The 72,089-nt window shown below is 44.2% G+C and overlaps 1 long non-coding RNA gene across 1 annotated transcript; it reads right to left on the reverse strand.

Annotated features, from left to right (window-relative positions):
- Positions 1–14,888: 14,888 nt before the first annotated feature.
- On the reverse strand, positions 14,889–57,279 carry LOC142828999 (uncharacterized). Its single transcript, XR_012903211.1, has 3 exons — positions 57,011–57,279; positions 15,774–15,912; positions 14,889–15,348 (listed from the first exon to the last, which is right to left on the reverse strand). It is a non-coding gene; the product is annotated as an uncharacterized LOC142828999 (long non-coding RNA).
- Between the last annotated feature and the right edge of the window lie 14,810 nt (positions 57,280–72,089).

Consider the following 72,089-nt stretch of genomic DNA (forward strand, 5'->3'; position numbering starts at 1 on the left):
ATTATATGAGCAAATATTATTTTCCCCATAGGATTAATGCCCTATTTGCTGCATGTCATTCAAACCTGGCACTGAATTACAGAATTATAAATTTCCTTATAGGCTTTTCTATGCTGCTTTCATTGTATCTTAGAGGGGGGTTTTCCACAGCACTCCTTTGTAGAGTGGTGGTGGTATTAACTAAAGCATAGAGATTAAATATCAAAATTATGAAAATTGTCAACTAACTTTGAGAGCCAAATTTAAGAAGGCACGGGCCTGATATTTCAGAGTATTTAGCATTGCATAGCACTTCATATGTTAAGAGCACTGCTCCCATTGACATCAGTTGCGGTTGTGAGTAAAGTCAGACCTCGGGGTCTCAGTTTGGATAATCAGAAAATAAGGAACACAGCGTGGCCACTTGTGAATTATTTGGTGCATGTAACCTATTCAGCAATGTATAACAACTGAGACAATGGCAGAGTTAGAATCCAGTTCTTCAGGGTGACATTCAGCTGCCTAAACCTTAACTTAGCCAGTGCAGGTTCGTCCTGCATGCTTAAAAGTCCTGTGAGGGGAAAAAAAAACCACATGTATGATCATGAAATACAAGACTCTGTCATAATGTATATACAAGAAGGCAAATTAAAACTGCACAGGCAACCTTACTTCTGACATTTCCTAACTTTTAAGTGCTTAATTTTGTTATGTTAACATTCTTTAAATATATGGGGGGTTAGGTTTTTTTTGCAGGTATTAAATTACAGAGGAAGATCATATTGTCAGCAAAAGCAAAGGCTGAAAATGACAGCTTCCAACTCCCATATTGCTTTAGAAACTGGATTTTTAACCAGTATCCACACAATGTCCTAATAAATCTCCACTGATCAGCAGCATTAATAAGTATGGCACAAATGCCAAAAGCTGACAAAACTACGGGGCGCAAAGGCCACTGGTGTCCCACAAGACTAGTAAACAACGTGTTTAAATGAGAAGAGAACCTGCTCACAGCTAAAAGAGGGGCAGCAACCATGCTTTGTATCTGACTATCTCTGAAAGTAGTTAGATCTGGAAGCATGTTTCTCCTCTATCTCAAAATGGCAGTCACCCAAACCTCACTAATAGCTCCTCTTCAGCAAGAGAGTCCTTCCCTCTGCCCCTTCTGTCGAACAAATGTGGAGTGATCAATGAGCTTTGAGGATGTCCCTAACATTTTTACATACTCAGCATCCCAGGCAGCAGTGGGGGTTTTTGCTTAACTCACCCAGTGTTAATGTGGTGTGCTTTATAATTAAGCCCTCCAATGAATAAAGAGATTTCCCATCTCAGGAGAAGATGAACTCTCATTATTTGGATTGCAAAACAGGCCTGCAGGACTCTAGGCTTACCAGAGAGAAAGTAACCTTATTTGGGGGGAAGGGAGGAGAACTGGCAATGCCATCCCATTATCCTCACCTTCAATGTGAGCCCTTTTACCCTGTCACCACGTCATTTGCTGCTTCTTACCAGGAGAAGATGAATGGTGGAATTTGTAACAAGGACCTTTCCTCATGCAGAGCAGCCCTCAAGAGAGCCATGGTCACCTTGCACTGGGATACAGGACAAGGTAGCCTGGCAGTACTAGAAGAAACACCTTCCTCTGGTCTCATCTTTCCCTCTAGCCACATAGGAGGAGGAAGTGATCAAGTGAGTTTGGGGCTGTCTGCCCTGTCTCACACCCTGGGCTTCATCTCCTGGGTCCCATCTATATATAGACAATGGAGTCTGGGTAAATAAGAGAGCACAACCATCCATCACCTACTGCCAGAGGAATCACTACATGCCTCCCTGTTAATGATCCTTCAAGATCCTTTCTAGAAACATTATTACATCATCATCTTTCTGGGGGATTTAAGGAACTTTGTCAGACTCCTGCAGCCTCTAGCACTCACAAATGATGGTTTATGGGGAACAACAGATAACCCTCCACTTTAAGATTTACCATCCTCCCTGCATCTGGCCAGACTGACCAATAGAATCATGAGGTTGCTGTAGAACTTCATATGGCCCCTTTGGGGACTGTGAAATTGATTAAAGGCCCCTGGACACCATAAGGGTCTCTGCCTTTCATGCACCATCAACAAATATTGGACTTAGCCTCTGCCTACCTTGTAGCACTCTGGAAATACTATGACTCCCGCATGCTTTTCACACACCTTCTGCCCAAGAGCAGTGGACACCTGTGCTGACTTCTACATGTCCTGCAGTGCCCTGGAGGCCTGATAAGATAAAACAACAGTATTCAAAGTGTGCTATGGAATTTTAGTGTGCAGCAGCAGGGTACACATAGTAGTACTGTATAGCACAGTAGACTTACATTCCAGCTTACCACACACTAACTCTCTGTGTATACAGACCCCCAGAGTTAGACTTTCTTTCTTTCTTTCTTTCTTTCTTTCTTTCTTTCTTTCTTTCTTTCTTTCTTTCTTTCTTTCTTTCTTTCTATGTTCTCTCCTTAACTGCCCCCCATATATTGCTGTGGCCTTAAGACTCCACAGAGCTGCTATCTGTTCCAAATGTGAACACTGGATAATTCCTTATGGAAAGGTGTGAGGCTTTATTTCCCCATCCAGGCTGAGTACTGATCTTAGCATCAGCTTTAGTTTTGAGTTTTCTGTTGATATGGGGTAGTTGAGCATCAAGCAGAGCATCTCAGTTCTGCTCTATATGCTGTCTCTTTCCTTTCTCTGAGATTTAGCTATGAGTGTATTGTGAGTATAGGATTTGAGTTACTATTCTCAGAGGGTACGTCTACACTAGCCCCCTAGATCGATCTAGGGAGGCTAACGAGGGCAACTGGAATTACAAATCAAGCCCAGGATTTAAATATCCCGCGCTTGATTTGCATGTTCCCAGCCGGTCACCATTTTAGAAATTGACTAGACCGAAATAACTGCCCACGTCCACATGCGGCAGGGAAACAGGATTCCGGAATAAAGCCTCTAAATTGAATTAGGCTGTAAACCTCATTCTATGAGGAATACCACCTAATTCAATTTAGAGCTTTATTCTGGAATCCCGTTTCACTGTCACGTGTAGACACGGGCAGTTACTTCGGGCTAGTCAATTTCTAAAACGGCGACCGGCCGGGAACATGCAAATCAAGCGCAGGATATTTAAATCTCGGGCTTGATTTACAATTCCAGTCACCCTCATTAGCCTTCCTAGACTGATCTAGGGGGCTAGTGTAGATGTACCCAGAGTCTCCCTTGTCTTCCTAGAGTGAAAATAAAGTTATCCCTGGATCTCTGCAATGGCACCATCACTAGTATTGGCAAAATCTAATAGTAATAAAAAGAATTAAAATGCAATTTTTTCATTGAACCCATTGTACAATTTGCAAGATGTATTGTGATATCCCAGTTCTGGTATCAAAGGGTTAAGTCATGCTGCTGACCTCGGTTGCTCCTGCTCTTGTGGACAGCCTCAGCCTAATTCTTCTTCCATTTACACTGATGTCAATCATAAGTAACTCTAGGGGAACACAGGCGATTGCACTGGGTATACAGTGTGAAGGAAAAATCAGGCTCATAATATTTTATATTAAAAATCTAGCATTTTATGCCAGCCGGACTGTTACACATTTGGACACTGTTGTCCATCTGAATATAAGTAGCATGAAAGACAGACAGGCTTCAGAAAACCAGCAGAGCCTATGTGATCATATTATGCAATAGTGAGGATGGAATCGTATTTTGTCATCTTGAGCAGCTTAAGCTTGTGGGAAGACTCTGGATTTGAGCATAGCACCACTTTTCCCCTCCAGTTCAAACCCTGATGGTTCCCAGTTTGCCAAGTCAATTGAGTCTCTTAGGTTAAGTCTACACTACAGTTGTGTCTAGACTGACATGATTTTCCGCAAATGCTTTTAACTGAAAAGTTTTCCGTTAAAAGCATTTGCGGAAAAGAGCGTCTAGATTGGCGCTTACGCTTTTCCACAAAAACACTTTTTGCGGAAAAGCGTCCATGCCAATCTAGATGTGCTTTTCCGCAAAAAAGCCCCGATTGCCATTTTTGCCATCGGGGCTTTTTTGCACAAAACAAATCTGAGCTGTCTACACTGGCCCTTTTGCCTGAATGGGAGCAGCATAGCATTTCCGCAAGAAGCACTGATTTCAGACAGTAGGAAGTCAGTGTTCTTGCGCAAATTCAAGCGGCCAGTGTAGACAGCTGGCAAGTTTGTCTGCAAAAGCAGCTGCTTTTGCAGAAAAACTTGCCAGTCTAGACGCAGCCTTTGAGTTTTGCCGGAAGAGGCAATGCAAATGAAGCGTGGATTAGCATTTTCTCGTGCTTCATTTGCATAATCTCTTCCGATCCGTTTTTACACAAGGGGTTTTTGTGCAAAACCAAGCAGTGTGAACGTTTCCTTTTTGTGCAAAGATCCCCTTTTGCGCAAGATCATTATATCTATTTTTTTGAGGCATAAGGATCTTGCACAAAAAGGAAACGTTCACACTCTTGATTTTGCACAAAAACCCCTTGCGCAAAAACAGATTGGAAGAGATTATGCAAATGAAACATAAGAAAATGCTAATCCACACTTCATTTGCATTGCCTCTTCGGCAAAACTCGTAGTGTAGTCGTAGCCTTATTGTTTATTTTCAGCCTGCATCACCAAATTCCTAGATGATCTTCTAATTTTTTTCAGCCCATTATGCATAGGAAAGCCATCCATGCCTTGACTGTCAATAACTGCACTAGTGAAAATTATGACTGCATAGCAGAATTAATAAAGCTTGGAAAACAGATGGAGAGAAAATCATAAATAATAAAAGTTAAAACAACACTTTCAAACTGTCATTCACTAGTTATGCTGTGAAGATAAGATTTAGGCTTCCCAGGCTGTAGAACCAGGACTGGCACTGAGTTGCTGTATGAGCTTGGGTAAATCATAAAATGTATGTCTCATTTTACCCACCTGTACAATGTGGATAACAGGTGGAAATAGTTATCTATGGGGCAACTTCTACACAGCAGCACTATTTCAGGATACCAGAGGTATCCTGAAATAGCAACCCCATGTCTTTTGAACACGCCCGCTATTCTGACATCCCTGTAAAACTCATTCTATGAGGAGTAAGGGATGTTTCGGAATAGCAATTTATTTTGAAATAAGTGCTGTGTAGACCGTGCCAAATTTCAAATTAAGCTATTTTGAAATTGACTTAAAAGAAGCTATGCAATCTGTGTAGCTCAAATTGCATAGCTTATTTCAAGCTACAGATGCAGTGTAGATGCACCCAGAGTGACTAATCATTTTGGAGAGCTCAGTTTTGATTTCCAACCTGACACCTTCAAAAGGGCCTGATTTTTAGACATAAAAAGTGTGGCACTCTGAATCAAAATTTTGAACATTTAAGGCTATATTATTTCCCTAGCACTGTGGTATGAATCTTACATAGGTAATGCTTCTTTAAAGTTTTGAGAGCAGCCTCTCTCTCCCTGTTCACAAAGTTGTTCCATGCGTGGCACTGTACGGTGCCATCGTTTCGGCAAAAATCAAAATAAGAGTCAATTATGGAGTCAGGACCTAGAATCTCTGGCATCTTTTCTCTTCAAAATTTTTCTCTTTCTTATTCAAACTCTTGTTTTTGTATGATTAATTAATAAGGTCATTTATATACATAAGGTGCCTACCCCAGGGATGTTGCAAAGTAGCTACAGTAGTTGCATCAGATAGTAAGGCTGGGATACATCTGGTCTTGAGGGAAAAATCACAACACGCTTGAGCTGCAACAGACAGAAGAAATGTTTGCTAATTTTCCATTGGAGGACTTGTAGTTTCTACTTGAGTTGATGCTGCTGAAATGAGAATTTTCACATTCTGAATATGACATAATTTACATGAAAGATAAACTCAGAAAATACTGCAGCTGGAGTAAGTTTAAAATTTGCAAAAACCTGCAAGATTCAAAATAGTAACCCAGCATTTCCAGGGATTAACTGAGTTGTTTGGGTCAGGTAGATCTACAACTGGTGAATGACTCCCCTACTGACATAGGAAAAGTCACTGACTATTAAGATGATGATACATCCCAGCACTTAATCAAGTTTTTCCTATTCATTTATTTTCCATCTCTCTTTTTTATTGTTTTAACTTCTTTGATAGACCCAAGCTCATATTTATTTTCAAGAATTTCATCCCTAGATTGAAAGTTTGGAACATAGCAGAAAAATTCATAATTAAGACTGGAAGGTGTTAACAGAACTCTGATGACATTACGGCACAGAAAACAACAATTTACACTTCTGCTAACTTCCCTCTAGAACAAGCAGAGAAAATCCATATGGGAAGGAGTGCTATTAAAGAGATATAGAGCTTTTGATCTGATATCACTGGTTTAAATCTTGTCTGGATCAGCAGTGCCAAAATCATTGCTATCTAAGGGTATTTTTGTCAAGAATGTGAATGTTTGATATTCTGAAGCCAGTTCCTACTGGGCAAATGTACAGATTCACAAACCCATCACTGAAGTTTGCTCCCCTTTTTCCCCTTTAGAAGTCTCAGCAGAGATGCCAAAGAATAAATTTTCAAGGAATTTGAACTCCCTGCATTCTCCTAGCACAGTCTGTCCAGGTCAAGGCTAAGGCGCAAAGAAAGGGGAGGGATTATGTATGTGAAACAGTCTCTCAGTGTCTGCACTACATGTTCCATGGCTAAATGGATTATTTCAGATGCCAGAGCCTCAGACTCTTTATATTTTCACCACCAATGAAGTCTCTTAAAATATAACCCTGGATTTTTTTTTAGTCAGACAATTGTGAATTTAATAGAAGTCTTCTTGTGTACAGGACTGCAGTGACACTAAAGGTGCATCCATATAGCAGGGATCCATGCAAGTTGCTTTCAACTTGTCTTACTAATGTGCTTCATTGCCCCAAACCAAAAGAAGTACTTCTAGGTGTGAGAAATCCGGGCTCAAGGTGCATCTGCACTGCAGGGCTTAACTCAAAATAAGCTATGCAAATTGAGCTACATCATAAGATAGCTTATTTCAAAATCAGGAGTGTCTATACAGAACTTACTTCGAAACAGAGCACTCTTCCTCCAACTTCCCTTACTCCTCATATAATGAGGGTTACAGGAATCAAAGTAAGAAGTTCTCCAGCTTGACAGTATTTTGATACTATTTTGAAATAACTGCCTGCAGTGTAGACACAGTCTAAGTTATTTCAGAATAGCACTAGTTATTTCAAAATAGTGTTGCAGGGTAGACGTACCCTAAGTCAGAGGACAAGCAAAGTACAAGAAGTGACTTGCTGATTTAATGTGTGATGGGACCTATTAGCCTGAGAGCTTAAAAATGTGATTATTTTTTCATATCAAGTTACAAAACGAACCCTAATGAGAAGATAACTTTTTTAAATGAGTCATATGCTTGGAAATATCCAATTGCCCTTGATCAGAATATGATCTATTTTATGATTCATAGAGGAAATGCAAGGCATGGTTAGTGTACTTTCTTTGGGTCAGTCGATCACTCCAGCACTGTGGAATGGTAATACGATAAAACAGCTATGAACAATACTGTCTTTCAACTATATTTTTTACCATTACTGTTATGTGTGTTTTGAGCTAAAATTCCAGAGATTAATTAAGAGCTAAATTCAGTTACTCAAGCAGGTGGTCAGATACCATGGCAATGACAGATAGATAGCAATATATGGAGATTAAATCAGAGAAAATCCATCCAGACAACTAAACCAGCAGAATATTGAGTGGCAGCAACTTCCAGTGAGAATACAAATTAGAACCATTAGATCAGAACTCAGTGTCATTACCTGAGAAGTAATCTTGATAGTAATGTATCGGCACCTACAACTTATTAACCCATTTGTTAGTGTTTTATATACTGTCCATTGTCTTTACTGGTAACAACCCCTGATACAGGGAGAATGACCAGCATACCACAAAGTTCCCAGTATTTAATTACCTGACTGTGACTGATTTCTGAAAACTGGCTATCATAAGTACACTTCTTCTTGTCTGTGCATCTTTGCCTCTGGTAACACCTTCCAATTTATGTCAAGAAAGGTTTTCAGAGGAAAAGGTTTGCTCCTGTTTACTACAGATAGGATAAAGTCCTCACAGAGCTGTAGAATAGCCACTGTTGTCCACTTCTTAAAAGCATGTGTGTGAATTCTTTACTTCTAGTGAATGATTCCAGGCTGTTAGCCTTGGAGACTGATGCCTTTTATCTGCAGAACAAGTGCACCAAGAAAAATAGTAGCATGCACGTCTCCCTCACCGCTCTGTCAATTTAACTAGGGAAGTAGGGAGAGCAGTTCACATAGTGCAGATTGAACAACAAAGGTTGCACCCATAAAGTCGCAGGCCTGTCTGATGAAGACAATGGATTTCAGGAAGGCAGATTTTAGTAAACTCAGAGAGCTGGTAAGGTCCCATGGGAAGCAACACGAAGAGGAAAAACAACTGAAGACAGTTGGCAGTTTTTCAAAGGGACGTTATTAAGGGCCCAAAGGAAACTATTCCACTGCGTAGGAAAAATAGAAAGTATGGTAAGAGACCACTTTGACTTAACTAGAAGATCTTACATGATCTAAAAATCAAAAAGGAATCATAAAAAGTGGAAACTAGATCAAATTACAAAGGATGAATATAAGCAAATAATGTAAGTATGCAGGGGCAGGATTAGAAAGGCAAAGGCACAAAATGATCTCAGTCTAGCTAAAGACATAAAGGATAACAAGAAACCATTCTACAACTATTTTAGAAGAAAGAGGAAGACCAAAGACAGGGTAGACCCATTGCTCAGTGAAAAGGGAGGATCAATATCAGGAAACTTGGAGATGGCAGAGGTGCTTAATGACTTCTTTGTTTCAGTTTTCACCAAGAAGATTGATGGTGATGGGATGCCTAACAGTGAATTTAGTGGGTTTAGAAGTTAACATTTTAAAAAATGAACAAGTTAAAAATTACTTAGACAAATTAGATGTCTTCAGGTCACCAAGGCCTGATGAAATATATCCTAGAATATTCAAGGAGCTGATAGAAGAGATATCTGAGCCTTTAGCTATCATCTTTGAAAAGTCATGGAAGTCAGAAGAGATACCAGAAGACTGGAAAAAAGCAAATATAGCACCCATCTATAAAAAAGGAAATAAGAACAACCCAGGAAACTACAGATAAGCCAGCTTCCAGTTCTAGTACTCTATGATTCTATGAGTCTGCCAATAAAAGGGGGCAATTGGAAGCATCATGTTTGACCATGGCTTTTTTTGTAACCCTAAGTACTGGAATTAAAACCAGCAACGTCACTTTATACCTGCCACTAAAGAGCCACCCAATAGTAACATGTTTTTTTCATTGCTAACTTAAATGCAGAAATGGCCTTCTAGAGGTGAAAGATTCCATATGCAGTTCCTAATACACTGAGCCATAATATTAAGTTAGGGCATGATTTTCAGCCACATGTGCTTCAAATTAATTTGAGCATCAACTACATTTTCTCTTCTGATCTCGAGAGATCATCAAGTCAAGTCCCCTGCCCTCACGGAAGGACCAAGCACTGTCGATATATTCTCTGATAGATGTCTGTCTAACCTGCTCTTAAATATCTCCAGTTTTGGAGATTCTACATCCTCCTCAGGCAATTTTTTCCAGTGTTTAACGACCCTGGAAAAAAATTAGGAGTACATTTTTCCTAATGTCCAACCTAAACCTCTCTTGCTGTAGTTTAAGCACATTGCTTCTTGTACTATCATCAGAGGCCAAGGAGAACAATTTTTCTCTCTCCTCCTTATAACACCCTTTTAGATACTTGAAAACCGTTATCATGTCCCCACTCAGTCTTCTCCTTTCTAAACTAAACAAGCCCAATTCCTTCAGCCTTCCCTCTCAGCTCATGTTTTCTAGACCTTTAATCATTTTTGTTGTTCTTCTCTAGACCTTCTCCAATTTCTCCACATCTTTCCTGAAATGTGGCACCCAGAACTGGACACAGTACTCCAGCTGAGGCCTAATCAGCACAGAGTAGAGCAAAAGAATGACTTCTTGTGTCTTGTTCACAACACTCCTGTTAGTGCATCCCAGAATCATGTTTGCTTTTTTGCACCAGTGTCACACTGTTGATTCATATTTAGCTTGTGGTCCACTATGACCCTTAGATCCCTTTCTGCAGTACTCCTTCCTAGATAGTCACTTCCCATTCTGTATGTGTGACACGGATTGTTCTTTTCTAAGTGGAGCACTTTGCATTTGTCCTTATTAAACTTCATCCTATTTACCTCAGACCATTTCTCCAGTTTGTCCAGATCATTTTGAATTATGACTCTACCCTACAAAGCAGTTGCAACCCCCTCCCAGCTTGGTATCATTTAAAAACTTAATAATCATACTCTCCATGCCATCATCTAAATAGTTGAATATCTATTCATTGTTATCTATTCAATAAAGATATTGAATAGAACCAGTTTCAAAACAGACCCCTGTAGAATCCCACTTGTTATGAACTCAAAGGGAGAAGGAAAGCAAACATTAGACCAACAACATGCTCATTAGCATAGCATGGATGAGGTAGACTCTCTATAGGTACAACCTCCAGACTGGGAAAATTATAAAATGCTATCCAGCATATACTGTGAATGTATTACTGGCCTCTGATGGTGAAAGTCCTTATTGCCTAATAGATTCTATGTTACTTACTGCATTATAAATGCACTGTCTGGATTCATTCTTCCCTCTTAGAATCAAGGGCAACTCTTTTACACAAGCATTGGACACTTGAACTGAGGACATATATGTGATATACCCAATGACAATGATGTTCATTTCACATTTACCAGGTGAAAATCAACTCTGATTGCTTCTGACTTCTGAGTGCTCAGGCCTCTAACCATTGGACAGTGACTCTGAAAAAGACTAGAGGGGTCATGGTGAATAATCATCTGAACATGATCTATGACAATACCAAAGCCAAAAGAGCTAATGCAGTTCTTGGGGGGTATAAACAGGAAAATATCAAGTAGGACTAGGAAAGTTATTTTATCTCGGTATTTGGCACTCATGCTACATTCATTTCTGCTGAAATACTGTGTCCAGTTCTCATGTCAACAATTCAAGAGGTTGAAAAATTGGAGAAAGTGTAGCGAAAAGCTATGAAAATGATTAAAATATTGAGAAACGGTCCTTATAGTTATAGACTCATGGAGCTCCATCTGTTTATAATAACAAAAAGAAGGGTGAAGGGTGACTTGATCAGAATGTAGAAATACCTTCATAGAGAACAAATATTTTGTAATGGGATCGTCAAACACAAGAAGATCCAATGTCTGGAAGTTGCAGAGAAACAAATTCAGACTAGAAATAAGTTGCAAATTTGTAGCAGTGAAGGTAATTAACCATTTGAACAACTGACCAAAGGTCATGGTGGAGTCACCATAACTGACAATTTTTATATCAATATTGGATTTTTTTTCTCTGCATAAACCAGGATTTAATTTTGGTTCTTCCTCTGGCCTATGTTATAGAGGAGGTCAGATTAGATGATCACAGAGTTCCTTCTGGCTTTAAAATCTATGATTTTTTTTAACATATACTTCAGGATAGAATCACATACTTCTCCCACCCTTAACCAAGACTTGCATTATTGTACTCTGTGTGTCCACCATGATTTATCACAGTAAATCTGACCTATGTCCAGATCCTGTGCTTCTCTTTCCTCTGAGGGTATGTCTACACTAAAGAGTTTTTTTCGGGAAAACGGCCATTTTTCTGAAAAAACTTCAATTATATCCACACTGCAATCATGTTCCCTCAAAAGAAAATCAAAAGAACAGAGGGGTTTTTCCTGTAATCCTCTTTCTATGAGGAAGAAGCCTTTTTCTGAAAGAGCTCTTTCAGAAAAAGGTGTGAGTGGATGGGGAAGCGGGAGTTCTTTCAAAACAAGGCCTCCAGGAAAAAGCACAGGTGCCCTGGTGGCCACTCCATCCATAGTAATCACAGCTTACGTGCAAGATAGTGTCCATTCAGTGTGGACGCTATCTTTCGAAAAAGCAGATTGCTTTTTCAATGTGCTTTGGCAGTGTGGACGCTTTCTTTCGGAGGAAGTTTTTTCAGAAGATCTCTTCCGGAAAAGCTTCTTCTGAAAGTCTAGACGTAGCCTAAGAGTGACAGCAGCGACCAGTAACTAAATAGCTTTCTTAAAACTAGGTATTATTTATAAGAATAAAGAGAAACAAAGTGGTTGAGGTAATATCTGATATTGAACCAGCTTCTGCTTTTGACCTGGTAGTTAACAAAGTATAAGCAATCCAGAGAAAACATACCTTGAAAACAGAAAAGACAGGCAAATGCACAGACTGGTTTACTAAGTTTTACCATTCCCTGCATCTGGGGAAAAATCCAACTCTTTCAGACTCCTGGTATCAGCTTGTATCTTTCTAAGCAGCTCCTTACAATTGACACATGTACACACACACACAGGCTGTGTCTACATTGGTATCCCTTTCCGGAAAAGGGATGCTAATGAGACACTTCAGAATTGCAAATCCACAGGGGATTTAAATATCCCCCGTGGCATTTGCATTTACATGGCTGCCGCTTTTTTCCGGCTCGGGGTTTTTGCCGGAGAAAAGCGCCAGTCTAGACGCGATTCTCCGGAAAATAAACCCTTTTCCAGAGGATCCCTTATTCCTACTTGAAAGCGGCAGCCATGTAAATGCAAATGCCGCGGGGGATATTTAAATCCCCCGCGGATTTGCAATTCCGAAGTGTCTCATTAGCATCCCTTTTCCGGAAAGGGATGCCAATGTAGACATAGCCATAGGGTATGTCTACACTACAGCATTATCTCGAAATATCTGAAGCTATCAGCGTTAAACTATCAAAATAGTTAATTCGAAATAAGTTATTTCAAAATAACACACCCACACATAAAATGCATTTCAAAATAGCATTTTGCTAGTTCGAAATAGCACGTCCACACTGATTGGACGCTGAATCGCATTTAAGGGCGGCTGAAACCAGTTCCAGCACGGCATCAGGTCAGTAGTTGCTTTGTGTGGCTGCTCTCTGAAGCTATCTGAGGCTTGTGCTTAAAGGGACCCCCTGGACAGCTGGTTCTCAGGTTTTCCTGCTTGCTTGCCTACCTCACTGAGGGACAGCAAAGCACTTTTTTTTTCTCTGATTGCTTTCATTGCCCTGACTCAGGACACCACAGCACTCAGCACCATGGAGCCAGAGTCACTCCTGGGCACTCTGGTGCTCTTTTTGGATGTTTTGCAAGCCTGACACCAAATGCTGGAGACTACCTGACACCATCTGCAGCAACCCAACCCCCAGGTCCTCTTCTGGACCCACCCTCGGGGCCGTGGAGGAGCAGCGGCCAGATGTCAGCGTGCCCCACCGCATCTGGCAGCTGGACACCAGCAGCGACTGGTGTGACCATATCGTCCTGGAGTGCTGAGGAGACCAACAGTGGACCCAGAACTTCAGGACAAAGAAGGACACCTTCCTTGAGCTCTGTGAGTGGCTCGCCCCAGCTCTGCAGTGATGGGACATGCACATGAGGCCTGCCATTCCCCTCCACAAGCATGTGGCCATCGCCCTCTGGAAGCTCTCCATGCCAGATAGCTACCAATCCGTGGGGAACCAGTTCGGCATGGGGAAATCTACCATTGAAGCAATACTTCTGCAGTTGTGGCAATCTCCAGCCACTGTGGCGGGGGGAGGAAGGGTGCGAGGAGGGGATGGGCTGCCCTAGGGAAAAGAGGGGAAGAGAGTGCAAGTCCCCTCCACGGGTGGGTTTGTTCTGCCCCAGCCACTACAGACTGCCTGCGGTGGCCAGGTTGCTCCTGGGGAGGGGTCACAGGGCAGTGGTGGGGAAGGAGCACTCTCAGCTACCCTGGCACCCCAGTGACTCTTGGTGGTTTTGTGTGTCCCTCTGCAGGTGGTCAAGGCCATCAATAGAGTGCTGCTCCACAGACTCATCTGCCTCACTGATGTGGATGAAGTCATCGAGGGGTTTGGTGCCCTGGGCTTCCCCAACTGTGGGGGGGGGGGGGCAATCGACAGGATGCACATCCCCATCTGTGCCCCGGAACACCAGGCCTCCCTCTACATTAACCAGAAGGGGTACTTCTAGGTCATCCTACAGGCTGTGTCTGACCTCTGGGGCCGTTTCCTGGATATCAACGTGGGCTGGTCCAGCAAAGCACATGACACGTGGGTGTACCACAACTCCTCTGTGTGCCAGAGGCTGCACGCCGGGACCTTCTTCCCTGACCACCACATCAGGGACAGAGACATGGATATGCCTGTGTGCCTGGTGGGAGATGTGGCCTAGCCACTACAACCCTGGATCATGAAGCCCTACACAGGACACCTCATCCCCTCCTGGCAGGCCTTTAATGCCAGGCTCAGCAAGGCCCACATTGTGGTGGAGGGTGCCTTTGGCCAGTACCTGTCTCGACCTCTCCAAGAGGAATATTCCACACGTGGTGGCAGCGTGCTGTGAGCTGCACAATTTGTGTGAGTGGAAGGAGGAGGCTTTCCTGCAAGGCTGGATGGCAGAGGCTGACCACTTGGCTGGTCTGTACATGTAGTCCTGCATGGCTGTCAGCCAGGAGGCCCTTCGGGGGGCTACCGGTATCCGGGAGGCTCCGCGGGAGAGCTTCCAGATTGAAGAGGTGTGAAGTCTCCCTGGCGTGTTCCACTGGGGCCTTGTGCCTTATTCCACCCTCACATCCTTCCACTTTCCCCTCCTTAACACCCCTTCCTGATATCAAATAAAAACTCGTGTTGCCAAAAAAAACCTCTCTTTATTGACCATAACTGGGCGGGGGGGGCTGAGGGTGGGAGAGGGGAGGGGGAAACCTGGGAGCAGGGAGCTGGAAGGGGGAGGCAAGGGGAGGAAGAGGGAGGGGAAGCTCAGGGTTGGGTATCTTGCCGGCCCACCTGTCTCCCAGCACTACAGGTGTCGGGGTCTCAGCATCCCAGGGGGGGAGTGGGTATAGCGAGGGATTCAGAGGGGGAGGAAGAAGTGGGAGGGAGGAGGGTTGATAGCTGGGGTGGCCACAGGGGCTGGAGTGGCAGCAGGGGCTGGAGCAGCAGCAGGCAGCAATCTCTGCACCAGGGTCTGCAGGTGGTCGCAGATGGCATAGCCCTGGTCACACAGCTCCCATAAGCTCTCCTGCTGCAGCTGGAGGGCTTCCTGCACCCAGTGCTCCTGGCTGTGGACCGGCCTTTGCAGTAACCCCAGGTGCTGCCACGCTGACATCCCTCCTGGTTCCATGTGAGCCTGCTGGCCCAGGTGCGGGAGGATGTCTGGGGCGGGGTGGTGCACCCTGCACTTGCAGCTGGTGCAGCTGTGGAGAAACCAGAGAGGTGGTCAGTTATCCCTGGGGACACAGTGGGTGAAGCCCAGCCCCCCTCTGCAAGGTGAGGACAGCAGGTCTCCGCACCATCATGTCCTGTTGTCCCCAGGAGTGTGAGCTGGCCTAGGACTGCACCCATGCCCCTGTGCTGTATATAGTGTGGGTGTGACAGGGGGAGGATGTGCCCTGCCTCTGCGTAGAGGGGGCTTGTGGAGGGAGGGCATTGTGCAGTGTCCCTCCCTGGGGTACGGAGCATGTAATGTGCCTTCATACATACATGTGTGTGAGTAACGGGCCAGGGCAGCACATGCACAGGTTGCTGCGTGATCCGTGCTCAGCAAGGCCCACACGCGGTCCTTGGGCTTCCTCTACCCCCCCCTCCCCGCCACGCATAAGGGGACAGTGATGGCACTCACATGGTGAGACCTCCCCAGCCTCAGAAGACAGTGGTGATATTGCTGCTGGTATGCCTCGGGGGTCCAGGGTGAGTGTACGCTCCCTCCAGGTTCCTGCAACTCCTGGCCATCATCCTCCTCCTCCTCCGTCGATGACCACCTGGGGGGTACAGACTGTGATGTGGTCCAAGGCCTCAAAGTAGGGGAAGGGGTCTGGGTCTACCCCTGGTTGGGAGCTTCCCCCTGTGGCCCTGGCATAGGCCTGCCTCAGCTCCTTAATTTTCATGCACACATGTTCTTGGTTGTGCATGTGGCCTTTGGTAGTCAGGCTGTCAGCCATCCGTCTGTAGACGGCTGCGTTCCTCCGTCTAGTGTGGAGATCATGGACACTGGAGGCCTCCCCCAAAACCTCGATCAGGTCCATGATCTCCTCACTGGACAAGGAAGGCATCTGCCTTTTGTGGCCTCTGGCAGGCTCCTGGGAGCTGCCAGACTGCTCCTGGGGAGTGGTGGAGGGCTGGCTGGCACTGGCTCATGCTGGCAACTGGGTTGGTGCAGTGCCTACGGACTCTGGGCTGGCAGGCCTACAGCTGGCACAGGCCCTGTGGCCAAACTGAATCTATCCCTTTAAGGGTTCCGGAGTTGGAAGGGGAGCAGAGGAGTTTACCTGGTTTGGCCCAGAGTGGCCACCAGGGCACCCTGGGAAGGCTAGAGGCCCCATTTTTCAAAATAAGCGTCTACACAGCGCTTATTTTGATTTAGCTATTTCAAATTTGGCGTTATTCCTCGTAGAATGAGATCTACCAAATTCGGAATAAGCGCTCCACTATTTCGAATTTATTTCAAAATAGCGGTTTGCCTGTCTAGACACTAGGACAGTTAATTTGAAATAACGACAGTTATTTTGAATTAACTTTGATGTGTAGACATACCCATAGGCTGCGTCTAGACTGGCATGATTTTCCGCAAATGCTTTTTAATGGAAAAGTTTTTCCATTAAAAGCATGTGCGGAAAAGAGCGTCTAGATTGGCACGGACGCTTTTGCGCAAAAGCACTTTCTTGCGCAAAACCGCGTCTAGATTGGCACGGACGCTTTTCCGCAAAAAGTCCCGATCGCCATTTTTGCCATCGGGGCTTTTTTGCGCAAAACGGTTTTTAGCTCTCTACACTGGCCCTCTTGCGCAAATACATTTGCTCAAGAGGGCTTTTTCCCAAACGGGTGCAGCATAGTATTTGCGCAAGAACACTGACAATCTTACATTAGATCGTCAGTGTTCTTGCGAAAATTCAAGCGGCCAGTGTAGACAGCTGGCAAGTTTTTACACAAAAGCAAGTGCTTTTGCGGAAAAACTTGTCAGTCTAGACGCAGCCTATATAGTGTTTATCATTCTTATATTAATACACGGTATTTACAGGTGCACTATAGACTACAGTCCAGACTTGTCCAGCCATGAACTGGTTACACGGTAATCTGAAAAAGCTGTCACAGATTTGAAAATGATGGTACGTTTCTGATATAATATTCATTCCTAAAAACAGGTCTATCTTAACTCAGGGAGTTTAGTACTGCTCTATAATGGTGCAAGAATCACTCGACCTGTCTGCAGAGTAGCAGACAGATTTTCTTTATAATTATTTTCTATTATTCTGCTGCACCTACAACAAATAATAGATGTGCACTTTCCATATTGAGAGTCACAGCACAGTTAAGTATGGTTTATAAGCTTCCAGTGTATGATGCATAACAGCCATTTGGATACATAATTCAGTTTTGAGGGCAGTGAGCCACTCCAGTAAACTTCACTAGCAGTTTGGGGTTTTTTATGTTTTTGCTAAATAGAAAGTTACTGTACAGTTACATCCCTATTATATATTATATTAATAAATGTGCCACTAGGACAGTCTGCTCTTTTAAGTAACTCGTCTAATCTGCGCACATTATGCTGGATTTATTCAGCAGTATAAAATCTCTGGAGAAAGCAATGAAGCAACCTGATTATAGAATCTAAATTTACTATCATCTCTGCATTTGTGGCACCAGGAGAAGGGGAATAAAATTTAAAGAAAGAAGATTTGGATACAAATGACTGCAATGTAGTCTGTCGGTGTCAATGTGGCTGTTGTTCCTAGCTGGAGTCTCTCACCAGTGCCATTATTTTAAAAACAAAAAGCCTTCTTTCTTTATGGACTGTAAAATATTCCAACTGTTGAAGATCTCTGAGACACTAAGCCTCATTTTTTAAGTGATAGTAAATATGCATTGACACTCTAGGCTTGGTGCTGCAGAACATGTGCAAACTCCATCCATTAACACTCCAGAACCTCAGGGATATCTCTGAAATCCTTCATTTTTTCAGACTCAGGCTATGTGTACACTATGATGATCTATCAGAAAAAGGTACACAAATTGAGCTCTGCCATTGTGTACTTTTTTTATGATAGTTTTTCCGGAAGAGGCTTTTCTGAAATTTGGCCCATCTACACGGAGACAAATTTCAGAAGCACCCCCTCTTTCAGAAGAGCTCTTCTTCCTTGTGGGAGGAGGAATACAGGGCTTCTGAAAGAGCACGTCTGCTCTTCCGCAAAAAAAAAAAAAGTGATAGAGCAGACACGGACCCTAGACATGGCAGAGTTTTTCTGGGGTACCTATCCCAGAAAAACCCCATAGCGTACAGAGAGCCTCAGGGAAGAGGAGGTTTTATCCATGGAGAGAAGGAGACTATGCACATTAGCTTGAAGGTACCTTGGCCAATCCTTGTCTGTCCTTTCAGGATAGCAGTGGAAAGACCATACACTTACTGCTGCTAAATGCTGGCTATATCTTGGATCTAAACATACCTGTTCTCACATTTGAGCTTAGAAAAATCTCACTCAGGCATTGCTAGCATTAAAATGTACTTTCCCTGCAGGTGCTCATGTATAATACTGTCACATGTTTTTCTCTGCCCTTTTAATACACCTACAGCCCCTGAATTCAGAGGCAAAACCAGATGAGTACATTAACATAGTACTCACAGTTACACATTCCTGCTCAGCCTTGACTGAACCTCAGTCATTCAGTGGGCACCCATGCAAAGTACAGTTGGCCATTTGACCCTGTCACTACCTGATCCTAAGGCAACAGCTCTAATGGATGTTGTTCTATTAGTTCTGTTGATAGCAGTAGCTGCTGTGTCATCTTCACAAGTCTCCAGACACTAGAGGACTAGACTATTACAGTGTCCTGTCAGGAAGCTTAGAAACACAAGGATTTGTGGCTTTCCTTCCAGCTGTTATATTTTATTCACCCTTAGAATCCAAAAGACAGGAACTCAGATTCTGAGAAAGGGAAAAGAAGCAGCTCTACTTTGATCCAATCCCCTCCTTCTCCGCCTTCCTCGAGGTCACCTCCTAGCCCTCTGAAAATTAAGAAACAGGCCCTCCAAGAGATGTTATATGCTTATTCTACCAGAGTATCAGTGGCCAGCTCTGTTTTAGGGAAGGGCCATGAACCAAGGGAGGAAGTGTATGTCACCAGTGTATGTCAAGATGTTCTTAGGAGTAAAATGGATCAGGGCTCACAGCTTTGATTCTTCCTCCAACTGGCTAAAAATTTCTCCTCTGTGACACAGCACCATCTCTATTTCTTTAGCTATATCCAGACATGAAGATTAATAGCACAACTCTCACTTCTAAAATACAGTGAGTTCACTTTCCACAATTAATTTGGTATATGCTAAAATTCGGTTTAAAGCACACATAACGGCCTTCCATAATGAACACATAATCCTTAAAAACCTGTAATGCTCAACAAATGAATTAAAGTGAAAAGCCATGTAAAAAAGAAATCATATTTAAATACATTAAGAGCTCAAGAGGTATAGATTTGACAGGATGATCCAATTTCATGCTATATTAATATAAATAGCTCTAATTTTACACACGCTTGTATCAGAATGATCCTTTATTTTTCAGGATCAAACTTCAGTATCACATGGATATTTGAACAAGTTATCCTTGCTTTGACTTTATCCGGAATCCCCCTTGGGGCAGATGAAGAGCAACTTATAAAAAGGGCCATTGATCTTATTTTTAATGTACTGGGGAAATTTGTGCCCTCTGCAGGACAAAATCAGCCCTGCTTAAGAAGCAGGGATTTATGCCACCTCCTAATGGCTGAAAACTACAAACTGAATATAAATTATTCTAGAAGGAAGACATGGTGATGATTCTCTTGCAGGTCAAGTGACTGAAACCTATCCTCTTGAAACAGAAGGCCTTCTAGTCTGTTGCCTGTTAAAATCTGGCATAGTGATGCACAAAGGAAACCACATCCACCAAACACTTTAGTTGTCCTTCCAAATCCATAAATAATATGATATATTCTGGAGTACCATCATTTGGCCTATTGTGTATTAACTATTTGTTGACATGAAGCACTCTTGTAATAGTCTGCCTGCTGAGCACGTATGGATTAGTTGATGAACTGTCCATCTGGTTGCAGCAATGGAGTATGATGTTATCCCTGAAAGCGACAGGCATGGGAATGAATGGTGCCATCTATCTTATAAAGGCTTTTTTCAGTATTTTAGAACTGCTGGCTGTAGGGTGTGTTGCATGTCAAAGGACCATGATGGGAATGAGAGGGCAGGCTCCAAGCCATGTCTACACTATGAGCCTGCTTCCGTATATCAATTTGTGCTTTCATTGACAGCAGGGCTATGTCTACACTGCAGGCTTCTTGCACAAGAAGGGTATGTCTACACTACAAAGTTAATTCGAACTAACAGCCGTTAGTTCGAATTAACTTTCATAGCATCTATACATGCAAACCACTAGTTCGAACTTAATTCGAACTAGCAGAGCACTTAATTCAAACTAGGTAAACCTCATTCTACGAGGATTAACGCCTAGTTCAAATTAAGTAGTTCGAATTAAGGGCTGTGTAGCCACTTAATTCGAACTAGTTGGAGGCTAGCCCTTCCCAGGTTGCCCTGGTGGCCACTCTGGGCCAAACCAGGGAAACTTTTCTGCCCCCCTCCCGGACCTGGAGCCCTTCAAGGGGCACGGTCTGGCTACAGTGCTCATGCCAGTTGCAAGCCTGCCAGTACTCAGCCAGCAGACCCTGCACCTGGCACAGCATGAGCCAGCCACCCACTGCCACCCAGCCCTCCGCCTCCTCCCAGGACCAGGCTGGCAGCTCTTAGGAGCCTGCCCAGGGCTGCAAGTGGCGGGCGCCCACCTGGTCTAGGGTGGAGATCGTGGACCTCATCAAGGTTTGGGGGGAGGCCTCCAACATCCACGACCTTCGCACTAGGCACAGCAATATGGCCGTCTAGGGCAGGATAGCTGCCAGCCTGGCCACCAAAGGCCACATGCGAACCCAGGAGCAGGTTTGCATGAAAATCAAGTTGGTCCAGTGAGACCCCTGAGCCCTGAGCTTAGAACATAAGAATGGTCGTACTGGGTCAGACCAAAGGTCCATCTAGCCCAGTAGCCTGTCTGCCGACAGCGGCCCACACCAGGTACCCCGGAGGGGATGGACCGAAGACAATGACCAAGCGATTTATCTCGTGCCATCCATCTCCAGCCGTCCACAAACAGAGGCCAGGGACACCGTTCCTACCCCCTGGCTAATAGTACTCCATGGACCCAACCTCCATGACTTTATCTCACTTCTCTTTAAACTCTGTTCTCGTTCTAGCCTTCACAGCCTCCTGAGGCAAGGAGTTCCAAAGGTTGACTATTTGCTTTGTGAAGAAGAACTTTCGCTTATTAGTTTGAAGCCTGCTACCCATTCATTTCATTTGGTGTCCTCTAGTCCTTCTATTATGGGAACTAATGAAGAACTTTTCTTTATTCACCCTGTACACACCACTCATGCTTTTATAGACCTCTATCTTATCCTCCCTCAGTCTCCTCTTTTCTCAGCTGAAAAGTCCCAGTCTCTTTAGCCTCTCTCCATATGAGACCTGTTCCAAACCCCTAATCATTGTAGTTGCCCTTTTCTGAACCCTTTCCAAGGGCAAAATATCTTTTTTGAGGTGAGGAGACCACGTCTGTACACAGTACTGAAGATATGGTGTACTGTAGTTTTATACTTCCCCTCCTCCTTCTTCCCCGACTTCTTAATTCCCCCCCCCCCCACACACACACACACAGTTTTGTTAAATAAAGAGAGTTTCTATTTTTGAAAACGTGTCCTTTATTTCTTACATCAGGAAGGGGAGCTAGGGAGGGGGTAAGTGGAAGGAGGTGAGGGAGGTGAGGGAGGAATGGGGCACGAGCCCCCAATGGGGAGGACTGGGATGGCTCTGCAGGCTCCTCGGGGTGGAAGCTCTCCTGCAGGGCCTCCTGGATCCTGACAGTCCCCCGATTGACCCCCCCCCCGGATGGCAGCCTGTGGCAAGTGCAGCCGGACTGATGGCCGAGTGCTGTGATGTGCCGAGTGTGGGCACTCATGGCACTCCAAGTCAGGACTGCTTTGCTGTCCCTCATCGAGTTAGACAAGCAAGCGGGGAACCCTGAGAACTGTCTGTCCAGGCTGGGGGTCGCGTCTCTTTAAGCACAGCCCTCAGCTGGCCTAAGGCAGCAGCTCCACCCTCTAAGTCCTAACCTGATGCCCTGCCGGCACTGGTTCCGACCAGGCTTAACTTCGGTTCAGGGTCCACTCAATGTGGACATGCTATTTCCAATTAGCAAAACACTCATTCGAATTAGTTTTTAGGTCTAGATGCACTAATTCAAATTAAGTTAGTTCGAAATAGTGCTGTAGTATAGACATACCCGAACTGTTTTGTGCAAGAATCCTTGCACAAGAGCGCATCCGCACTGCCATGTGCTTTTGCGCAAGAGATGTTCTTTTGCACAAGAGCATCCATGGCGGTGTTGACACTCTCTTGCGCAAGAAATCTCTGATGGCTATTTTAGCCATAGAGGTTTTTTGCGCAAGAAACCCCTGTTGCCCATCCACATTGCCTTCTTGCGCAAGAGGGCTTATTCCTCATGGGGAGAGGAATAACTGTTGCACAAGAAGCCCTCTTTTGTGATGTTTTACAGGACATTTACTTGCGCAAGAACAGGCTTGCAGTGTAGACGCTCTGCAAGTTTTTGCACAAGAACAGCCGTTCTTGCGCAAAAAGTCTGCAATGTAGACATAGCCCATGACATGAGTATAAACAGCAGTGTAGTTGCAATAGCACAGGTTGTGACAGTGGAGGCTCAGATGATCTATATCTAAAATAAACCCACCTAAAACCAGCGAGTATGCAGTTGACAGAGCTCAGTTGTGCTTCCGCTGCTGCTAGCTGAGTTATGGTGGTTATACTACTTCTCATACCCTTGCTGGAAGCTAGAGCATGTATGTGCATATGAATAAGAGAATCACACCCCTGGCTTGTAGGGTAGACATAGCCTAAGGTTTTTTTTCCTCCTAGGCATTGTTTGTTTAGATTATGAATTCTTTGCTGCATGGGCTATCTCTTTCTATGTATAAGTATGTAATACACCTAGCCTACAGATGCTACTGTATTACAAGTAGAAATAATGACACCAAGAGTTGTGTAGGTACAAGGGCTCCATGCAGATGACTTGCAAATAAACTTCAGTACACAATGATTTCTCAGCAGAAACCTTTATAGGACTGCCATGCATGTCGGAATTGATATGTGATCGAACCTTACTTCCATGTTACATTATATGTGTTCCAGGCTCAAAATGGGAGTGGACATTTATAGTGGTTAAAGATAACAGAAAAAAATGGGGGTGAGATGATTACCTTCATGCTTCAGATTTTAAAGCCATCCCTACTCTTAGGGTATGTCTACACTAGCTCATTAATTTGAGCTAGGTAGGCAAGTCAGGCAACCAGAGTTGCAAATGAAGCCTGGGATTTAAATATCCCGGGCTTTATTTGCATGTTCCCGTCCAGCCGCCATTTTTAAATCCCCCTTAGTTCGAACAAACTGCCCGCGGCTACACGCAGCAGTTTAAAGTTAATCCGAACTAAGTCCTTAGTTTGGATTAACTGTTACTCCTCGGGTGTAACAGTTAATCCGAACTAAGGACTTAGTTCGGTTTAACTTTAAATTGACGCGTGTAATCGCGGGCAGTTTGTTCGAACTAAGGGGGATTTAAAAATGGCGGCCGGACAGGAACATGCAAATAAAGCCTGGGATATTTATATCCCAGGCATCATTTGCAACTCCGGTTGCCTGATTTGCCTACCAAGCTCGAATTAACGAGCTAGTGTAGACATACCCTTATAGGTTAGTATGAGACTATGTCACAACTATTCTTAAAGTTTCTGAAATATTTGATACTGGCTGCCGTCACCCAGACTTCAGGTCAGATCCAGGAGGGCAATTTTCATCTTCCTATGTTCCAAATGCAGAGAGTGAAGGCTACAAGTGGGTAAGAAAATTGAACATTCAGTTCTCTCTTGCTTGTGCCTCTTGCAGATCACAGTATTTATTGGTATGAGTTGGGGTTTGAGATGCGGAGTCCCCCCTTTTTGCTGTTCGCACTCCAGTGGTGACTAAAAGACCTAATGTCTGTGAAGTAAAACCATTTCTCCCCAGGCTGATTGATCTCATTGGTAATTTACACCAAAGGTTATTGCCTAGATCATTTTGTTTAACCTCAGGTTGCTTTTAGTTTCCATCAAAAGATTATGAGCACAGTCACTTTCCTTCGGTTCTGAATGACTGAATGCCGTAGAAGGGAGATTAGAAATCCTGCAGAGTCCCTTTTAGAAAATGAGAAAAGGAAAGTCAGTAAATCAACTTGGTTTCCAGCTCGGCAGCCTCTTTATTGTAAATGTTTCACGTAAAGCATAATGACCTTGCAGTAGAAATAATGAGCAAGATAACAAGTGGGATTGCACACTTGGCCCAGTAGAAGCCATGCCTGGTTTAACACAGCAGTATTAACATGAAAGCTGACCCTGTAACATTCAATATAAGGTGCTATTTGGAAAGCAGAGTACCTAGCAAAGAGGAAAGGTGGCCTGGAAGATCAATGTATAAGAAGTATGTAGACTTTTACCTTTATGTGAAATCCAGCTCAAGTTGATAATGAAAGGTCCTTACAATATGTTGCCTGGGCCATGATCCTCTGTGGAATGCATTGGGCATTCTCTTTGGCAATATGAGCTCCTCAGACTCTCACCACTCTAATCAGAGTTAGCAAGGAGTAGCAAAGTAGCAGGGAGCCTTGTACCTGTTCTCCAGCTTCATTCTCTATTGTTTTCATTTTGCATCAATCGTAAGTGTCTGGTATGTGTTTAATACACAAATATGAATAATTATTAACCCAACATCCAGTGCCTCATAAGTCCCCAGATCAGACCTTCATGATCCTGCAAATTCTTGCATTAAGAAGCCTCACGTACCACTCTAGTATTCTGGTGTTTGACTAGCCTTACTTCTTCTCCATTATAGAATGGTGCAGCTACTTCCACTTTCTTATTCTCATTCTTTTTCTCAATTCTTCAAACATTCTTTAGATGATTTTTCTGACATTTCTTTCTTTCTTTCTTTTTTTCATACCATGTATTTGAGATTCAATACAAGTTTATATCTGGCTTTTTCATCTGTGAAGTTGCCTGAGAGACCTTTTTAGTAAAATCATTTATGACCCCAAGTCAAGATATCTTGAATCAGGGCCCCAAATCATAACTCACCTCCTTTGTAATGTGCTTCGAGGGTCTCAGATGTTAAGTGTTCTATAAGGGCAAAATATTGTTTTATTAATAGCCCAATTCTGATAGCTACATTATACATGTTGAATAGTATCTTTCTCCACAAGTATTTCTACTGACTTTGATGGGACTAGTCCTGGTCAAAGGTACTGTTCATTGTTAGTATGGTGTTGGAATATGTAATACTATCATCCCTCTTTCCTAAAGGAAATTTTGGCCATCGCTCTCTTCTCTATTCCCCGGTGCACAGCATCACTGTGTCCACCTATTCCGGAAATTACCTGCCTCCAGTAGCCCTGTAGAACACTTTCTTTCCCTTACTCTTCCTTTCCATTCTTGTCTTGCTAGTGGTTAGAACTTTCAGCTAAGCTCTGCTGAAAGAACAAACTACTTCTTGCGCTCTCCTCACTCTGGGTATGTCTACACTACCCCGCTAGTTCGAACTAGGAGGGTAATGTATGCATACCGCACTTGCTAATGAAGCCCAGGATTTGAATTTCCCGGGCTTCATTAACATAAGCGGGGAGCCGCCATTTTTAAATCCCCGCTGCTTCGAACCCCGTGCAGCGCGGCTACACGGGGCTCGAACTAGGTAGTTCGGACTAGGGTGCCTATTCCGAACTACCGGTACACTTCATTTCACGAGGAGTAACGGTAGTTCGGAATAGGAACCTAGTCCGAACTACCTAGTTCGAGCCCCATGTAGCCACGCTGCACGGGGTTCGAAGCAGCGGGGATTTAAAAATGGCGGCTCCCCGCTTATGTTAATGAAGCCCGGGAAATTCAAATCCCGGGCTTCATTAGCAAGTGCGGTATGCATACATTACCCCGCTAGTTCGAACTAGCGGGGTAGTGTAGACATACCCTCTTTTAGGTCATCCAGGGTCTCACTTTGTTCCTCTAAACCTCTTTTCTATCACTCAGAATTTATAGTCTTTTTTAAAGTGAATTTAGTGCTAGTGGTAGTTGCCTAATTTGGAGATAGATGTTCCCTGCTGATGTGCAGAGCAGGGACAACACGGGCATCAATGCAAGTTTCTCTCATCTTGCCTTACCAACGTACTTCATGGCCCTGAACTGAAAGGAGTAGTTCTATGTGTGAGAAATCCTGGAGTCTCCAGTCTCAGGGTGCATCTACACTACAGGGTTTAACTTGAAATAAGCTATTCCATGTCTGACAGCGTGCCCGTTATTTCAAAATATCGTTGGAAATAAATGGGTGAGATAGTCTGATATCCCTGTAAACCTCAGTCCATGAGGATTAAGAATAGCAGTTTATTTTGGAATAGCAGTTTATTTTGAAATTTGGCGTTGTGTAGACAGCGCCAAATTACAAAATAAGCTATTTCAAAACATTTGCGTAGTGCAAATTGCATAGCTTATTTAGAGCTCATGGTGCTGTGTAGACATACCCTTAGAGACTAATATATATATGCATACTACATGTAGTATGTATATATGTGGTCTCCTGAGCTTTCATGAGAAAAACTCACTATCTCAGACTATATATACAGGAATACTCGGGTTTTTTGAGTCTCCAAGTTTAGCACCAAAAGTGTCATGCCAGGATTGCATAGGGGATGCTTATGGTTTCCAGAGCTGTCAGTTTGACTCCTTTTGGTTCCAGAAAACTCATTTTAGCATTTGAAAAGGGGGCAAAATGATAGTTTGACTCAGTTTTAATGTGTGGTACAAGCAGGAACATGCTCAATTTTCACTTTTTTGGTCCTGTATTAGAAAGCCAGACTCAAGTCCCCTTGCTGATGTATCATTCATTGACTGGCCAGCATTGCAAACATTTCTGAGTCTAATGGAACAAGCACATCTCTCATCTTCAGAAACTTTCCAGCTCCCACACACCAGAGCTCTTGCCAGAGTCCACAAATATCTGCTTGACTTTACTTGGCTAAGTTACAGACAATGCACATTTATCATTCATTCCAGGCAGCAGCTACTAGTCTAAGAGCTTATGCCATGGATCAGAGCATGAAAAGCCTCTTTGTAATGACATGGGCATTGTTCCAAAGCAAAACCTAATATAAACTACTGCTTCATAAATGAATTGTACAACTGAAGTGACTAGATGGAAATCTGTCCTTTCAACTGGTGTTTTGGTTAGCAATGAGTGCGGGGGGGGGGGGAGGAGAGGGGGAGGTTGACTGCTGCACAGTGCCAGCCCTAGGCAAGCGCCCTATCCCCTGGGCCACACTGGAACCCACCCCACCCCCTTGCTGTCAGGGTGCCCACTGTCCTTAACTATTGCAGTCTGTGAGAGCGCTTCCAACAGATCTACTGTGGAGAGTAATGAATGATGCCAGAAAGGATACAACATAGCACATGAAGGAGTGCCTCTCCTCACTCCACATTCATGCAAACTCCATGGAACAAAACAGAAGATGACAGCAAGAAACATGGCAAAAGGCACAGGTTTAGTACTCTAAAGAGGTGTGTTCAATGCACAGGTCAGTCACAGACCTCCTGTGTGACCACAGACAAGTCATTTTTACTTCTGTGCATCTCTATTTAGAAATTCATATTGATATTTACTCACCTCTGTGAGGTTTTTAATAATAAATTCATGAATGTTTGCAATTATCATATGAAAGTTCATGGTATGTGTAAAGAACTGTTTGTTTCTTTCTATAAATGTCCGTGTGCCAAATGTTATATGCACTTTATAACATACCAGAATGAAACAGATCTTTCCTCATTTTTGTTTCTGATGGACACATCCCATATCACAAATCATAAGCCACCTATGAGGACTGCACTGGCTCATTTTAAGACAGATTCTCTTTATTTTATTTAAAACCATGTGCAGTCACCCCCATCAGTCTTTCTTTTTAGAAACTTCCTCTTAACTCATAAGTTATTCTTTGAAACAGACATCTTCCCTACTTTATTCCCGCTAGCTTTATCACTTATTATTTCTCTGCCTTCCTTCTATTTATTAGTCAGAGCCTGTCTTTACAACACATGTATAGCTCCTTAAGCAAACAAACTAATTTTAATTCTTCCTGTGACCAGGGGTCTGGATAGACCATGCTGAGAATGCTATGCTCAAGGCAGACTGCAAGTAATACGGCAGACAATCCCCCAGAAATTATGGCTTATTCTATAATTAGATTCACGCAGAAAGAAACAAAATAGCATCAGTAATATTGTGCAGGCCACCGAGAAGCAAAATATTGTTCCTTTTAAGCTTTCAAGTCCCTGGCCCTCATCTAATATATCCAGTACAGCAAGAGGTTATTGAAATTGGTTATTGAAAACCTGATTCACCATATGTGAGGTGAATCAATCCCAAAAGACTAGACACTGATCACCAGGTCAACTTGAATCTCAGATATTACCCAATAATCACACAGAGGCCAATCTTTAGTAAATAAAATACTAAAGTTTAATAGGAGAATGAAGCCAAATATACACGGTGTCACCCACTTAGTAATTGAGAGTCAGAACTTCAAAACAATTTACACCAAATCTTATAGGAAATGAGTGTAGAGTCTTCAGAGAGGGAGTGATGTGAGATCATAAAGACATGAGCTGCTGCTCTCAGAATGAGATATATATGAGACTAGATTTACCCAAAGTCACTTGGGTCCTTTTGTTTTTCTTCATTTAAATCCATGGTGCGGGGATGGGGATGAGGGGTTCAGTTTGCAGGCTGCTGCCCCAAGGAGGGAGGACAACCCCAGCCCTTTCTCACTACAGCAGTTTGGGGCCAGGTGAGAAGAACCTGTCCATGGCTGCTGCAGCTGCAGCTGGCACAGCTGAAGGAGAGGTGCATGCCCCCTGGCTGGGAGACAGACAAACCCTCTGAAATATATAGTACAGTAATACTCCGGTGTTCCGGCATCCAGTGGTCCGGTACGCCTGATGGTCCGGCACCAACTGCAACCCGAAGTGCTCCGGCAGCTGCTTCAAGTTGTTAGAGTAATTGATTAACTGCGGCTGGATGCACAGCTGACACGCAGTTAATGTAACTTTCCTCTCTACTGCCGGGAGGGGGGGGCAGGGGAAGGTAGGGGTCGGTGGGAGGGGGGGGAGGAGGACAAGGGGGCGAGGGTGTGTCAAAGCAGCCGCATTCAGGACATTCTGGTCAGTTACAGTCACTCCGGCTGGATCCATAGCCGACACGCAGTTAATGTAACTTTCCTCTCTACTGCAGGGGGGGAGGAGGGCGGTGGGAACAGGTAGATCCACAGGTGACAGGCTTTTGCTGAAACTCACAAGAGATCATCTCCCCTCCCTGTCCCTGCTGCTTTTACCAGTAGACCGATAGTCCAGGATCAAAAGATCAAGTGAGTGAGCTTGTGCAAAAAACCAGAGGCAGCAGTTGAACCCAGTGACTGTAACTGACCAGAACGTCCTGAATGCGGCTGCCTGCCTGTCACCACCTCTCCTCTTCCGCCGCTCGCAAACTCTGCCTCCCTGCAGCAGGAGGGAGGGTTTGGCACACCCCGCCCCCTCCCCCGCTTCCCCTCCGACGAGACCCGCCCCTGCCAGAGTACCTCCTGATAGTCCGGCATTTCTGATAATCCGGCACCACCTGGGTCCCAAGGGTGCCAGATTATCAGAAGTCTACTGTACATAGCTGTCCTTTTCTCCATCTTTGCCCCCTGCTGGCCTAATGGAGTTATACATATCCTGATCCCCATCTCTGGCCCCTTGCAACCTCCCTGTGGTCATTCTGCAGTATAACTCCCTCCTACCAAACCCATGACCTTGCTTAAAGTTATGATAAGAGAAAGCTGCATAAAACATTTGGTGGTCATAGCTCTTACTATTTAGGATTTGAACAAACAGGCTCATAAACAGACAGATGTACATTCAAACCCCAGAAAATAAAGATTTAGAGTAATTTCTTAATAACATTAGAGTACTCATTTACCATTCTAAACCATTCTCAAGATAGGATTTTTTTTAATCCTGTGGTTATTTATGGATTGCTGACAACTCTAGTAATATATCAAAGATATAGTCTTATTTGATAAATAATAATAATTTAAAAAAAAATAATATTGAAGTAAATTTAATGTCATACAAATAAAATATTCATTAAACATATAGGGAGAGATTCTTAGATGGTATAAACTGAATCAATAGGCAAGTCCTTTTGGCAGTGATAGCGTATGCTGCCTGCTTAGCGGGGATTCCACCCGAAGCGTGCTGAGATCCTGGAGGTCAATCCCCCACCCTGGACTCCTTCCTATCATCCCTGGGCATTGTTCCAGTCTCAGGGCATGGCTTGGGGACTTGGGGCCTCAGAGCAGTCATCCCGGGCCGGGGTTCTTGCTGAAGCTGCGGCTGCTGCTGCAAGGTCTGCTGCTCCTGGAGCTGCTGTGGTGGCAGGTGATAAGGAGCTCCTAACTGAGCTCCTTCCCCTCTAGTGGTCTGCCCCAACTGCCCTGTGTAGCCTTCTTTTATCTCAGAGCAGCTGGAGCATGCCCAGTAAGCTACAGGGGGTGTGGCCTCCTCCACCCTACTGGTGGAGTTAATCCCCTCCTGTCTAGTGAGGGGTAGATTTACGCCATCACAATATCAAAAAAAGGGGGGGGGGATTATTTATCAAGTCAAGTGTAGGACCAATGTTAATAAGGCCAATTTAGTCAGGGTGGATGTTGCTTGCTCCCAGCAGCTGATGAGAAGACATGAATACCAAGAGAGGGAAAAAAGGGTTTGTAGTGAAAAAACCATTCTAAATCCTTATTCAGTCCTAATTTGACATGTTAAATTCCCAAATGAATTGCAGTTCTGGTGTTTTTCTTTGTAGTCTTATTTTAAATCAATAGAGTTATGGAGCTGTACACCAGCTAAGCATCTAGCCCATACTCTTGGCCCTTAAAATCCCACTTGGGATTAAGGAAATCAAGCATCATTTTTTATACATCTGTATAATTCAGTGTTACTCAGTGGGAATCTGGAGAGAAGAAACTCCTCTATAGGACTAGGAGAGTAGTTGGGAACTCAAAAAAAGGACTCATATGCTGAAAATTAGTTATTTACTTAAGTGGTTTGCAGACTTGGGGGCTGAAACAGCAGAAGAACTCATGACTCCCGAGTTCTAACAGGCTGCCAGTGACTCCCTATACTGACCTTGGACAAATGTTTAAACTGAATTGCATCAGTCTTCCCCTTGTATATAATGAATGAAACAGAACACGTACCATACATGAGTGTTGTGAGGCTTACATATTAATTTGTATAACACTAGCATACCTGGAAAAAAGGAAGAGCAAAATATTTTTGATGGGCAAAGAAAACAATATTGAGCTCTCTGAAGATAACTACTTCATATTCTATTCATTTTATTTTCTAAAAATGTGTTAGATATCCAGTAATTAATGGTAGGTACAAAGACACTGAGAATGAGAAAAAATGGAAAATATGCAATCTATTCTTGCAAAATAGTTTATTTTAGATACACTGGCATACACTGTCACAAGGATGTGACTTGATAAAAGTTGCCGCCTCCAGTCTAGAAGGAAAATATACAAGCTTCAAGCTTGATTTTGTCTTCTAGCATAGAAAAAATCCTGAATGGCAAAATCAGGACCAAAGTTGCATGCTTTGCAGGCTATTTGTTCCAAGAAAAAAAATTATCTAGCTTAAAAAAAAGAACTACTCTTTCATAGCATTCTAAATCTCTGTACAAATTATTCATGTTGTTATTATTATTATTATAATTATTATTATTAAGCAGAAGAGCTAGTCAAGTGTGCACTTTAAATTGGAAAATAAATTTCCTTACAAACTTTTTCAGGGTATATAGAGTTGTCACTGAGATTTCATGGCTGCTGTGATGAATTGCCATTATGATATCATTCTCATAAAGAGAAAATTAAAAAGGGACTTTCACACTAGAGCAAACATCAAAAATTAAAGACAATTTAGCCAAAGCGAAAACTGTCTAAGCCAATCTTTCCCACTGATCTCTTTGCTGTTTTCAAAGAAATATGCTTTTTGCTGGAAGACTTTCCAATTGAAGGGCTGGCTTCTTCTTTGACCCAAAGTGAAGTTATTGCACTCTGGCAGTTCTCAGTCATGGAGATGTGTGTAACATCCCAAAATTGGTTCAAGTCTGAGACAGTACAATCTGTAAGAATGAGCAGAGCACTTGAAGCTGTCTACTCACAGAAATTCAAGATCAAGATCATCTGCTTCCAAAGATACACTGTACTCCAGTTTGCCCATTTTACCTTATACTAGCACTCTTGTATAACTCACCACACTTGTGAGTGCTTCTTATAAAACAAAAGTAGATGTATGTAAGAAAAGTATGAGTTTGTCTAGAAATACAAATGGGGGAAACAAATGGTTACAAAGCAAAACAGAATCATAGAACCTGAACTTAGGTCTACACTTGTGTTTTCTCTTTGTAGACAGGGTGAACCTCAGCCTTCTTGTAATAATTTTTTTCGGACCTGATTTTTTTTGCATTTGCTTCTGATGGTTTTCTATGGAAAGTCTTCTTATTGCACAAGGCTTAACAAATGAGCTGTGTATTGCATCATCTAGTGAACAGGTCAGGGTGACAACTCCCTCCTGCCTGAATGGGACATCACTGAGACATGTTTGCAAGAACAAGAGACCCTTTTCTAGGGAGCCACCATGTCATAGCCTGCTTGTTCCTGTCCTTGCTCCCATCCTGTTGCCCTGTTCCAGCCTCTTTCCAGCCATTTTCCTCCCTCAAACCTTGTCCAGTCTTTGTGTTGGTTATAGACTTGTCCCTGCCTTATCTTACTGCAGGTAACCCTGCTCTGGCCCTTGGCTCCATTTCCAGACCTAGGTTCTACCCTTTGGTTCTGCCACCTGGCCTCTGACTCCATCTCTGGCCCTTGACACCTACTCCAGGCTGACTCCTGCTGTAACCACTGGACCTAACTCCTGTTCCAGGCACTGGCCTAGACCACCCATGTGCCAGTCATTGACACTAGATTTTGCCCATAAGCTCAGGATCCGTGGGTCTGATCTATAATTATTATTTAATGTTATTACTATAACCATTTGAGGGCTCATTCTAGAGCAGACCCGTTGTGCTGGACATATTAAGATACAAAGCTCTTGCCATCTAAGAAAAGATGTACTTGTTTATTGTGAAATTGTTCATGGACTACGGGCTATACCAAATGAGTTAAGTTTTCTTATTAATTCTGAACTGCACAATTGCTTATTTTTGTAGGTTTGTCATTACTAGGCATTTGGCTATTAAATAAAAAGGATTATAGATTTGTTTCTAGGGGAAAAATTACGCAGAGTTAAACAAGCTAAACACAACCATCTGAAACAAAGTATAAGACAAGAAAAAAGTAGGTCAACCACCTTTGTTGGGGTACCTTTTAAATGTTTTATCACAAATCCTACAGTATATGACACATTTTGCTACATATTTAAATGGTAAAGAAGAGAGAGAAGAGTGGAATGTGGAATAGTATAGATTTAAAATAATTACTGTTGCTTTAATAGAGAAAAATAACCTATTGTAATGTAAGTTTATATACATTATTTTGTATTGTGTGAATGTAATGTTTATACAGTAGAAAAAGAAAGAAAGAAAAATTCTCTAGCTTTTAAATGAAACAAGTACAAAAAGGCTAGGATTCTGCATTTGTGTCATAGCAGCTATTATACAACTAGAATACCAAACCAAACCGGGTGTCAGAGTGGTGAGATTACCTTGACTATTGATGTAGGAAGATAAGCATCAGCTGAGTGACAGAAGCAAAGAGAGAGAGAACAACTCCAAGGATAATAAGTTACAGGAGCATGTAGGGGAATTTCATCTTTCTATGTATAGGAAATGAGTTGGCACATTATCTCCCAGTGAATTTTCTATCATTTACATGGAGGATCTGATCAGAATTCTGAAGGTGTTTCTACCATACATTTTACAGAAAGCCTCCTGGCAGCAGTATTACAAGAAATAGCTCAATCCATCAACAGAGAGATGGAAATGTCTTCAAAGAGTCACAGAGAGATACTAGGGACTAGCCTACTTTGGAAAGTGATCCCCTGCTGGTTGTTATCAGTAGATGTCCCCAGGTCCTCAACCCAAGCTGGAAATAGGAAAAGTTTAGTTGCTGGTGTAGACAGGACAGCAATATTTTTTGCAATGTTACAGGAAGTGTGATGGTCCTCATGTTCTAGTAGGTCTCCATCACATCTGCATCAGTAGAAATGTTTTTTTTCCTATGTACAGTAGTAAATAAATCAAATTCAACATCATTTGCAGACTGGGAGGCTAAAGAGAGAAGAAATGGAAAGTATTTGGAAGGGCATATCGAGTGGGATGCTGAAGCGATCAGCTCTGGGTCCAGTTATGTTCAATATCTTCATCAATTATTTAGACCATGGCAAAGAGCACACTTTTAAAGCCTGCAAATGATACCAAGCTAGGAGGATTGCAAGTACTTTGGAGATTAAAATTCAAAATGATGTGGACAAACTGTCCTGATGCAACTAGGATAGAATTCAATAAGGACAAATACAAAGTATTCTACTTAGGAAGAAACAATCAGTTCCACAAATACAAAATGGGAAATGACTGCCTCCAAAGGAGCACAGCACAAAGGGATCTGTGAGTCACAGTGGATCACAAGCTAAATATGAGTCAACAGTGTTGCAAAAAAAAAGGCAAATATCACTCTGGGGCAGGAGCAGGCAGAAGGGCTTCCATGGGCCGGATTAGGCCCACCAAGTAAGTTAATCTGGCCCATGGAGACCCTGCTGCTCCACTGGCCCCCAGGCCAATCAGGACCTGGGGGCGGGGGGAGAACTGTGCAAATCCCCCACCCTGCAAGGAGTGCACAATGCTTAGAAGCTCCGCGTGCTCCTGGTGAGGCAGGAGGAGACTTCACGCCTACCCCCACCCCCAATTTTCCTGGAGACAGGGGGTAGCACTCGAAGTCTCCCTCCGCCCTGCAAGGGGTGCGGCACTTCTAAGTGTTGCACGCACCTTTCACAACTGGGGCAGGGTGGGAGGACACTTTGTGCACTCTCCCCACCCTCGGGCCATTCAGGGCTTGGGGACGAGGAGAGTGCATGAAGTCTCCTCCCGCCCTGCAAGGGGCTCAGCAGTTAAAGTCAACTGCCAGCTGCTGCTCAGCTTGCAGTTGACTCTAAGCATGGTGTTCCCTTTCAGGGATGGAGCAGGGAGCAAGAGACTTCACCTGCTCCCCCTCCCCAGGCCCCAATTGACCTGCACACAGCAGGGGGGAGAATGCTAAGTCTCCTCTCACTGCCAGGGGCACGGATACCTAGAGGGATCTGCCAGCTGTTCAGAACAGCTGGCAGATCTCTCTGAGGGGGAAAAGACTTTGCATGCTCCTCTACCCCCAGACCAATCAGGGTCTGTGGATGGGGAAGCAGGGAAGTGGCTTAGTCCCGTCCCTTCTGTCTGAGGCCCCACCTCAGGCAGAAAAATTCCTGAAGTGGCCCCCGGTCAAAAATTATTGCCCACCCCTGTTCTGGGATTTAGTACAAGAGTTTTATAAGTAAGACATGAGAAGTAATTCTGCTCTACTTCACACTGATTAGTCTTCAGCTGGAGGACTTTATCCAATTTTGGGTGCCACATTTCAGAAAAAATGTGAACAAACTGGAAAAGTCCATAGAAGAACAACAAAACTGAGTAAAGGTCTAGAAAATATGACACGTAAGAGAAGATTGAAAAAATTAAAGTTATTTAGGTTAGAGAAGATTGAGAGGGGACATGAAAACAGTTTTTACATACATAAAAGGCTGTTACAAGGAGGAGGGGAAAATATTCTCCTTAATCTCTGATAATAGGAAAAGAAGCAATGGGCTTAAATTGCAGCAAGAGCAATTTAGGTTGGGATATTAGGAAAAATTTCCTAACTGTCCGGGTGATTAAACACTGGAATAAATTGCCAAGGGAGGTTGTAGAATCTTCATCATTGGAAATATTTAAGAGCAGGTTAGACAAATACCTGACAGTGATGGTCTAGATGGTGCTTGGTCCTGCTGTGAGTGCATGGGTCTGGACTAGATGACTTCTCTGGGTTCCTTCTAGCCCTACAATTCTATGTTTAGGGGTGACTGTTGCCAGCAATGTGTTATCATCCAAATGTAGCCAGAGCAGGAACACACCCAGACCTTGTCTCCACGACCCGTGTCCCCCTAAAATGTCCCACCATTGCCATCAAATGGCAGCAGTGGTGGGAGTGCTCATGTACACAGGACTTGGTAGCCACACACCAGTTTTACTCCCCATTTTTTCTAGACATTCTCTAAGCAGTGCTAGGTGACACAATGTTTAAAACACCAGTGCCTGGTCTACTCTACCAGTCCTACCATTTCTGCTTCTACGGGGATTGCAACAGTGATAGTAACAGTGGGAAACTTCAGGCAAAAAAGGGCTACAGTAGACAGCCCAAGAGACACACACTGAGGGTCGAATCCTGCACTCCTTCCTGTAACAAAATTCCCATAGAAGTTGATGGGAGTTCTGCCTCTGAGGCTTTGGGGCAGGGAATGATAATGATGCAGAGACAGACAGACAGAGAAGCGGAAAGTCAGTGCACACACCTACATTCCAATGCAGAATGGCTGCTTGTAAAGGAAGGGGAAAAAGCATTTCTGAGATATAGATTTACATTTCTGTCCTGCTAATAAATGGGCCAATGTAACAGCTGACTGCTCCCCTATTGCGGGTGTAGGAGTTATTTACTTTCTAATCCTTTCCCTTTTAGCTCCAGCAGGACAAGAATAAAAATCCCTGGTGTTGGGTATTAGGAGAGATGGTGAAAGCACAGGAACCAATTTACAGGGTTTCACTTGACTAGTTTTCTTCATTTGACTCCTATTAGCTCTGATAATGTATCCTTGCCATTAATCAGCCAGGGAGAGAAATGGCAGTGGCTAGGCATGCACGCTCAGGAGGGGCTGTGTGTGCACCACAACAATCTCATGGGGGGAAAGAAGGTCAGTGAAAGTGTCTCCTTCAGAGCTCGCATTGAAAGGAGCCATAGACCCTGAGCACTGGCCAGCAGTTAAGAGACACAAGTCATTTAGAATGAATGTTTGAAAAAATATTTGAATTAATGGCAGCTGCACAATAGACGCTGTGGAACAAATTCATCCCTGGTGTAACGTACTAAAGACCACAGGCCCTGAAAGGAACCATTGAGCCTGCAGATCTTATTAGATGTACAATTCTCTTGAGTGGGGAAATTCACCTATTTCTGGCTGCTCAATCCATCCTAAAGGGAAACAGTCATAAATTGGAGCATCCTTCAAAACAGAACTGGGCCCTAGACAGAATCTCAGAGACCCTCTTTTTTCTCAGGTCTTCCTTCAGGCACAGCTAAGATGAACCCAAGAATTATACTTAATGGACTTTTGACTGGACTGTATCCCCTCTTGCCCAAATTGTTGCCTCAAAATAGAGAATTGCAAGAGCTATCAGGCTGAAGCTTGCATAGTGATTCTGTCTGTATGTTATACGTGTCACTAGCCTGGGCAATCGGTCTTTACTGAATTTCATCCCATTTCTATCATTCCAGTCTTTAAGGCATCCAGGTCTTCCTGTTTGGTGTGACAATCCTCTTCTCCATTGACAATGCCCTCAAACTGGCAAACTGATTAGCATTTGATCTGTTTAGATGATTGCCTCAGCTTTTCTGATTAGCAAACGAGGACAATTAGACATTGTCTGACTGCATTTATTTGGGACACATGGAACTTCTAATACCATTTTCCAGATTGCAGTGGCTGCAGTTATGGTTATTCAACCATATGTTGTCATCACTGTTCACACTGCACAATACCTTTTACTCTACTGCATGGCAATACTGGAGTTAGCATAAGTAAATATAGAGTCCTACTTTAATTAAAGCCTGTCATGTTTCTTGCATGAGGCAAATATCACAGCTTCCCCTGTGGAGTTCGTGAACATCTGGCAAACTTGTGCCATCATCTGATTCCATCTCTCCCCTCACAATAACATGCAACTAATGAAACCTCTATACACCAGAGTTCTCAGGTAATCTGACAGCCCATAAATCTCTCAAGCTCCTTCTCTCTTGATCTGTATTCTCATGTAATTTATTCTGATATAAATTGGGAATGACTTTTCTGAAATCAGTGTTGTGACATGGGTGTGAAACCAGTGCAAGTGAGATCAGAAGGAGAAGCAGAAGGCCAGTTTCTCCACTCCACAAACGGCCACTTTGTAATTCAGGTATCAGATGATCAGCTGAAAATTCCTCCTGTGTAGAGTAACTTTCCTGTATCATAGCCACATTTCACTGTCCCTCCAATCCTGGCATAAGACAAAGGAAGGAATGTACCGGGGGCTCTGTATGGCAGGGTCACAAGGGGTCATGTGGAGCTCTGCCTCTTATAGTCCTCCACTTACTAGCGCTGGAACAGTAAGGGACCTAAGTGGAGCTTGACACGACTGAAGAATCAAGCCTTAGTTCTAGCCTGAAGTAGAAGAACAGCAGAGAAAACTCAGAAATACCTTAGGTTTCTTCAGACCAAAAGTCATTACTGCATGGAGGCTATTTGATGGCCTATAAGAAATAATTGTATGGGGGGGGGGGGCTGTCAATTTTTTATTGACAGGTGTCCATACCAAAGACCTGCCATTAGGACTGACAGTCTCAGAACATGGGCCAAGGACTGCAAGGACATGTAGGATAAACTGCTCATTCACCATAAAGGGGCAGTTGAAAGGTTAGGGGGGCACTAGTAGAAGTTTTGACAACTGAGGTAAAGAGGAAAATATACCTGTTCCCTTCTCTGCAGCAGCACAGCAGCACCAGGGGTGGCTTTGGAAGTGCATTTATCCCAGGTTTTGTAAGTCCTGTTGCCAGTTAGTCAGCAGCAGCCAGGGCTAGGTTCAATATCTGGGGTTCTTCGTCATTCATCTAATAGGGTATGTCTACACTACCCTCCTAGTTCGAACTAGGAGGGTAGTGTAGGCATACCGCACTTGCAAATGAAGCCCGGGATTTGAATTTCCCGGGCTTCATTTGCATAAGCGGGGAGCCGCCATTTTTAAAACCCCGCTGGTTTGAACCCCGTGCAGCGCGGCTACACGGGGCACGAACTAGGTAGTTCGAACTAGGCTTCCTAGTTCGAACTACCGTTACTCCTCGTGAAACGGTAGTTCGAACTAGCGGGGTAGTGTAGACATACCCATACTGAGCCAGCTTGACTCCCCTCCCCCTGTAACCTGGAAAATTCACATACCATCCCTGGGTGCCTCTGAGATGCTCAGTGTATTCCCACTCATAAGCACAGCCTCTGGGTGTAGAAAAGAAACATTTAATAAAATGGAGGCATTAATTTGGGAAAAGATCACAAACCAGGTTCATAAACAAAATCATGAGTAAAAGTCCCAAACCAAGGCATGTCCTTTTCATCTCAGGATTCTTAAATCCATCAGAGGTGCATCCACAGAGTTCAACTCCCATCCTGGGTGGGGGGAGATAAAGAGGCATCTTACTCACTCAGCAAGTCACTTGCAACCCTCCTGTTCACCGCTCTCCACCACCCCTTGCTGGCTGCTCATCACATCTCTTCATCACCATCCTGCTGGCTCTCAGGCACCATTCACATCCTGGCTGTAACTTCTGCCCATCAATCTCAAGTGACTTCAGCTCCCAGTGATTAGCAAGCAGAGTAGAAGGGAAAAAACCCAACTCCAACACAATTAATATAAGAGGCACCTATGATGCCTATTTAGCGCTGTTCTTTGAACAGTACTGGGGAGGGAGGTAAACAGGTCAAACCAGTCCAGATGGGGGGGTGGGGGAGGCACATATAGCCTCCTGGCCAGAAAAGCTTTCCCTTACTCCTCTCTTCTCATAGAGCTCTGAAAGTCAAACCCCTGCTCAGCAAGGTTCTCTCTGCTAACTCTGAATTGCTAATCTGTTCTTTGGAATAGATTTAGCACAGTCCTGCTTTCCTGTATCTCCACAAAATTACAAACATTAGTAACCATATTTCAACTACCCCTAGATTTCATACAAACATATCTGGTGTTGGCTCACAAATTAATTTGATTACAATGAGCAAAATACCACTCCATCTGCTAAATATCTAACAAATATCTAAGCAAAACAGGAGCAAACTATATTAACATACATGCACCCGATGTCTCTCCCTTCTACCAGCTAGCAGAAGCATTTCTTTAGCTTCTGCTTAGAAATAGAATAGAAAACCAGCTCAAGCCCCCACTCAATAACCTGGGACAATTACACATCATCCTTGGGAGCTTCTAAGAGGCAATACCTCTCCTCTCATGAGCACTGAGTTTGACCACAGAGAAATTTTTCATAAACGGAGGGGCAGTAACCCAGTATTGATTTGGGAAAATACTGCAAGTAGAAATCATAAACATAAAACTATGAGCAGAACACCCACTTTAGAGTACACTGCGCACCATCCTTTTGCCTCAGATTCTTAAGCCCAGCAACCAAATGTTCATTTAACATGCACCTCCCTTTTCTCTCCACTGCACTCTACTCGCAGTTGTTCTTGGTTACTACAGACCCAGAGTTCAGCCTGCTAGTGCACTCTAGTGGGAAGGGGAAGGTCACTTTGTTTGCTCTGCTGCCCAGCTGCTCACTCTGATGTCAGCCATCCTGCTACCCACTCCACAGTTGTAACATCAATAGATTCCACATGTCAGGTGAATCTCTGAAATGTGATCTCTGAAACTAGTGTATGAACCTCATCTGCAGGAGCTAAAAGCTACAATCTTCTCAGCCGAGACTATCACAGACTCATCAATCTCTAGATGATCGAGGTGCCACTAGAGCAGGGACAGAGCACCACAGCAAGGAGGAATGGGTTATACCAGTATGATGGTGGGAAGAGTTCTGGTTATTCAAGAGGACTGAGTCACCTTGACAATGATCAGGATCCCCTCAAAAATTTCAAGAATCCATTTTTAAACTGTACTGTCTCTAGTACTTTATTTTAACTGGGTCAGCAGAGGCAGTGCCATGGCACTAAGATGGGGCACATTTCCAATAATACCTTACAATACCTGTGAGACCTTAACTCAGACCTTATTTTTGTTTGTACTATACCTTAGAAACCTCTAATGTCACTGTCCACTTCCTTCTCCCTAAGTTCTTATATGACAGTCATAATTATGGCACCCAATTGCCTGGTGTCCTGAATGTGCCACTTGAGCTATGCTGACTCATTATCTCTTGTTTTCACGATTACCACGCATGCCAGTTTTTGATGGATCTATCACACACAGACATACACACATGGACACAGAAAGGAGAAGTCAGGTAAGTTTAGGTCCCAATTGTAGAGTTGTTGAAAAGTGGGTATGTCAGTTATACAAATACTAAGACTGATGTACATTTGAGTGACCATTTTCCAAGTTGGATTTCTAAAGTTTGGCATCTAAATTCATATTTGGGCACTTAAATAAGCAGCTTCATTGTCAGAGATGCAGAGCAGCCAAAACTCTCATTTCCCCAGCATTGCTGTGAACTCTAGGACATCAACATTGGGCTGATGTATGAAGATCCAAAAAGGGAGGCTAATTAGAAATAGAGAGTGACTAGAAAAGTGACTAGACAAGAAATCTACTATACACACTTCTATTCCCTACAACAAAGAAAAGACAATAAACTTTCTAACCTGCTCCATACCACTGGCTACAACAGCAACTACCTCAATCCACCGGATAATATTGTTAACCTCTCCAGCTACAAACTCAATCCATCAGAAGAGTCTGTCTTGTCCCGGGGTCTCTCTTTCTGCCCCACGTCCCCCACAAATTGGATTCAATTTTGTGGTGACCTTGAGGCTTTTTTTCGCCGCCTCCACCTCCGAGAATATTTCCAAACCACCAATGAACATCAATCTGACCTACTAGATCCCCCCAATCAACACTAAAGGAAAAATAATTCTATATGGACTCCCCCTGATGGTCAGAATTACAATCTGGATTTCTATATACAAAGGTTCTGCAACAACGCACAGATTGACATTATTTGCAAACAACAACAAGCGACACACAATCTCAGCCGCGCTGAACACCATGCCATCCAGAGTCTCAAAAACAACCTGGACATTATAATCAAACCAGCTGACAAAGGGGGTGCTGTGGTCATTATGAATAAGGCCGACTATAACAAGGAGGCAACCAGACAACTCTCGAACACCACATTTTACAAACTTCTCTCCTCTGATCCTACCTCGGAATACCAAAAGAAACTACACTGTCTCCTTAAAAGCCTCCCCACAGCTACTCAGGAACAAATCCACACAGAAACACCTTCTGACCCCCGACCAGGATTGTGCTATCTGCTTCCCAAGATCCATAAACCTGGACACCCCGGACGTCCCATCATCTCTGGTATTGGCACGCTCACTACTGGTCTATCCAGCTATGTAGACTCTCTTCTCAAACCCTTCGCAACCAACACCCCCAGCTATCTCCAAGACACTACTGACTTCCTAAGGAAACTACAAAACATCGATAACCTCCCCAATAACACCATCCTTGCCACCATGGATGTAGAAGCTCTATACACCAACATCCCACATGAAGATGGATTATAAGCAATTAGAAACACTATCCCAGAGGACACCACTGCCAACCTGATAGCAGAACTATGTAACTTTGTTCTCACCCACAATTATTTCCAGTTTGAGAACAACTTATACCTCCAGATCAGCGGCACAGCCATGGGTAAACGCATGGCCTCACCGTATGCTAACATCTTTATGGCTGACCTAGAATAACGTTTCCTCAACTCCTGTCCCCTTTTACTCCTTCTCTACTTACGCTACATCGATGACATCTTTATGATCTGGACACATGGCCAAGAAACACTGGAGATATTCCACAGAAATTTCAACAACTGACACCCCACCATCAACCTCAGCCTGGACCATTCTACACGAGAGGTCCACTTCCTGGACACCACAGTACAAATCAACAATGGAAAATTAGACACCACTCTCTACAGAAAACCCACTGACTCATACAGTTACCTACATGCTTCCAGCTCCCATCCAGAACATTCCATACGATCCATCGTCTATAGCCAAGCCCTTCGATACAACCACATTTGCTCTAATCCCACTGACAGAGACCAGAAGCTTCAGGATCTCTACCAAGCATTTATAAATCTCAACTACCCACCCGGAGAAATAAAAAAGCAAATTGAAAGAGCCAGACGAATATCTAGAAACCATCTACTTCAAGACAGACCCAAGAAAACCAACCATAGAACACCACTTGTCATCACCTACAACCCCCAACTTAAACCTGTCCAACACATTATCAATAAACTACAGCCTATACTGGAACAGGATACCATACTCCAAGAGGCTCTGGGAGACAGACCCATAGTCTCCTATAGACAATCACCTAACCTCAAGATGATTCTTACCAACAACCACAGGACATACCACACTAATACCAACCCTGGTACCTTCCCTTGCAACAAACCCCGTTGCCAGCTTTGTCCACATATTCATTCTGCTGATACCATTATTGGACCTAACCAAGTGAGTTATAAGACCAAGAACACATATTCCTGCGCATCCAGAAATATAATTTATGCTATCATGTGCCGAAAGTGTCCGTCTGCTATGTACATTAGACAAACGTCTCAGACACTTCGCCGAAGGATCAATGCCCACAAAACAGATATCAGACAGGATCACAAAGACAAAACAATTTCTTGCCATTTCAACCAGAAAGGACACTGTCTCAACGACATAACTACCTGCATTCTACTACAAAGACCTTTTACATCTGCACTTGAAAGGGAATCCTCTGAACTGGCATTCATGTTAAAATTCGACACTCTCCGGGGGGGGGGGGATTGAACAAAGACCCCAACTACCTTACCCATTACAAAGATAGCTTCCCCAATTATCACCTCTAATACCAATAGCTCACAGACATCTACCTTTCCCCACCTCTAATATCATTAACTCACAGACACTTACCTTCCTTCCTCCCCCCCCCCCCCCGCATCCCCCTTCTGTTCTGAAATGTGATTTGTCCTTTTCATGTGTTCATTTTTTTTAATTGTATCCTTTGGTATATATGGTTGTGACTATTTTCTTCCACTATTTGATCTGAGGAAGTGGGTCTGGCCCACGAAAGCTCATCATCTAATAAACCATCTTGTTAGTCTTTAAAGTGCTACATAGTCCTGCATTTTGCTTTAGTCTTTCCTTATTGTTGAAACTGAACTTTTGTCTGTCTTTATAACAGAAGCTGATACTATAGTAACAGAGAAATTTTTTTGAGATAGTGTTTTTGTAGCTTTGTCTTGTTAAACTCTCAGATTTACTTCAGGGTTTCAATGAAATCCTGATGAGACAATGTGGTTCCATGGAACGAAGATTGTAAGATTAATTTTTCTTGGTAATGGCTGCTGACATCCCCAACTCTTAAAGCCAAATGTAAGCAGAGCTGGTGGGTATTTTGATACCTTCAAAGATAAAAGGCTGAGCCAACATGAAGAAAAAATCTTGTGTGTGCACTGTGAAGTTCAGTCTTGAAAGTGCTATGAACAAGAGAAGTGGGAACTGATCAAAGCTTTGGTCTTAGTCCCCTGGTGAGTAGACAGTAATAGTATCATGCTGTTTTGATGATGCTCCAAAGGACACAGTAAGGTCTAATGGAAAGGGCTTTGCATTTTTTATTGATTTTGATTTTTTCCACTGGATATGAAATTAACAGTTAGAGCCATTAGCCAATTGCAAGTCATATCCATCTTTAAATATTTTATTGCCTTTAATCTTTTTTTAGTCCTGGAACTCCTGTAAAACTGTTCAGTATACAGAGCTGTTAAAAATTAACTGTGTTATCAGTGACTGGAAAGCCTCTACTTTGTCATGTAATAGTATTGACATGAAACATTTTGATTTTAAGGCGTGGATATACATTTGTACTATTAGTTAATGATGGGAGTGAGTTTTGTGATCTTAATCTCATCCCTACCGTATTAGGAGTCTCAACAAAGGAGTGCTCCAGGGCTTCCAAAGTATTCAGACCCTCAGGCTAAAGATGTAAGCCATCAAGTGCTTGGGTAATACTGAAAAGGATTGGAATAGCAGTAGCTGTGTCAGACCAGGCTGTGGGAAATATCAAAGAGCAGAGTTCAGGAGAAGCTAGGACTAAAGCTGCTGTAACTCCTGTAAGTGAAGACCGAAGTGCACCAGCAGAACTGGCTTAGAGATGTGAAATACAAGAATGGGGAGGCAGCTGCAGTTGAAGACTGAATTATTTCAGAAAGAGATTACACTGAATTTCACGTGTCTGATAGCTAGAGTGGGAGATTTCATGGCTGAGAAAATGGTCTGATACTCAGGAGAACTGGAGTCAGTTACCAGTTCTACTGCAATTTGCTGCATTATTTTAGCAAGTTGTGGGGGGCCAGATTTTCAAAGGTGTTGAGACACCTTAAGGTGCAGATAAGTGCCTCGTGGGATTTTCAAAAGGACCTACCTACGCAGTTTCAGTTTCTGCTTCTCATCCAAGTCAATGGCAATTTAGGTGCCTAACTTGGTCAAGCACTTTTGAAAATCTCACTTAGTGATTATCTGCAATGCTGATGCGTAAATACCACTGAAAATCCATCCCTTAGGCTCTCTCTGCTTCAATTTTCTCTTTGTAAATGGGAAATTGTGATCATTCTTTTCTCCTTTCCCTTTATCTCTCTTGTCAACTTCAGTTGCGAACTCTTCAGGGAAAGGTCTGTCTCTTCCTATGTATTTGTGCAGTGCCTAGCACAAGAGAGTACTGATTTGTGTTGGACCTTCCCAGGAATTCTTGCAATGAAAAAATTATAATTTCTACCAGGTACAAACTATATTGCATCCTGGTCTCCAACGTATCATCAACCTATCACCTATTCACCTATTAGCAATTACTAAAATAAATGATCAATCCTGACAGGGGATTCCAGGTCTGGAATCTGATTGGCAGAATGCTGTGCATCCTGATTGGTTCACAGCTTCTATATAACCCCAGAACAGGAAGTTGTTTATGTAACTGGGATCTCCCTGATTTGGACTGCTTCCTATGGAATACCTGCCGCTGCTCTACTGATAACCTGATCCCACTTGACTTGATTTTTTTCCCTCTGGTTTGCTTTGGTATCTGTCTCAGCCTGATTCCAGAGTCCTGTTCTAACCACTATGTCAGTCTTTCCAAGCCCAAGTTGTGACACAACTACAGCGGGTCAAACTTGGATCTCAGTGCTAAAATGAATGAAGTTAAACTTACCTCTAGTATAACAAGCTCCTTTCCATTCTAGACAATGTAAAACACTAAGTTTTCAATCAACATTATTCTGAGTTATTGAGATAACTCCTACACAGCAACTGAAATGAGAGCAAACAGGATAAAATAGCCAGAAAAGCCCCTAGGATATAATGTTCAGAATGAGGATGTAATAAGCTGCATGTGTTCATGACTGACTTAGATTCAAGACCTTAACTGTATTGTAGTTCTCCTGAGTAATGTAAACAATAGACTGCATTATTACTTTTAATAGAGCCTATGTTTAATGGTATTAAGCACAATTATATTGTAGTTCTGCTTGAGCAATGCAGACAATGGAATTCGTTATTACATTTAACAGAAAATGTATTTAATTTTCTAGTAAGTAATCTCATTGAAATTGAAATGGGGTACTAAAGTATCTTCCAAAACAAATTACCTATGGCTGTAGTATTTTTGCAAAATAGCACTGTACATATTCAATTACATTAATTTGCTTTTAAGCAAAACTGTAGAGGAAAGTGATTTGGTTTTAATTTTATAAGGAATTGTTTCAAATTTGGGCTAAACATTCTGAGCTTTTTCTTGTTCAAAAACAGTAACATACAAGAGAGACAGAGAGAGAGAGACATGAGTGTATATAAAACAATACTTTAAACTTACATTATATTTTCATAGAGCTCCAAGCACTTAAAAAGTAAGGAAAGCATAAATAATTAATATAATCATTTTATAAACTGGGAAATTGAGGCTCAGAGGGTACATCTGGATGCTCTCCTTCGAAAAAGCCCTGTTTGTGGTCAAGAACACCTTTTTTCTAAAGAGCTCTTTCGAAAAAAGGCATTCTTCCTCGTAAAATCGGGTTTACTGCTGTGGAAAAACCGCTGCGTTCTTTGAAAGAATGCGATAGCAGACTAGATGCAGGTGAAGTTTTTTTTAAAAAAGGACACTTTTTTTGAAAAAACCCTGTAGTCTAGACATAGCCAGAGAGATTAATGGCATAATCCTGAGAGATTCAGACTTCTAGTAACTACTGTTCACTTGAATGGATGTCACACCCAGAACATGATCTGACCTAGTGGTGAAAGCAGGTGTCCAGCCAGGTCAGATATCAGGAGATCAGAGTCTGAGACAGGGAAGAGGGGAAACTATGAGTAAGGTGTCAAGAGTCCAGCTGGAAAAAGCTACCATGAAATAAGGAGCAGGTGTTGCAGGGGTAGCACTCTAAACAGGCAGAGCCCAACTGCATGGACAACTTCCTGTTCCTGTGCTTGGATTAAATAGAGTCTGAGGACCTGTCTGGACTCTCGAGGTTCCACACATCAGAACCGAGGACTGGAGTCCTCTGTTGGAGTTCCACTGCTATTCTTGCAGATGCTAGAAGATGGATGGCAGATTGGGACTGTTTAGGTCATGAGAGCCCTTTGGTCCAACATTCAGAATGGGAGATGCGCTCCTTATATTAGGCCATATTGTGATTTTTATAAACTCACACAGTGATTCCAGAAGCCAGTCTGAAAATAGAATCTAGGAATTCTCAGGATCAGTGCTGGGCTTTTACAGCTTGCAGGAGGATACATTTTCATTGTGTTTCTTCAAGATGAATGGATTCCAAGGCCAGAAGGAATCACCATCATCTATTCTGACCTGGCTAACACAAGCTGTAGAACTCCTTTCAAATAGTTTCTCCAGCATAACTTCAGAAGGGGGGGGGGGAGGAGGGAGGGGACATTTTTTGTAAAAATCTGTCAGTGATGGAGACTTCACCACGACCCTTGGTTAATTGATCCAATGGCTAATTACCCTCACTATTAAAATTTGATACCATATTTTCAGTCTGAATTTGTCTAGTTTCAACTTCCAGTTATTGGATTGTGATTAAGTCATCCCTTAACCTTCTTTTCTGTTAAGCTAAACAGAGTGAGCTCCTTTAAGTCTATTACTTTGAGATAGGTTAACTAATTCTTTACTTGCTTTTGGTGGTCTTCTCTGAATCTCCTCCAATGTATCCACATCCTTCATGTGGCTCTTTATGGGCACCACATTTGAACACAGTATTCCAGCTACAGTTCCAACAGGGCCAAATACAGAGATAAAATAACCTCAATTCCTATTTTAGATTTCCCAGTTGATGCATCCAAGGATCATGTTAAGCCTATTGTCAGAATGTCAGCTGATTAGCCACCATGACCCCCTTACATCTTTTTTTTTCAGAGTCACTGCTTCCCAGGATAAAGTTCCCCATCCTGTAAATACTACCTACAATATTTGTTCCTATGTGAAGGGCTGTGTCTACACTGGCAAGTTATTCCAGAAAATCAGCCTCTTTTCTGGAAAAACCTGCCAGCTGTCTACACTGGCCGCTTGAATTTCCACAAAAGCATTGACGATCTAATGTAAAATCATCAATGCTTTTCCGGAAAAACTATGCTGCTCCCGTTCGGGCAAAAGTCTTTTTCCGGAAAACTGTTTCGGAAAAGGGCCAGTGTAGACAGCACAGTAGTGTTTTCCGCAAAAAAGCCCCGATCGCGAAAATGACGATCGGGGCTTTTTTGCAGAAAAGCGCATGTAGATTGGCCACGGACGCTTTTCCAGAAAAAGTGCTTTTCCGGAAAAGAATCCTGCCAATCTAGACGTGCTTTTCCGAAAATGCTTTTAACGGAAACCTTTTCCGTTAAAAGCATTTCCGGAAAATCATGCCAGTGTAGACGTAGTCTATGTGTTTATACTTAAGGGCTAAGTCTAGACTGGCATGATTTTCTGCAAATGCTTTTTTGCGGAAAACAAATCTGAGCTGTCTACACTGGCCCTTTTGTGCAAAAGTTTTGCGCAAAAGGACTTTTGCCCGAACGGGAGCAGCATAGTATTTCCGCGAGAACACTGACAATCTTACATGAGATCGTCAGTGCTTTTGCGGAAATTCAAGTGGCCAGTGTAGACAGCTGGCAAGTTTTTCCGGAAAAGCGGCTGATTTTTTGGAAAAACTGGCCAGTCTAAACACAGCCTACCTGTAATAAAATACATATTCTTTGTTTGCATCCAGTTTACCAAACAATCTAGGTCACTATGAATCAATTACCATTGTGCCATCTGCCAACTTTTCAGTGATTATTTTGTATTTTCTTCCAATGATAAAAATATTACATAGCATAGGGCCAATATACGATCTCTGCAGGACCCCACTAGAAACACCCATTTGATGATGTTTCCCTGTTTGCCAGGTTTTAATCCATTTAATATGTGCTATATAAATTTATATCATTCTAGTTTTTTACTCAAAATGTCATGTGGCACCAAGTCAAGTGCCCTCCAGAGCTCTATTAAATAATTATTATTACCTTTATCAGCCAAATATGCATGGTTATTCTTCCACAGCCTGTATAGAAAAGAGGGTTTGTTACTTATTACTTATGTAACCCTTCTGCCAGGTAGGCCTGGCAGTAACCAGGGCTGGGTTCAATATCTTGGGGTCTATCTCACACAGAACCAGCTCGAGCCCCCACCCAGTAATCTGGGAAATTCACACACCCCTGGGTGCCTCTGAGAGGCAATGCTTCCCCACTCGCAATCACTGAGTCTGAATGTAGGAAAGAAACATTTAATGAAACAGAGAGAGAAGTCATACGGCATTAACTTGGGGGAAACACCACTAACAAAGTTCATAACCCAAACATGAGCCAAGCCCCTCCCCCCCAGCCAAGAATCGTCCAAAGAGTCCGAAACCCCAAAAGTCTCTGTCCCTGGTCCATGCCACTCAGAGTCCCAAAGTTCACCCACAGGGTTTCACCTACCAACCTGGGTAGAAATGGGGGTGGGGGGAAAGATAGGGGGCACCTTACAACACTCCGCCATGCTCCACCCACTGTCTCGTCCCATGCCAGTGGATGCTCCTCTGGTCGCCTGCCTCCGCTCCACGCCATGCCGCTGGTCACCGCTCCTCTCCTGCCACCGCTTCATGCCACGCCGCCTGCCGCCGCTACTACTGGCCACATTACACCACCAGCCAGTGATTCCCATCAGCCACTCTGCTGGTCGCTGCCGCTTCACTGGCAGCAATGGGTCCGGCTCTCAGCCAAACCAGTGATTTCAGCTCTCAGTGATTTCAACTCTTTAGCTACCAGCTGGACTGGCAAAGGAATCCAGCTTCCACTAGACTAGCAAAAGAAAAGACTCCTCAGGGAGTCTGCTTCAGGTCTGTCCTTAAAACAAAGGGGGGGGGAAGGGCAGGTTGGGCCAGTCTTACAGCTCACACCTGGCAGGTGTGAAGCAGGCTGACTCAAGCCCTTTAACCCTCCCCTCCCCCAGCTCTGTTCACTCAACTCTGGAAGAGGGGAGGCTGTTCCTCCGAGACCTCTTACCATGATGGTGGTGTCTCTCCTGCAAGCTCTGGTGGCATGTTTTACAGTTCCCACATTTAGGGGTAGCATGATTAGTGACACCCCCCCACACACACAATAGTCCCAAATTATTTACAATTCTCAACATTCCATTCCAACACTGATCCTCCATCAGCCCTGGCTGAATGGGATTTATATAGCCACACCTCGTATTCTCTCCTGAGCTGTATTTACATATCAACAGTTAACAGTTAATTACCTTGCAGAGCTAAACAATTGTAGCAGGCACACCCACCCCTCCTTTTAGCTGGCTGATAACAAGCAGCAGTTCAGCTCCTGCTTACACTTACATATAATTTTTCCCAGTTTTTTAATCATCCAATCAGGAAGCAGAAACAATCACATGATGATGGTGGCTACCCACACAACCAAATAGCAAATGCTCAAAGCAAACATTTTGCAAATGATCTGTAGGCTGAAAATTGTTTTCTCTCTGGGAGTAGTGGAGGCATTCCAAATGAATCAAGATTGGTTTGTGAATGATTTGCTAATCAGAAAGAGGACTGAATTCATAATGAATGTTATAGAGAGAGGTAGAGATAGACGAGACTTGAGTGCTAGACTCCAAAGAGCCAGTATACTATAATCATTTTTATTCTTAAGGAGTAGTTAAAGTCAATGAATGGTTCAAAGGCAAACTGAACTGTAATAATTGTCGCACTACATATGCTTTTTGGCAATGTGGTGTAGTGGTTAGAGCCCAAGGCTGGCAGCTGAGATCCTGAAGGGGACATGAGAGAAATCACTGGACTACTTGATGGCTTATTTTCTCTCTCCATAAAATGGACAGTAATAATTAAATCTCTGAGAAAATGTGTATTCAAAGACTTTTTAAACAAAAATGGCGCTTTTTCAGAATAGAATATTTTACACATAATGTTCTCGTTTGAAAGTTTCAGTATGAAATGAAACCCAAACATGTCAGTTCTAAGGTGGACTTTTACTTATTTTTCTCCTTTTCTTTCCCTTCTTACTATTTTTGGTACTACAAAAGGGAGAGGATGGCGGAGGCAGGACCATTGAAAGGGGAGGGCAAATGGGGCAGTTGTTTTGGGGCCTGTCAATTTTAAGGAATCCGAGGCTCCTGGCATAATGTACTGCCCTGGTCCCCTTTGTATCAGCACCAGACCACCACAGCGGACACTACACAGTGCTCTGAGGCCTGGAGGGGGGCCCTGGTGCTGTGGTCTTGGCAGCGCTAAAGGCTGGCTGCCCCAGCCCCAGCCCTTCTGCCTTAGGCTCCACACCTTCTGAAGTGCTGAGTGGGCCCCATACACACCTTGGCTCTGGCCCATGGTGTCTGTCAGTCCTGCTGGGCAAGGAGAAGGGGAAATCAGTGGATTTTCAATTATTTCCTCCCCCAAAAATTCAGGGAGGAATAGAAATATGGGTGAGGTAGTGTCTTTGATTGGACCTACCTCTATTGGTGAAAAAGACAAGCTTTCACAGACCTCTTCTTTGTGTCTATCACCAACAGAAGTTGGTCTTCTCAAATCTATTATCTCATCCACCTTATCTGTTTAGTATCCTGAGCCCAACACTGCTACAACAATATTGCAAACAACAATGGGGTGGGGGGAATACAAATATTTAAAATTCTTAAGAATCTTGAAACAACTCTAGTAATGAGAGCCAGATCAGACGGGTTTGTTGAGAATGAGTAAAGGTATATGAAGTATTTGAGATGCTTGCATCAAAGGTAAAGTTGGTGGGCAAAGTACTATTATTTTGTAGAGTGCCTGGCCTAATGAAATCCTGATATAAGACCGGGTTCACTTAGGAACCCGGTCTTACATCAGGATTTCATTAGGCCAGGCACTCTACAAAATTAAAACAAAAAGACAGTTCCTGTTCTACAAAGGCTTCCTTTTAGTATTTTATTTTGACACGGGAAAAAATAATCTATCTTGCAAATACAGCTATTGTGACTTCTACATTCAATGTTCCATCTAATTTTTTCTATCTATGGGCAGAATTAATTTTGTTATGTGCACCAAGACATGTGCAGATGTGCATCACCAGTTGAAACACATGTTGCCAGATGTGGGCACTTTGGGTGCTCAGCTAATCAGCAGGGCAGCATTTGAATCTCTCTTGGGTGGCCACCCAAGGTCTCTGCTGCAGAGAACATTAGCTACATCCCAGTTTTCTAAGTCAACAAATGCTAATTATTACTGATGAATAGGACACTAAGTTCATACTGAAGTTTTTCTCTTCTCTTACAGATATAGTGAGTCTGCTGTGTTGGGGGGTTGATTTTTAGGGGTCTTTTTGTAGTGGAGATTTTTTTTCATTACCTTTTATGTCTTTGTTTTGTTCTGCAGTATTTTTCATCTTGCATAGTAATTCCCAGTATGTCAACCAGTAGCAGATTTATGGCTAGAAAGAAGTGTGTTTCAAACCCAATCTTAAACAATGTATTCTAATTTTTAAAAAATCCTAAAAGAGTCATATTCCTGCCAGCCCTGGTCTATTTGCAAATCCCAACAAATACTCCCTGAAGCAGCAAATTGCTTTGAATGGGATTGTATTTTTTAACCTATTTCTTGTATTTATTTTAAGACACAAGGGGAAACATTACATATGTTTCAATCCTTGTCTTTAAGATAGGGGAAAGTTTTCTTTTGCCCCATTTTAAAATCCAGAGATCATACCTTGACACCATGGTAGTCAATGGGATTTTTGTTATGGATTTCAGCAGGGCCTGGATTTCATCCCCAATGCTCAGGTACTACATCATAGGCATCAATATAGGAAATTATACTGACATTAAGTATTTTTCCAGCAGAGAAATGAAATAATAATGTGCTGGCTAGTGCAGTCTAAATGATCTTGGGGTAGGACCGTGGTATCAGACGTGAGGTTTGAACTAGAAAAACCCAGGTTATGTCTACACTATCACCCTAGTTCGAACTAGGGTGGTAATGTAGGCAACCGGAGTTGCAAATGAAGCCCAGGATTTGAATTTCCTGGGCTTCATTTGCATCTTGCCGGGAGCCGCCATTTTTAAATGTCCGCTAGTGCGGACTCCGTGCCGTGCGGCTACACTACTCTGGTTGCCTACATTACCACCCTAGTTCGAACTAGGGTGGTAGTGTAGACATACCCCCAGAGAGTCCATCACAACTTTGTCTAACATGGGTATATATGGAACCCAATATACTCAGCAGTACACTGGACCAAGTTCAATGACAAGAACTAAATGTTTTGGCAGTGTTCGTATTGTAGCTCCTTCATCACCATCTCTCCCACATATGCCTGTGGTTCATTGTTGAAAACATTCATTGATGTACAATTCAACTATGATGAATTTGATCAATGATTTTTGTTGTTGTTGTTCTTTTCTCCAGAGGATACAGATCAACAATGAGCAATTATGATACTGTCTGGATGGTCCTGGTGCCAAATCACCTTTGCCCTCCTCATGCATAAAAGGAAAAGAGGGAGTTTCTTCTTCTCATATCTCCAAGTTTTCCTCTGGTTTATTATCTAGGCAGTTGAGCTTCCTAGTTTGCACTTTTGCTCCTTCCCCACCTTCATTCCTTGGTTATGCATTGTACTCTACTGCTGTTTTCTTAACTTCCCCCTCCCACCTTGTTCTATAGACAGTGTTGAGAGCAGGCATTAAAATCCAACCGATTCTCCCAGTGAAGAAAAGCATAGAGCAAGCTGCAGCTGCAGGCAGGTCCCAGAAGGGCAGAGAGATAGAAAACAAAGTGCCGGATGACTGGCAGTAGCAAGATAAATTCTACAGTGAAAGTGATGAATTCTGTGGTATCTTAAAGTCTATAGCCACCCAGCCATAGTGCCCATGGGGTCCTGAGTAATATTTATAATTGAAGTTAATAGTAATAAGTAACATTCAGCATGTATTTGTGAAGAAGAAATCATGTCAAAGCAGCCTAATATCCTTCATGGTTACACAGCAGGGTAACAAGCCTTTCTGGATGAGGGAAAGCAGCAGATGTGATATATCTCAATTATAGTAAGGCTTTTGATAATGTTTCACATGGCCTTCTCATAAACTAGGGAAATATAGTTTTGATAAATTTGCTCATAAATTAGCGAAATAGTGTCTATCACAAGAGAAGCAGTTTGTTCTGGCGTGCTTGGCCAGAATTTTCCCCTCTCTACACACTTGCTATTTCTGCTGGTGTTGCATTTAGTGATGCAGCTGTATTCACATACAGTAGTTTGCTCCTCAATCACTGAGGCACTGTTAAAAATTCTACCGTGTTATGAACTTCTCCTCCCTCACAAGCTGGGTTATTAGTGGATGAAACTGTGCTTGGGTCCTGCATTGGCCATAGCTCACTGAATTAAGGATTAGAGACAGAAGAATTATATAGGGAGGATAAGATGGCTATAACTAAGGGTACATCTAGACCGTGGGGGGTTTTCAGGACACCGGAGGTATCCTGAAAAAACTCTGCTGCGTCCAGGGAACACATTTGCTCTTCCACTTTTTTTTTTTTTTTTTTTGCAGAAGAACATTTGTGCTCTTTTGGAAGCCCTGTCTTCCTTGTTCCACGAGGAAGAAGGGATCTTCTGAAAGAGGGTTTTTTTCTGAAATTTGGCCCAGTATAGATGGATCAAATTTGGGAAAAGCCTCTTCCAAAAAAAAAAGCAGAAAAAAGTGTAGTTTAGACATAGCCTAAGTGTAAGAGGTGAAACTGAAAAAGGGAAAACTTAGCCTGATAATAAATAACTACAACTATAAATATATTTATATAGATTTCCTTGCAGTATATGAATGTATAGAACTGTCTCCCAAAAGAAGAAGTGGAAATGCCATTATTTGAATTTATTTAAAACAAAATGGGATGAAGTACTAGAGATTGTGTTGCATGGAACTGAGCTTCACTGATAGATTAAACCTAATAAGACTTTTCCATCTTCACCTTCAGTTTTTTGAAGAAAAATGATGCAATAATCTGCTCTCTAAATCAGCTGTTACAGAACCTTGTGCCTACATCTAGAGACTTACCCACTTATGCTGCATAACACTTCTCATACAAACTTTATTTCAGGGTTATGGAATATAATGTGCTATATAATGAGACAACCCCAGTTCCCTGATTTCTCTTATTCCACTTCTAGACAGAGAAAAAAACTTTGGAGGTATTTAAAGAAAAGGGTTTTTAAAGACTTTAGTTGCTAGTGAGATGCTCATTAGTTTTGTGAATCCCCGATTATCGTCATGCTGTCTCCTTCCACTGGAGCATTAGAACCTATACTACTTGTCTGACTCCTCTTTTGTTCCATCTGTTTCAGAAAAGAATGAAAATTAGTAATTTCAAGATAATTTTATAGCTGATATGATTCTGCAGACCTTTCCTATTTTATTCTGGAATGATCAAATTTAGCTTGACATGATGTGCAATCCAGGGCAGAAGCTGCTGTGGCTCTAATAATGCATATGTCTTTATTTCTCATTAGCATAATTAAGGGTTGGCAGAGGTTTCACTAGCCACCAGTTCTTTAGTGTGTGATGTGCTACCTGTTCTCAAGTGTAATTGTATTTAGTAATAAGACTTAGTGAGTAACTGTCAGGCACATTTCACCATTAGCACCCATATGCCACACACCAGTGTGACTGTCCAGTATTGTGTCCATAAAGCAGACTGTCTAGATGTATGAAAACCTACACACAGAGCAAAATGCCTGAGAATCATGGAATCATAGGGTTGGAAGGGACTTCAAGATGTCATCAAGTCCAACCCTCTGCTCTGTGGCATGACCAAGTAAAGCTAGACTATCCCTTAACAGGTTTTCGTCCAACTTGTTTTTTTAAAAACTTCCAGTGATGGGGATTCCACAACCTCCACTGGGAACATAGCTCAAAGATTTACTACCTTTCTAGTTAGGAAGTTTTCCTCTGACCTAAATCTCCTTGCTGCAGATTAAGCACCTTGCTTCTTTTCTTACCTTCAGTGGACATGGAGAACAATTGATCATCATTGTGACGGGGCAGGGGTGCCCCACACTGAGACCACCCACCCGACTGCGTACACAGCGGTTTTCGAGGGTCAGGCCGGGAGCTCCGAGCGGGGCGCGCCGTGCCGCGAACAGCCACCCATGCGGTCCCTGCATACCCCGCCAACCGCTGCGTCAGCTGTTCGGCGGCGGCGGCCTTCCGGCTAGAAACGCCGGGGGATCTCAGGGAGGCGGCCAGGCGGATGACACCATCGTGCTACTCCGGCCGCCGGCGGGAGACGTCACCACGCCACGCCGGGTGGGGCCGCGGCGGCGGGGCAGAACCGGGGGATTTAAATGCCACCGGCAGGGAGGGAGGAGGAGGAAGCAGGCCGCGAATGGCCTCCCTCCCCAGGGCCGTTAGGTGAAGGGGCCCGAAACCGAAGGAGTAAGCCTTGCTCAGCAGGGTGAACCGGAGTGGGGAGAGGAAGCAGCCCACGGCGGGCGAAGGGAACCTGCGGGCTGATGAGTTGCGGCTATGGCCCCATCAGCCGGACCGGAAGAAAGTTCTGATGAGTCCTTAGGGCCCTGGGCTGGGGTCCATGAGAGGGGGCGAGCCCGGACCTCCCTCTCCCCACCAGGAGGAAACCGCTTAGCTGACGTCTCGGGGAGACCCGACGAATTAATGACCTAATTAGTTGGGATGCACATAGGCGACCGCGAGGAGGGGTTTGAACTAACGACCCCGTGGGTGATGGGAAGGGGGAGTACCCCGTAACAAAGGGGGAGTACCCCGGTACAATCATCCTCTTTATAATTTCCCTTCACATATTTGAAGACAATTATTAGATCTCCTCTCAATCTTTTTTTCTCAAATCTAAACAGGTTTTTAACCTTTTCTCATAAGTCATGTTTTTTAACCCTTTTATCATTTTTCTTGTTCTCCTCTGGACTCCCTCCAATTAATCTGCATCTTGCCTAAAGTGCGGGGTCCAAAACTGGATGCAGTACTCCAGCTGAGGTTCCCCAGTACCAAGTGGAGCAGGACAATTACCTCCCATGTCTTACCTATTACAAAGGCTTCAGAGGGGTAGCAGAGTTAGTCTCTAACTGGAAAAACTTAAAAACAACAAATAGTACTGTAGCACCTTAAAGACTAACAAAACATGTGGATGGTATCGTGAGCTTTCATGGGAACAACCCACTCCTTCAGATGAATGGAGTTATTAAAGGTTCAGTTTTGAAATAAATAGCAGTTGCAGGGAGAGAAAGGGAAAAAAGAGAAATAGTCAATTACTCTCCATGTTACATGAAGCTGATAGAGAAGTTGCAAATTGTTCTTAAGTGCCCATTGTTTGGTTTTTTATGTCATTAGGATGTGGAATGTAGTGGGCTATCCAGTCAATGTCTTAATTCATACCTTTGTGATGGGAATCAAACGATAAATGAAGTTGAGTTCCAAGGCTTCCCTATGTATTTGGCTTGCGGAATTGGTCTGAAACAATACAGTGACATTGAGATCCATTAGTGCTGTGGTTCTCAACTGGTGGTCCATGGTGACTTTTTCGGTGGTCCACAGGAACATTGTCAAGAGTCCCATGGCGTGAGCAGGTGTCACCGTTAGGCTGTTTTACACCATGTTCACAAGCACGTGGCACATGATCCATAGTGTTACCTAGGATGCAACCACGTTGTGTTGCCAGTAACTTCCATCTGAGGCTCTGAGCGTCAATGTAGATGCCACCATCCTGCTGAGCGGTTGCTGTGTCGTTAATCCTGTGCTACGTGTGCTGGAAGTGATCCATGAAAATTTTTTGATTGGCCTGGTAGTCCATGGACTGAAACAAGTTGAGAACCACTGCATTAGTGAGTGCCTGGGCAAGTTAAAATGTGTCCCAACAAGTTTCTGAATGTTGCCTTTGTGGATATCTGATTTATGTCCATTAATTCTTTCCCATAGAGACTGTCCAGTCTGGCCAATATACATGGCTGTGGGGCATTGCTGCCATTTGATGGCATAGATCACATTAGTGGATATGCAGTTAAATGAGCCTCTGATGTGGTGGCTGATATGGTTAGGTCCTGTGATGATATCGCTGGTATAAATGTGTGGACAGAGAAAAGCATCAGCATCTTGTTCACAGTAATGTCCTTAGAAAGATCCCTTCCATATCTTGAACTAGGATTTTGAATCAACTGTAGCTGAAGCATCTAGAACTATGTGAACCCTCTACATTGGGATTACATAGCATCAGTGAATTTAAAGCAATAGGCTCCGCTTGCAGGTTCTTCCCAGAGGTCCACATGAGCCAAATTATATTCTCAAATACATATGTAAATCCAGAGCAGGTCCACTGAATTCCTTCTACATTTATACCCACTAGAGGGAGGATTTGGTCCTATCGCTCATTGGTCCTATCGCTGGGGTTCACTTCATTACAGCAAAATCCACCTCTTTTGTAATTAAATGAAATTGTGCAACTTTCCTCCTCTCAGTCTGTCCCAACAGAGTCCAGGAAGCTCCTTTCATACTGTAGATTCCCTGGGCAGAAGCACTGCAAACCCATGACATTAAGCCAATCCTGATTTAGGATTACCCCTTAGCATGGTGGCTTCTAGACTCCTCATTGATGATGTAAATGAACCTTTAAGTGACTCCCATTCTTTCTGCTACTGCTTCTGAACTGGGAGCCAGGCAGGCTGTTTCTACATTCAGATCCTTCCTATGGATGCAGATAGGTAGAATTATTATTATGGCACCACAAAGGCTAAAGAAATGGCCAGCCAATGATCCTTGAAGATTGTGAGGAGATTGAGTTGCCAACTCGATTGGACCAGACAGACCAGACACCATTTCCATAAATGGTGTCCAGTCTGATCAAGTTGGCAACCTTTTGAGGAGAAGAAAGGAAGCCAGCCAGCTCCTCCTCAAAGCCATCAGAAGAGCTGAGGTAGCTAGAAGATTGGATTGGGTCTCAGGATAGAAGAAGGATGCTAGTGCAGTGGGGGCAGTGGTGGCAAATGATGCCTGCCTAACTCTGTCATGAGCTTTGCTGAACTTCAGTATATTTAAGGTTCACATTGAAACCTTAAACAAACAAAACAATTTAGGTGCAAAAAAAGTATTCTCTGCACTGGTGACAGCTAAGCACCGTGCCCAGATTGTTTGATCACAGGGCTTTGAGAGCTTTAGTCAATGCTATGCAGACAAGCAGCCACAAAAGATATAATCCATAAGTCAGTCGCTGTTTATTCTTGTATCCAGTTGCAACTTATTAATTTGAACACTTCTGACATGTGAGACAAAATATTTACCCGGACGATAATAAACACTCAGTTCTTCATGATTATGGGTTTAATGTTTTATGTATGTCAACTTGTGTGAGTGTGTGTGTGTGTGCGCGCGTTTGGAGGGTTTTTTTGTAATCGGAGAAATAATGTAACAAGGAATTTAGAACTCATCTTTGCAAGATCAGAGATCTCAGATTAGTTTTTTGAAGTCCTCAAAGCAGGATTACAACAATAAAAGATATTAATCTAAAACCATTGTATCATTATTTATTGTGTTATTGAAATAGGCTAGTAACATCAATCAAGTATACTTCACCATAGAATCCATACACCTAGTGTGGAGAATTTGAGGAGTGGAACAAGTGGGTCTTAATGGTTCCTGCTTAAGGCCGGGTCTACACACAAGGAAAAAGTCAACCTAAAATATGCAGCTTCAGCTACGAGAATAACATATCTGGAGTCAATATACCTTTATGTCAAATTTCTGTGGCATCTCCATGGCAGGAGATCAAAGATACTCCTCACAACTTGGTGACATACCAGAGTCAATAGGGGCACCTTCAGCAGTTGATTTAGTGGGCATTTCCAAGACCCGCTCAATCAAATCTTGGAACATCAATCTCTGAAGCATCAAATTCAGGTTAAGTGAAGACAAACCCTAAATCTGGGGTTACAAACCTAAATACCTTTGTGAATTAAAGTTTAAATTATTTCAGTCCAGTTCCACAGAGCCCAGTTTGTCCTTAATCCTGATACTTTTTCTTCCACAGAAGAATGTGTCCTCATTTCTCCTCTCTCATTTGCTGCAGGGAACATTAGTCACCATATATTCTCCCAGAATCCAGTGCACCAAATGTAACTTTGCCTTAGGCAGGGCAGCTGACAGACTTTGCTGAGCCCTGGACAAGGGAGAGGAAGGGGTGGGCTGAAGGGCTAGCCTCACCCAACTAGCCCTTCAGTGCTTCCCAGAGCAACCCATCCCCTCCAGGGCTCTGGTGAATTTAAAGGGCCCAGTGCAGCTGCTCCCATTGTTCTTCCCATTGGCAGGCCGGAACTGAGGTGTTGTGTTCCTTATGTCAGAGGAGTAACTGAGATTCAAAGATGCTTCCTGCATTTGACTTAGCACAAATCGATTTACTTACTGTTAAGAAATCAAGTGGGTGGAAACTTGGTATCAAGAGAGGAGCAGTTTGCAACAAATCCAAAAACCAGTGACCACATCAATCCCAGCAACATGCTGACGTTGGTACCTTAAATTAGTGCCATAGGGAATTCCATGTCTAGGCTGTGTTAAAGCCACCCTAAGCCATACCACTCCTCCCATTTCTAGTAGTTCATCTTTTGGAACACATGCAGTAAAGAGGTTACATACTGATAAAGGCACTAATGGTGTTTCAGGCTGTTTGATCTACAGCTCCATGGGACAGCTACAGAATTCATAAACAATTGCAGGCCAGGGAACAATAATGGAGAGGATAATACTGCAAACATATAGGGTCTAGGCCATTCACTCGTTCATCTTCTGCTAGCTGGAAGAAGGTCTGCAGTAAGTGAAGGATGGTCTGGCTATAATGAAGCTGTCGGCAGCAACAAAAGTTGCCTGTGCATGGCCTACCACTCTAAAATATTGCCAACTCCCTAAGCCTGAGTGCTCATCAATCGTCACAAACACACCTCCTGGGCGGGGAGACATGGACCATGGGGTAAGATATTATTATTCTCTCAGTGATCCCTGTACAGATTCTTCATCATCTCACCTCTACAAGTTATCATTGATCAAGCCCTGTATTTCTTCAGGTTTGGCACCATGGTACATACAGTAACATCATTATTTTTTCTCACAGTTCACATCCACTTCTGACTTATTTCTTCCCTTCCACGTGAATTATTGTTCAGCAGCTTTTTTTTTTATTTGTGCCCTGAATACTGTGTGTGGAAAATGGGAACAAATCTCCCACTTAGACCCAACCTGTCTAGAATTGAATCATTCCCCAGAACTGTTCCAGAACAGATGAGTGATAAGACCAACTCTAATTATCCCTAGCAAGCATTAATTGCTCCTAGCACTGGCTTGGATAACTGGATCCTGCTTGAGCCTATGCTGAGTGAGAATTAAACCATATTATTACTGGTCTGAGTTCAGAAGCAGTGCTACCGGTACCCTAGTAGAGGCCTGAGCTCCACCCTCTGGGTATGTCTACACTACAAAGTTAGTTCGAACTAACGGACGTTAGTTCGAACTAACTTTCCTAGGCGCTACACTAGCGCTCCGTTAGTTCGAACTTAATTCGAACTAACAGAGCGCTTAGTTCGAACTAGGTAAACCTCATTGTACGAGGATTAAGCCTAGTTTGAACTAGCTAGTTCGAATTAAGGGCTGTGTAGACCCTTAATTCGAACTAGTGGGAGGCTAAGGCTTCCCAGGTTTCCCTGGTGGCCACTCTGGCCAACACCAGGGAAACTCTATTGCCCCCCTCCCGGCCCTGGAGCCCTTAAAGGACCACGGGCTGGCTACACAGTTTGTGCCAGTTGCAAGGCTGCAAGCACCCTTGCCAGCAGACCCTGCACCTGCCACAGAATGAGCCAGCCACCCGAGGGCTCCCAGCCCTCCACTGCTCCCCAGGACCAGCCTGGCGGCTCCCAGGAGCCTGCCCGGGGGCGCAAAAGGCGGGCGCCCACTTGGTCAAGTGCGGAGATCATGGACCTCATCGAGGTTTGGGGGGAAGCCTCCAATGTCCACGATCTCCGCACTAGCCACAGGAACGCGGCCGTCTACGGCCGCATGGCTGCCAGCCTGGCCGCCAGGGGCCACCAGCGCAGCTGGGAGCAGGTCCGCTGCAAGGTCAAAGACCTGCGGCAGTCCTACTCCCGGGCCTGCCAGCCAGGGGCCGACCCAGAGGCCTGCCCCCACTTCCACGCCCTGGACCGCCTCCTGGGGGCTCATGCCGTCCCTGCCCCCCGGGATGTGATTGACCCCGGGGCAGAGGGCTCGCTCCTGGAGACGGAGGAGGAGGAGGAGGGCTCTGAGAGTCAGGAGCCTGCCGCCAGCCTGCCCGGGACCCGGGAACCCCGAGGCACCCCACAGAGCCGCTCGCCTGCATCATCTGAGGCCGGGGAGGCGTCCACCTGTGAGTACCATCGTGTTCCCCTTATGTGTACAGGGGGCTGGAGCGAGAGGGAGCCCCGGGACTGTGCGCCTGGGCCTTGCCCACCACGGAGCAGCAGCTGGGGATCCTGCAGGGGCCCTGGCCTTGCAGAGGGGAGCTGGGTTTCACACACCTGAGCCCCTGGGGTAATTGACCGCTGGTCTTGTTGCACCACAGCCGCAGCACCTGGGCTTGCAGGGCACACCACACCGCCTGCAGCAGCCGCCCATGCCCGGGCAAGCAGGACAGCCAGGAACGAGGAGGACTACCAGAGGCGGCACCTCCGGTTCCTGGACCGACAGCTCCGTCTCCAGGACCACTGGGTCCAGGAGGACCTGAGGCTGCGCTGGAGGAGTCTGGAGGCCCTGGAGGAGCAGGGCCGTGCCCTGCGAGGCCACCTCCAGAGCCTGCTCGACCGCTTCCCATTTCCTCCTCCCCCTGCTCCCCCTGCTCCCCCTGCTCCTCCTGCTCCCCCTCCTGCTCCCGCTCCCCCTCCTGCTCCCGCTCCTGCTTCCGCTCCTGCTTCCTCCACACCCCCTGTCCCTCCTGCCTCCCCCTCCACAACCATTTCCCACCGACGCCCCCGGACCCGCAGTGTGGCAAGACGGGAGAGGCAGCCGGATCCCACCCCTGAGCTTTCCTTTCCCTTCCTCCCTTCCCTCCCTTTCCAGCTCCCTTGTCCCAGGTTTCCCCCTCCCCTCTCCAACCCTCATTCCTCCCTTCCCGCACCCAGTTATGTTAAATAAACAGACGTTTTTGTTTCAAAAACAGGTGTCTTTATTTTACAGTAGATAGGGAGGGGAAAGAGGAAGGGGGGTAGGGTAGAAGAAGGCCCCAGTGGGGCATGCAGGGAGAGGTCAGTCCTCCTCCTCCACCAGGAAGCTCTCCCGCAGGGCTTCCCGGATCCGGACGGCCTCCCACTGGGCTTCCCGGATGGCGGCGGTGCGGGGCTGACCGTAGTGTCCAGCCATGTGGTCAGCCTCAGCCATCCAGGCTGGCAGGAAAGCCTCCCCCTTTTGCTCACACAAATTGTGGAGCACACAACATGCCACCACCATGGGAGGGATGTTGTGCTCGGCCAGGTCCAGACGGGTGAGGAGGCATCGAAAGCGGGCTTTCAGTCGCCCGAAGGCCCCCTCCACCACGATGCGGGCCCTGGTCAGCCTGGCATTGAATGCCTGGTGGGAGGGATTGAGGTGCCCCGTGTAGGGCTTCATGAGCCAGGGCTGCATTGGGTAGGCGGCATCCCCCACCAGGCACACGGGCATGTCCACGTCCCCGACCCTGATGTGGCGGTTGGGGAAGAAGGTCCCGGCCTGCAGCCGCTGGCACACGGAGGAGTTGCGGTACACCCGGGCGTCGTGTGCTTTGCCGGACCAGCCCACATTAATGTCCGTGAACTGGCCCCGGTGGTCACACACGGCCTGCAGGATCACGGAGAAGTACCCCTTTCTGTTGACGTACCGGGACGCCTGGTGTTCCGGGGCACGGATGGGGATATGCGTCCCGTCGATGGCCCCACCGCAGTTGGGGAAGCCGAGGGCGCCGAATCCCCGGATGACGGCGTCCGGGTCGGCGAGGCGGACCACCCTGCGGAGCAGCACCCGGTTGATGGCCTTGACCACCTGCGGAGAGAGACACAACAAAGCGCCAATCAGTGGGGCGCCCGGGTGGCTGGGAGCGTGCGTGCCCTGGCAGTGCCCCGCACCCCACTCCTGGAAGCAACCCCCCTGGCAGCGTGTAGTACGGCCGGGACAGCCCGACCCCTCCGGTGCGGGGCGCTTTCGCCTCCTCCCGCCCCCTCTTTGTCCCTTGGGCGGCCCATCCCCTCCTCGCAGCCCCCCTCCCCCCGGCTCGGTGGCCGACGAGTGCCGTACCTGCATGAGCACCGCTCCGACGGTGGATCTCCCCACACCGAACTGGTTCCCAACGGATCGGTAGCTGTCCGGCGTGGAGAGCTTCCAGAGGGCGATGGCCACCCGCTTCTGGAGGGGGATGGCGGGTCTCATGCGAGTGTCCCTTCTGCGCAGGGCAGGGGCAAGCCACTCGCAGAGCTCCAGGAAGGTGTCCCTCCTCATCCTGAAGTTCTGGGTCCACTGTCGGTCCTCCCAGCGCTCCAGGACGATGCGGTCCCACCAGTCGGTGCTGGTGTCCAGACGCCAGACGCGACGGGGCATGCCGGTGCCGGGGCGCCGCCGCGGCTCCTCCATGGCCCCCAGGGCGGCCAGGCGGAGAGGCAGGGGGCTGACGTTCACCAGGTGGTGCCAGGAAGCCTTGAGCCATTGCTGGCAGGCTTGCAGCAGCAAGTCCAGAACGTGCACCAGAAGGTGCAGGGCGAGCTGTGGCTCCATGTTGCCACCTGCGGCGGCGCCCCCGAAGGGAAGCACCGGCACAGACGGGCACAGAGACCAACGCTTTGCTGTCCCTCGGCGAGGTTGGCAAGCAAGCAGGAAAAGCTGAGAACCGGCTGTCCAGGGGGGTCCCTTTAAGCTCGAGCCTCAGATAGCCTCAGACAGCAGCCACACAAAGCAACTACTGACCTGATGCCCTGCCAGAACCGGTTTCAGCTGCCCTTAAATGCCCCCCTGCGTCCAATCAGTGTGGACGCGCTAGTTCAAATTAGCAAAACGCTAATTCGAACTAGTTTTTAGTTCTAGATGTGCTAGTTCAAATTAGCTTAGTTTGAATTAACTAATTCGAACTAAGTTAGTTCGAATTAGCGCTGTAATGTAGACGTACCCCCTGGGAGTGCCTAGTGAGAAGGTAGGCCATGTGAGAAAACTAGTAGACAAAAAAAGACTGAGTTCAGTAACTTACATCTTGAATTTGGGTGATAAGAAAAATCAGTTCTTGGAGATGAGATTGGCAAAGGGGAATTCTATCTGTGTGGCAAAAAAAATGGGCTGTTTGCATCTGTGGTTTGCCCTCTACTGCCATACTCTGTCAGCTAGACTGCTTACATGATAACATATAAGTTGCAACACCACCTTCACATCAGGTTTATGGTTTAACAACCGCCACAACTCATCCCCAAACCTGAAACTCCTTGGGTTCATCCAGTCCAAGAGTCTGTTTCATGTACAATGTGCTAGGTAACAACATGTAAGGAGTCCATGTTTCTAAAACTGAGGTGCTATGTATTAAGACAGTGATTCCCAACCTGTGGTCTCCAAACCCCTGGGGGTCCACAAGGGCATTGCAGAGGGTCTGCGGAAATGTAAAAGTAAGGATTGAGCCCAACCTGGTACTTATCCTTACTTTTCTTTTCCTTTTCTTCTCCCCCTCACTCCCCGCAGCCATGCATGCCAGGACGCAGATTACTTTTGATCTCGTACCCTGGACTCTAAAGGAGCGTGGGGAAAGTGCTTGCATGCCACTCACACCTGGCTGATGTGTGAGAGGCATGTACAGTGTGCAAGCACTTTCCCCTCGCTCCCTTAGCGTCTGGGGAACGGAATCAAAAGTAAGCTGCAACCTGGAGTGCATGATTGCAGCCCCCCTGCATTCTGGGACATGGCTTGCTTTTGATCTCATTCCCCAGATGCTAAGAGAGCAAGGGGAAAGTGTTTGCATGCTGTGCATGCCTCTCACGCATCAGCCAGGCACAAGAGGCATGCACAGCATGCAAGCTCTTTCTCTACGCTCCCTTAGCGTCTGGCGAATGGGATCACAAGTAAGCCATGTCCCAGCATGCACGGCTGCTGCACTCCCCCACGCTTATCCTCCCTACGTTCTACTCCTGACCCCTACTCTCCCGAAGCTCCGCCCTTGACCTTCATGAACTATTATACATTTCAAATGACTATCAAGTAATGGGATGTTTGAAAACAGCTATATTGTTTGGGGAGGTCCATGAAATTTGAATAGATTGAAAAGGGGTCTGTATGCTCAAAAAGGTTGGGAAACGCTGATCTAAAATATCGCTAAAGTACCTATTGCACTCACACTGAAGCACATTGGAAAGCTAATTCAAATAAAACATGAATTATTCCATACCTTCTTCCAAAATTCAAAATGATCTTAAGCCAAGCCGTGTTAGTCTTAGTTTTATGTGACCCTCAACTTCCTGGTAGTGGTGGGAACAAATAATGCATGTGACAAAATACTGCTAGAAGATCTATCCTCATATCATCTTTTATGGCCAGATCGACAACAAAAAAGATCGGAAAAGTTTGACTTCCAACCTAAGTATATAGAAGTAGAAGATTTGTATAATTTAGCTGAAATTTATTGCATTCTTCCTCAGAATATCTGTTGACTTCCCATTACCAATATCAAGCATGATCTCCGAGTGTATGTCTACACTGCAGATAGAGATCCACAGCTGGCTCATGACAGCTGAGTCAGGTGCCCAGGGCTTGGGCTGTAGTCCTTTAATTTAATTGAATTAAGGCTAGCAATCCTTTAATTTCAAGCTTGCAGCTTCTTTCAGTCTCTTAGTTGCTTTCTCAGAGGCAGCGTGGTGCAGAGCTGTCTCTCATTTGCTGTTCCAGGCCTTTCTACCTCCTCTTCCTTCTCTGTATTCTCTTCCTTATAGCAGGGCTTTTTCCCCATTGGTTGAAGCTGTGAATGTCTGTTTCCACAGCACTAACAGCTGTGTGGGGATGTACACTAGCTGCTAGCTTGCAAATACAAGAGGCTTTCTTGCCTCTCCTCTTGGCCCCCATCTATGCTCAGTATGAGGTTTGTAGAACCCCATTACAAAGAATTTTGCCAAAGAACATTTTTTTGGTGTAAAATGATAGATTAAAACCGAAGGGGACCAAGTTTGCTTTGGGAAGGAAGGATGCCAGCAATTTCTATCAGTACATTGATTATAATCCTTTTCCCCAGCAGCATGAATTGCCAGAGTCAGAGTCTGAATTATTATAAAGAGCATAAAAGCTAAATTGATTGCTTTATCTACCATGGTTATATTAATAGCGTCTTAGAATCTCTGATGGAAAATGGAACCTGTCAAATGCATTGCAAGGGCCTGCCCAGAAAAACTAGGGGAAAGGGCAGGTTAAACATGGATGTCAGAGGCTGAATGGTGGTGACAGAAAGATTACCCAAGATCAGATGTTACTAGCATCTTTAAGTCCGATTTTTCTTTTCTCTCTTTTTCCTCACAAAACTACTCAAAATAGTTAATTCCCAGGCAAACTGAAGAGCTACAAAAGGATCTCAAAACTGAGTGTTGGGGCAATAAATTGGCAGATTAAATTAAATGTTGATAAATGCAAGGTAATAAAGTTGGAAATATAATCCCAACTATACAAATAAAATGATGCATAAGCATCACCTCTCAAGAAAGAGATCTTGGAGTCATTGTGAATAGTTCTCTGAAAACATCTACTTACTGTGCAGCACAGTCAAAAAAGTGAGTAGAATATTGAGAATCATTAATAAAGAGACAGAAAATAAGACAGAAATATCATGTTGCCTCTCTATAAATCAACGGTACACCTGCATGAATACTGCATGCAAATGTGGTTGGAATTGGAAAGGCTCAGAAAAGGGCAACAAAAATTATTAGGAGTACGGAACAGCTTTCAAATAAGAAAAGATTAAGACTGGGGCTTTTCATCATGGAAAAGAGGTGACTAAGGGGGAATATGATAGAGGTCAATAAAACCATGACTGGTGTAGAGAAAGTAAATAAGGAAGTGTTGTTTACTCTTCATAATACAAGAACTAGGGAGTCACCAAATTAAATTAATAGGCAGCAAGTTTAAAACAAATAAAAGAAAGCTTTTTTCACACAATGCAAATCTGTCTGTAGCACTCATTTCCAGAGGATGTTGTGAAGGCCTGGCCTATAACAGGGCTCAAAAAATAGATAAGTTCATGGAGGATAGATCCAGCAATGCCTATTAGCCAGGATGAGCAGGGATAGTGTGCCTAGCCTCTGTTTTCCAGAAGCTGGGAATGGGCAGCAAGGAATAGATCGCTTGATAATTACATATTCTGTCCATTCCCTCTGGGGCACCTGGCATTGGCCTCTGTTGGAAGACAGGATACTGGGCTAGATGGACCTTTGTTTTTCTTAAGAAAGGCCATACTGGTCAGACCAAACCAAAGTCTGGTAATAATCACAGCAACTGTAGGGCTATGTCTAGACTGCCCCCTCTTGCGAAACAGAATATGCAAATGAGGCAAAGCAGTGAATATCGCCACAACTCATTTACATACTTAATGTGCTGCCATTTGGCACAAAGGGCTTTTGCACACAAAGGAGCTGTCTACACGGCTCCTTTTTGCGCATAACCCTCCTCCCACACAAGAGCTTTTCTGTCACCTTTTTTTAGGCAGAATGGCTCTTGCACAAAAGCCCCCTGTGCAAAAATGGCGGCTTATTAAGTAGGTAAATGAGGCATGATGATATTCACCGCTTCGCCTCATTTGCATATTGTTTTGCGCAAGAGAAGGCAGTCTAGGCATAGCCTAGAATTACCTACATGAGTAACAGAAAGCTGTTAATCGACTTCTCTACAATCAATCAAGGAAAGTTAAAATAAGATCCACCAGTTGGACATTAAAACTAGACAAATACAGACTAGAAATAAGGCACACATTTAACAATGACATCTAACCAACCATCATTAAGGGATTCTCCATCCCTAGACATTTTTAAATCAAAAGTGAAACTATAATTTAAGCTCAGTTACTGGACTTGAAGCAGGAATTAATTCAAGGAAATTGTCTGCTCTGTGTGTTAAGCAGGAGGTTAAACTAGGTAATCTTATTCTATGAATTGTTGGGGAAGTACTAGGAAACAATAAGATAATATTGGAGAGTTTTGAGAAAATGGGATGGAGAATAATGAAGTAGCTTAGCTGCTGGGGATCTCCTTCTAAAAGTGAAGACCAGCATGGGAAAAATCACAAAGGTGCTTGTTTGAGGAATGGCTAGAAAAAGGCCATATCTTAGAAGATGTTATACAGAAAAAAATGAGCAAGATTTTGACACAGCCCGAAGGCCTACAAAGAGGTCTAAGTTGAAGAAGACATAGCAGTAATGGGCCCAAGTATCAGGCAGGATATTGGTATCCACAGTAATTGAAAAAGAAGGTAGCGGAGAAGGCTTATGGGAGTTGAAAACAGTGTTTGTAGCGCACACAGGTCATGTGCAGTGGTTCTGTTGAGGACCAGAGGTCATTATGTTTGTTTAGTTGTGGGTTAGACAAATATCTGAAAGTTTAATTTCCGATGAATCAGGCAATTTCCTCTGCCTATTGAATACAGTAATTCCTCATTTAACACGGTAGATACGTTTCAGAAAGTGATTGTGTTAAGTGAAAACGTGTTATGCGGGGTCAATTTTCCCATTGAAAATAATGGAAAAGGTGGGGGTTGCATTTCAAGCGGTGGGGAATGGGGAAACCCAGCTGCCAGCCTGCAAGCTGGGTTGGAGGAGAGGGAGCAAGGCGTCTGGTGAGAGAGGGTCTCCAGGGACTGGCGCGGCGAGCAATGAACCCTCCGCCGCTTTGAAGGGAGGCAGGGGAAGCCCCACACAGCCACCAGTGACCGGCCAGCTGGGGAAACCCAGCCGCCAGCCTGCAAGCTGGGTCAGAGGAGAGGGAGCAAGGCATCTGGCAAGAGGGGGTTGCTGGGGAACGGCGTGGTAAACCCTCCGTCGCTTTGCAGGGAGGTGGGAGAAGCCCCACGCAGCCACCAACCAGACGGCTGGGGAAACTGTGTTATTTGGGGGATGGTCGTGTTGTTCAAAAAACGTTCCCAAAAAAAATCATGCTATCGCAAAAACATGTTAAGCGGGCACATGTTAAGCGAGTAATTACTGCACCTCTGTTAACATGGTGTTTGTTTTATCACTGTCCAAACTCAATTATTTCTTTTCCTCCTTATCACGGTCACTGTGCAAATTTACATCTCATCCAGCTGGAGCTTGCATTCTGGCTAGGTTTGTGATGTTGGCCTAGGTTTGTGATGTTTGTTGCATGACACAGCTTGCTCACCACTCAGAAAAGTCATTAGGAAGGAAGGAAGGAAGGAAGGAAGGAAGGAAGGAAGGAAGGAAGGAAGGAAGGAAGGAAGGAAGGAAGGATTTCGGGAAATGAAGTGAAACAAGAGTAATCAAGAGGGAGTAATGCCTTCATGGAGAAGCAAGAATGGGCCAGTTTGAAGTCAGATAGGCTTCCATCCCAAGTATTCTGCATTCCATCTGAGAAAAGCCAGAAATGACCAACTCCACTCCTCTGTGCAGAACAAAGTATCCACCTGTCACCCAAGGGTCCAGCATCCGTTATTTAATTATTTGAATTCTAAAAGCATCTAGAAGCCTCAACTGAAATTGAGGTTCTCCTGTGCTCAGTAAAATCTAAGTAAAGATAAAAAGGAAATATTATTTTCATTTTGCAGTTTGGGAATTTAGTCACAGAGAAATTAAGTGATTTGACCTCTCTGGAAGTCTGTCAGAAGCAGGATCTGAATCCTGAGTCTCAATCCAGTGCCTTAAACTTTCAGCCCATCTTTCTTTCAGCATACCCAGGGCTCTCTCTGCACACAGCACAGATATTGTTTTCATCTGTGTGCATTTTAATTTACTCTTAAAAACAAAGAGAAAAGTGACAAATATCGTTTGATTAAGAATACTACCCTGGATAATCAACAGTTCCAGAGAGGGAAGTCTCTCTGCGGATGTATCTACTATTT

This window comes from Pelodiscus sinensis, chromosome 4 (genome assembly GCF_049634645.1).
Source record: "Pelodiscus sinensis isolate JC-2024 chromosome 4, ASM4963464v1, whole genome shotgun sequence".
Taxonomy (NCBI): Eukaryota; Metazoa; Chordata; order Testudines; family Trionychidae; genus Pelodiscus; species Pelodiscus sinensis.